General features: G+C 38.1%; 5 protein-coding genes, 1 long non-coding RNA gene and 1 other non-coding gene across 8 annotated transcripts; 6 read left to right on the top strand and 1 right to left on the bottom strand.

Annotated features, from left to right (window-relative positions):
• The first annotated feature begins 4,258 nt into the window (after positions 1 to 4,258).
• Positions 4,259 to 6,218, top strand: LOC110103805 (F-box/FBD/LRR-repeat protein At1g13570-like). Its single transcript, XM_020832652.2, has 3 exons — positions 4,259 to 5,332; positions 5,428 to 5,595; positions 5,665 to 6,218. Exons 1-3 carry the CDS (start codon positions 4,259 to 4,261, stop codon positions 6,013 to 6,015), a joined length of 1,593 nt encoding a protein of 530 aa, XP_020688311.2. The 3' UTR covers positions 6,016 to 6,218.
• Positions 6,219 to 13,438: 7,220 nt separating this feature from the next.
• LOC110103807 (probable histone H2A.3) lies at positions 13,439 to 14,569 on the top strand. Its single transcript, XM_020832654.2, has 2 exons — positions 13,439 to 13,688; positions 14,193 to 14,569. Exons 1-2 carry the CDS (start codon positions 13,500 to 13,502, stop codon positions 14,406 to 14,408), a joined length of 405 nt encoding a protein of 134 aa, XP_020688313.1. The 5' UTR covers positions 13,439 to 13,499; the 3' UTR covers positions 14,409 to 14,569.
• Positions 14,570 to 16,612: 2,043 nt separating this feature from the next.
• TRNAL-CAA lies at positions 16,613 to 16,696 on the top strand. The gene has a single exon. It is a non-coding gene; the product is annotated as a tRNA-Leu (tRNA).
• Positions 16,697 to 25,926: 9,230 nt separating this feature from the next.
• On the top strand, positions 25,927 to 27,177 carry LOC114579816. The gene is made up of 4 exons (XR_003700994.1): positions 25,927 to 25,986; positions 26,472 to 26,709; positions 26,811 to 26,924; positions 27,036 to 27,177. It is a non-coding gene; the product is annotated as an uncharacterized LOC114579816 (long non-coding RNA).
• LOC110103814 (F-box/LRR-repeat protein At3g26922-like) lies at positions 26,088 to 28,027 on the bottom strand. 2 transcript variants are annotated; one of them, XM_020832668.2, is made up of 4 exons: positions 27,637 to 28,027; positions 26,903 to 27,485; positions 26,649 to 26,813; positions 26,088 to 26,564 (listed from the first exon to the last, which is right to left on the bottom strand). In XM_020832668.2, the coding sequence occupies exons 1-4, from the start codon at positions 27,687 to 27,689 to the stop codon at positions 26,133 to 26,135; spliced, it is 1,233 nt and encodes a 410-aa protein (XP_020688327.1). In that variant the 5' UTR covers positions 27,690 to 28,027; the 3' UTR covers positions 26,088 to 26,132. The 2 variants fall into 2 exon arrangements, with proteins under 2 accessions (XP_020688327.1, XP_020688326.1); XM_020832667.2 differs by having other exon boundaries at positions 26,903 to 28,025.
• A 3,974-nt stretch (positions 28,028 to 32,001) lies between these two features.
• Positions 32,002 to 44,948, top strand: LOC110103819 (probable NAD(P)H dehydrogenase (quinone) FQR1-like 1). The gene is made up of 4 exons (XM_020832675.2): positions 32,002 to 32,116; positions 37,628 to 37,721; positions 43,661 to 43,923; positions 44,396 to 44,948. The coding sequence occupies exons 1-4, from the start codon at positions 32,094 to 32,096 to the stop codon at positions 44,625 to 44,627; spliced, it is 612 nt and encodes a 203-aa protein (XP_020688334.2). The 5' UTR covers positions 32,002 to 32,093; the 3' UTR covers positions 44,628 to 44,948.
• A 3,102-nt stretch (positions 44,949 to 48,050) lies between these two features.
• Positions 48,051 to 48,599, top strand: LOC110103801 (uncharacterized mitochondrial protein AtMg00810-like). The gene has a single exon (XM_020832647.1). It carries the CDS (start codon positions 48,051 to 48,053, stop codon positions 48,597 to 48,599), a length of 549 nt encoding a protein of 182 aa, XP_020688306.1.
• The last annotated feature ends 7,012 nt before the right edge of the window (positions 48,600 to 55,611 follow it).

Raw genomic sequence — 55,611 nt, 5'->3', positions numbered from 1 at the left:
GCCGGCCCTAGCTCCCCTCCTCCATTGCTTTCCCTTGCCTAATTTCGATTGGTATAATTTGGACATATTTTGAATTCAAATTCAAACAATTTGAACTTTAAAATCTTTTTTTAAATTACCAAGGTTATTTTAGGAAAGTTTCTAAATTAAATCAATTTGAATTTCAAATTCAAATTGAATTTAGTTAAATACTTTCATAATTCTCAAACTCAAATCAAGTAAGCATTAATACTTGATTGAAGCCCTCTTCCCCTATCAAAAGTTTGATTTATGCCCATTTAGACTCAGATCCAGGAGAAATTATTCTGTTCGGACGCTGGACGCAGCTCTATGTTTGGAGGTGAATCAGGTATGTCCACGTCAGCATTATCAAGCCACAATACCGAGCAGTACCGAGGCGCACTACACAGTGAAAGGGTGATGTGTCATATTTTGGTTGGTCTTTGAACAACGTTCGACTTCTGCACAGAATAATTAATCCAGATCCAAACCCTTATTGGTGTTTTCTTGATCACAATTTTGTTATTAAGTTAGTCTTTTGTAGAATTGCGCTCTAAAATCATAGATTTATTATATCCTGATCTTTTTTTTTTTTGAAATTTCAGATTATAATGTACTCTTTCCTTTCATTTTTTTCAGGGAGATGCTGACAGCGCTCTTGATAGGCTCTGGCAGAAGAAGAAATCTGAAATACGTCAGCAGTAGTAGTAGACTTGATACTACTGCTGAGATGTGTTTTTGGCTTTTGTTATAAATATATTCTGTTATGACAATTAGGTTTTGGGAATTTTGCTTTAGGTTATCCTTTAGCTAAATGATTTTCATTAGACAATATTTATGAGACTTCGATATTAATCATTCAGTCTTAATTTCAGACTATAAAGTGTTGGATGATTCTGTCGTGGCAATTGAGGATTTCATTTCAATATTAATGTTGATATATCATCGAAAATTTATCTTGTTCGGACATGAATCTCGAGGCAAAATCAAGCAAAAAACTTCAAAAATTAAATACGGGATCACCTGAACTCATATTTCAACGAACTTATAGTAAAACTGAGCGTCTCAGAAATAGGAACTCAACGACACCAAATTCGACTCGATCCGAGCCCAAATGTGTCCAGATCAAGCACCCGAAGTGATGTTGGAAAGTTCAAACCACAATTTGGATTACCAAACGGTTTCAAAAAATAATGAACTTATAGTCGAATCGAGCGGCTCGACGAGACAAATCCAACGAGCTCAAGATCGCCAAATTCCGAGATCATTAAGACTTTTAAATATCTGACGAACGGTGCACGATCAAGGGATTCAATATCGACTGTCCATCCGACCACTCCCTATTTACCCATGATCTCTCACCTATTTACAAGTCATGCCACTCCAAAATATCTTTAAATAGACCCCTCATTTCTCATGAGAGGGGACCCAAGAGCCAAGCAAGAGGAAAAAGAGAAGGAGAAGAGAAGAAAAGAAGATTAGGAGGGAAGAACTCCTCCTCGACCACCACCGTCAGAATTCTATCTGAACGACTCCGGAATTCATCCCGACCTCCAAGGAATGGCAGAATTCTGCCCAACTTCCACGGGGCGTTGAAATTCTGCCCAAGTAAAGACAGAGTTCCCCCCTGACGCCGAAACTCCGCCCAAGTGATACCGGAATTCTCCTCGGCCACCAACAAATGTCGGACTTCTACCCGATGTCGGACATTCGCTCATCGCCAAGTTTGTACCCAACGCCGGACTTCTACTGGTTATCGAACTTTCGCTGGACGTCTATCCGAAGATGAATTTCTTTTCATTGTTGGACTTCTACCTGACGCCGTCCTTCTGACATTATTCGTTAGATAACAGTCCTTCCGACCTCCGTCACCAGCCGACTATGGTTATTCTAACTTACGTCGCCCGCCGACTACAGTCTTTCCGACATACGTCGCTCGCCGACTACGTCCTTCTGACTTACGTCGCCCACCGACTACACTCCTTCCGACCTCCGTCGCCAGCCGACTACGGTCTTCCTAACTTACGTCGTCCGCAGACTACAGTCTTTTCGACCTTCGTCACCAGACTATGGTCCTCCCGACCAAACGAACACGTTAATAGTGACTCTTTGTATTCACATCATGTAATGTACTCTATAAAATTTACATCAAGCTAAGGCCTTCTCTCAAGGAAGGACCTCATTTGTAATCAACTACTATACTAGTGGATTCATTCGAATTGGGCTAGACCTCATGGTTTTTCCCCCTTTTCAGGGGTTTTCATGTAAAAATCTTGGTGTCTCATAAATGCTAGACCCTCTCTCTTATCTGATTGCGTGCTGGATTTTCGTATAACGCTAAGACACTAACTTTATATTTCTCTACCACTGTGAATACGTGCATGTATTATATTTTGAGGCATTTTGTCTTCCAATTGTTTAATGGTATCAATACGATATTGTACATTTAGCCTAAATTTTAAATTTTAGTTATTTGTAACTATTTTTTTTTTTCATATATATTTTTTTTTATTGTTGTTAGGAGAGTAGGTGTATTAGATTTGGCTTATGTTAAGAAAGATAGAGGTAGATCTAAAAAGATTTGGTCATAACATATTAGAAATGATCATTTTTTGGTTAGATTTAAATGAGAATTTGACTCTTTACATGGAGAAATTATTGTGTGGAGGCCGGATACAGTTCTACGTTTGGAGTTGAATCAGGTGCAGCCACGTCAACGGTACCAAGCAGTATCGAGCTGTGGTACACACATGGCGCATTCTGATTGGTCTTCACATGATGTTCGGTGTCCGCACAGAATAATTAATCCTTAATAGGACACAAAAGAGACAAATGATTCATGTAGTCGACGTCATATTGTGGGATAAAGATTTGATGTTGTTGTAGTTTGTTTTGAAATCGAGAAAGCTTAAGTTTGATTTAAAAAATAATTATAAAAATGTAATATATTTTATATTAAATGGCCAGTTTGACAAACTCATGAGTTGATGTGTTTCTTGTGAACTATTAATGAGTTGAGTTGAGTAAGCTTGCTAGCTTTCCAAATCTGGATTTTTCTGCAGCACATTGATTGAATTCAAAACCGCGTTTTGTAAATAATTGATTATCTTGCCGCAGTTATCAAACAAATTATATGTTGCTAAATTTCGAAACTTATTCATTTGATGAAATTGTAATTGCTGATGAAGTAGCTTTCAATTATTGTTTTCTACATATATGATGCTGCATTTATGCTTCGCTATTGATGTCTCAATCTATTTTCTAAGTATACAGAAGGCAGTATACAGAAGGCATTCCCAAATTCTAAAATTTTGGAAAGAAGCTATTTTCTGCGTGTTTTTAATTGTTTGATAAGCATATTTAGGCTTCGTTTAGAGAGAAATTATTATGTGCGGTCACCGAACTGTCCGGAGACGATTCAGGATGTTCCATGTTTTCTTGTATATAGGTTTGCACAGTTGCAGTATATAGCAAATTGGTGATGTGGTGCACTCTGAATCGACTGCAGACAGTATCTGATGACTACACGTAATATTTTCTCTCATTTGGGATGACTTTCTTTCTGCTTTTAAAATAACTTTTTTATTAAAAAAATTAAATTTTTGTACTAGTCAATTAAATTGCTTATTAGTGATAACTCATTAGCTAATGAGCGAGCTTGTTTATCACAGATATGTTTGTAATGGACTTACTAAATGGTTTATGAATAAAATTCCATGAGCAAACAAGATTAAGCTTGATGTAATTAGCCTCATTAGTTTGTGAGCAAATTTATTTAAAAAAATTAATATAAAATATATTAGAATTTAATAATTTTAAGTTAAATTTGTCAGTTATTTAAATTTTATCTCTCTTATTTCAAATATTTTTTTATTAATTATTAATTAACTATAATGCCAATAGTTAAAAATTTCAAACAATAAATAGTTTTTTTTTAATATAACAAATAAGCATAAATGACAATTTGAACTCATAAAATTAAACTTAAATTTAAACTAAATTTGGTTAATCAATCAATTTAAACTCGAGAGCTCGTTTACACCACCTCTAAAGAATACTATCACAACAAAATAATCATAGTACATTAAGGTTTCGTTTGGGATGTTTTTTTATTGTTTCTTAAAACAGAGTTTTAGTACAAAATATAAAATTTGGTACTAAAATTATGCTTTAAGAAGCAATAAAAAAACCATGGCAAACGAAGCCTAAACCTTGAATATTTTCCACCCAATCAAATGGACTGGGCACCTAAATCATAATGGACATTGACTGTAGATGTAGCATCCCTGGTCATAGTCAAGTTCTTATTATAAGAAATGAACTTTTTGTTGGTGAAGTGAATGTAGATTTTGTAGAAATCTGTGTGTTGGGAAGAGAAGTCAGTCATTCACAAATAAGGCAGGAAGAGAAGAAAACAATGGGAAGAGGTGAAGATAGGATCAGCAACTTGCCTGAATCTGTTCTTCAGAGCATCCTCACAATGATGCCTCTGAAATCAGCAATCAGAACCGACGTTCTCTCCAAAAAATGGCGAAATCTATGGAAATACTCTCTCTCTACAGCCACTGCACTGGACTTCGGTGAGGACTTTGTGAATAATCTATCTGCAATTGAGTTTGTGGAAACAGTTAACAGATATCTATCACTTCATGCATGTAAGAAGCTGGAAAGGTTCCATCTTTTCTTCTCTCCATTTGATTTCTTTGCTTCTGATATAGAGAGGTGGATAAGTTATGCAATCGGTAAAGGTGTTAGATATCTTGATATAGACTTATCCCAAGGTGAATTCAGCCATGGCAGAAGCTCGTTTGAGCTTCCTTCTTCTCTATTTGATTGTGATACATTGATTGATTTGAGCTTACGTTGCTGCAATTTCAAAACTCCTTTGAATTTTAGCAATTTTGGTGGCTTGCAATCTCTCTCACTCAGTCATTCCAATATCAGTGAAGAAATGCTTCAGAGCATTCTCACTGAATGCTCTCTTCTTGAGAGCTTGAGTCTTAGGAGCTGTCAGCAACTTGGTGTTATTAGCATTATTGTTCCAAATCTCAATCTCAAGAGGTTGATCATTAGGGATTGCCAATCAGTCGATTTGTTGGAGATCAATTCTCCAAAGCTTCAATCTTTTCACTACTTTGGAAGATTATGTATTCAAACAAAGTTTTTGAACATCTCATCACTGAAAGATGCGTCAATCTGTTCCAATATTAGATACTGGAGGAACATGAGCTTATTATCAGACATTTTATATGTTCTGAATAGGAGGAACGTTAGCATATTATCAGATCTGTCACACCTTCAAATACTCACCTTATGCTCTGGAGCTCTAATGGTGTTTGTTACCTCTTAGCAGAAAATTCCTATAGTTCTTTTATCCATTACTTGTTTGTTTGAACTAACTAATCTTTACCGTTGGTACTGTGTCAGCATCTGAATGAATTTGAAGGAAACTTAGATATTGAACTTCCACTAAAATATCAAAATCTCAGAGAATTACAGCTTCTGATGAGTTCAATGACCAACGAGGATCTCACCTGCTTCTACAAATTCTTCTATCTCTGCTCCTTCCCATTCCTTGAAAAGCTTTGCATCCAGGTAAGTTCATTTTTTAACTGATTTTGAATTCTCTTTCAGTAAATTACCTTTTAATACTCCTGCAAGCAGCTACCGAAACACATTGACTATCCAAATGAGGAGAAGCATGGGGGGTGGATGAGTTTGAAGTGTAACACTTACTTTGATCGTCTGAAACTGATCAAGATTACAAATTTAAAAGGAAGCAGTAATGAAATGAGTTTGGTGAGCTCTCTTTTACAGAAAGCCGTAGTTTTGGAAACTCTGGTGTTAGTCATTCGGCCTGGTAAGAAGTCGAATGGTGAAGGAATACTGGACTGGAGGATTCTGAAAGGAGAAGTTTTGCTTCTTCAGAAGTCTTCTCCTACCGCTCAGATTATTCTCCATGAATTTGGGGAAGATGACGATGGCTTGAATTCAACACCATTTGGAAATTTATAATGTTTACGTGCTCGACATAATGCTCTAAACGCTCACTAAATGTTCGACAATGTGCCTCATAGAGTTTGACACCAAACTTATTGGTCTTTAACAATAGTTAAGCTGATTTTGTGCTTGATACTACTACTTTTTACACTTTACTGATAGACTTATCTGTGCAATGTAACGTTCTTTTCGAGTTACCTCATATATAAATTATTGTTCAAGTATTTTCATTTTCTTGTCTAGTGTTATTTCATGCTTTGTTGGACTGTCAATCTTCTAACTTTTTGATCAGAGACAAATCCATGTGAAAGCTAATGCTAATATTCAGAGTCTAAATGACGGAAAATTATTCTGTGTGGATTCTAGACAATGTCCGGAGATCAATCAGAATGCGTCACTTCATTTTGTTTGGTATCGATGCTCAATACCGTTAGGTACTGGACGACGTGGCACAATGTGATTGGTCTCCAGACCATCCGTTGTCCGCACAGAATAATTTCTCGTAAACGAACACAAGCGTGAAGATGAATATTTGCAATCCTAATCTAATTATTAAAGTAGTTCTTATGTTAGCTATTATTGCAGAATATCTTATTTGGTTCCCATGCAAATTTACATCTCCAAGTGCAGGGAAGTGTAAGTTTCATAAAACATTCTACAACCACTTGCTCAATAGAATCATAGGGCTTCAGTAATAGTGATGTGAACTCCGAGCAGCAACGGCGATGACCTGCAAGAAAAAGAGAAGAACCAAGGAACCAATAGAACAGTATGCGGGAATCAGGAGTATATTTCTTCTATTTTCTGTAGTCGTCTGTAAAGGCACATATATCATGCCGTGAGTACATTTCCACTATGAGGCTGTAGTTAGTTAGGGAATAAGAGAACGTGCATCACAAAAAACAGAAAAGAAATAATAACTATAGTAGTGGTAAGAGTAAAGTAGATAAGATGTCCCGCGTACTAGGATAGTCCCCATCAAATAGTTCTAAACTAACTAATCAGTGTTATCTCCATAGGCAAGTGCTTCCTCTAATATAGACGCCAATAGATGCTAAGAGAACTAATCAGTCAGCTACAAACTAATCCGCAGCGCTGCGGCATTGAAACTATAGCGTTGCGGTGCTTCGCTCGTTATTTTTCCCAGAAAACTCTATAGCACTTGGCGCTTGAGAACACAACGTCGGAGTGCTCGGGTACATAGTGTTAGCGAATGAACACTATACCTTATTCTATACCATATGTATTTACTTTTGTACCATTACTGTGTCTATTTAAGACAACCTGTAACTAGCTTTAAGACATAATATAGATCTACATTTTCTTTCTCAATTGGTTTGGCTGTCTCCCTCTCTCTCGGGATTCCTCTTCTTCTCCTCTAGTCACCTTCTCATGGTATCATAGAGCCATTAATGGGGGACCATAGCTCAACTTCCTCCCTCCCTCCCTCTTCCTCCTCCAACCCGGATGACATCACACCGACGTCTGCATCCCGGCACCACTTAAGTTCTTGGTCTCCAACATCAAGAACCTCCTCCCTCATCTGCTCAATGCAGACAACTACGCCATTTGGCATATTCAGATTCTTCAGCAATTCACGGCGAACGGCTATGCAGGACATCTCACGGGTGCCCAACCTCAGCCGCCCGACGAAAGCTCACAAGAACCAGTCCGCTGGCGACTAATTGATAGCAAGTTGATCTCCGCCCTCTTCTCCACAATATCGCAATCGATTCTTACCTACGTCATCACCGCCACCACGTCAAATGAAATCTGACAAGTTCTTGAACGCCGGCTGCAGCCTTCAAGCCGTTCGCGCGTTCTTCAACTCAAGAACGAACTTCATCATCTCCAAATGAACAACCTCACAATGCAACGATACCTGTCCCAAATCAAGAACATCGTCGACAACATCGCCGCCGCAGGTTCCAAGATTGATCCGGAGGACATCGTGCTATACATCCTAAATGGGCTTCCGTCGACCTATAATTCATTCAAGACAGTCGTTCGTACTTCACCGCTTCCCGCCGATCTTGACAATCTCTACTCACTACTTTGTAGTGAGGAGATACATGTCAATCAAGACATTCAAAAAGATCAGTCCTCCTCCTCTTCCGTGTTCGCTCTCTACACCACATCCTCTAATCAATCCAAAGGTCGCATCGAACGACCCCCAAACCAGAACAAGAACACTTCGTTCACCATGCCGCCTCTAACTACTCAAACTCCCACTCCGGCTTCACCTCAAACTCAGCGTCCCGTATGCCAAATATGCGGTAAAACAGGGCATAGTGCCTTAAATTGTTGGCACATGTATACTCAAAAATATGCCCCTACCTCCGCCGCCGCACCTAGAGCAATGCTCGTGCAACCTTCTCCCTACGGGAATCAAGATTGGGTTCTTGATACTGGGGCCACAACGCATCTAATGCCAAACATGAATTAGCTTCAACATTTGTATCCTTACTCCGGCCAAGACTCTGTGTCGATCGCCAATGGCTCCACATTATCAATCCAGAACACCGGCCAAGGTTTGCTACTGTTACCGGATACACCCCGTAAGCTCCGGTAACGTAATATCTTACACGTTCCATCTCTCACGCATAATCTCCTTTTTGTCTCGAAATTAATCTCTGATAATTTAATTTCCATTACATTCAATACTAACGGCTTTGAAATTGAGGATTCATTAGACAATCGTCTACTTTTTCGTGGACACCTTCATAAAGGCCTCTACCATATACATTCGGCATCGGAGGAGCCGCCTACAGCTCTTCACGTCAGCACCATGATGTCTCAGACTTGGCATGCCTGCCTCGGACATTCGAACAACAAACTACTTCCTGTTCTTGCCCGTCACATACTTGAATGCAAGAACTTCTCTATTTCCTTTCTTTGCAAATCTTGTAATGTAGCCAAAAGCCACAAGCTACCCTTCAATAAAAGAATGACCGAATCCTCAACACCGTTCAAACTAATACATTCAGACGTGTAGGGACTGGCATAACAAATTTCTTTAAATGGATTCCGATATTATGTGATTTTCATTAATGATTATACTCATTTTTCTTGGATTTATTTTATGCATTCTAAACAGGAAACGTTCTTGAAATTTCAATTATTATGCAGCTTAGTTCGCACTCAATTCTCCACCACTCCCAAAACGTTTCGCTCTAATGGAGGCGGAGAATTTGTTAGCATCGCATTTCAAACATTTCTCCAAAACAATGGCATCATACATCAACTGAGCTGCCCTTATACACCAGAACAGAATGGCCTGGCGGAGAGGAAGCACCGCCATTTGCTCGAACTCACTCGAACTTTTCTTCATGCCGCCGATCTCCCAAACCAATTCTGGGCTGAAGCAACCTCAACCGCAAACTATCTAATAAATAGACTCCCTTCCACATCCCTAAAAATCAATTCTCCCTACCAAATGCTCTACAACAAGATACCCACCTACACACATCTTCGCACATTCGGGTGTCTCTGCTATCCTGGCTTCAACCTTATACCGCCAACAAATTTACCCCTCGCTCCACCGACTTGTTCATCGGTTACTCATCGAGCCACAAAGGATACAAGTGCTACAACCTCCTTACCAAGAAAAACTCACATTTCACATCATGTAATTTTCAAAGAAAACATATTTCCCTATCAATCCTACAACACTGATACCGCTTTACCGCATCAACCCACAAACCATCGCACATCTCCTCTCCTTCTCATCCCAACCTCAGCTACCTCTCGGATCACCAAACCCGCAGTCACTCAACCTCAGACCAATCCCAAAACTATTATAGCTCCCATCCAGCCTCAGCCCACTATGTCTGATACACAACATGACAATTCGACTAACCCAACTACTGCTCCTGCAATTCCCACCAACACCGTCCACCACATGAAAACCAGATCCAAGTCTGGCATTTCCAAACGGAAGCACATTCTGTCTCTATTGAGCAGCTCGAGTACCTCTCCGACCCCGACTTCCTACACTCAGGCGCTCAAACACGATCACTGGCGTCGTGCCATGGCTGGCAAATTCCACACACTACAAACCCAAGGGACATGGTCCCTGGAGCCTCCTCCGCCGAACAAGCCAATAATTGGTTGCAAATGGACATTAAAAACACAGATGCTCCCCTCCGGCCAAGTCGATCACTACAAAGCACGCCTCGTTGCTCTAGGCTACAATCAAATCTACGGTGAAAATTACACCGAGACGTTTAGTCCGGTGGCCAAGATGCCCACCATCTGGCTTCTTCTCACCCTTGCCATTCACCGAAAGTGGCAAATACAAAAACTGGACGTCTCCAACGCCTTCCTACATGGAGATCTTCCGGACGACATCTATATGCGTCAACCACCTGGCTTCATCGATCCAAACTCGCCCGAACACGTATGCAAGATCATCAAGCTCCACGACGGTGGTTCCAAAAGCTGACCTCCTTTCTAAAAACACGAGGCTTTCGGTTCAGTCGTTCTGACCCTTCCTTACTCATATTTAATCAAAATCATGTTCACATATTCCTGCTCATTTACGTATATGATATTCACAAACAGGAAACGACTCAGCCTCCATTCGGTCTCTTCTCCACGATCTTCAATCCAACTTTGCTCTCAAACAGCTAGGCAACATCTCCCTCTTTCTAGGCATACAAGTTCTACATACCTCAAATGGCTTCTTCCTAACTCAGCAACACTACGCCACAAAGCTACTCAAGGACATCGGGTTCGCGGACTGCAAAGCCTCCCCTACTCCTCTTGCTCCGAACAACACTCACAAAACAGATTCCAACAAGCCCTTCGCCGATCCCTCGCTCTACAGGCGAATAGCCAGTGCTCTACAATACCTTTCAATCACAAGACTAGACATTGCGTTTGCCACCAACCACATCTGCCAACAGATGAACCGGCCCACCAATCATGACTACCACGACCTCAAAAGACTCCTTCGCTACATCAAAGGCATAATCTCCTTCGGCCTACCACTTGTCCCGGGCGATCTCACTCTCCGGACATTCACCGACGCCGACTGGGCTTCAGACCACACGGACAAGAAATCTGTCTCCGGATTCTGTACCTTCTTGGGTCCTAATCTAATCCCCTGAACAGTCAAGAAATAGGTCACCATTGCAAAATCATCAATCGAAGTAGAATACCGGGCACTCTCCGCCGCGACTTCTGACGTACTATGGCTGCGCCGCCTCACTGCCGAACTCCTGCTTCCGCAAGACTCACCTACCATCATTCACTGTGACAACGTCTCCGCAATTGCTCTTGCCAAGAACCCAGTCTTTCACGCAAAAACAAAGCACATTGAAATTGACTATCACTTCATTCAGCAACATCTCTCCTCTGACGACATCACACTTCAGCACATTCCTTCAGAAAAATCAAATAGCAGATATTTTAACCAAAGCATTCTCTATCGCTCGCTTTAACAATCTACGATCCAAATTAACCATTCAACCACCGAATGCTTAATTTGAGGAAGGCTGTTAGCGAATGAACACTATACCTTATTCTATACCATATGTATTTACTTCTGTACCATTACTGTGTCTATTTAAGACAACCTGTAACTAGCTTTAAGACATAATATAGATCTACATTTTCTTTCTCAACTGGTTTGGTTGTCTTCCTCTCTCTTGGGATTCCTCTTCTTCTCCTCTAGTCACCTTCTCACATAGCGTCGAGGTATTGAGCGGAGAAATTTTTTTTGGGTGCAAAACATCCTAACTCAAGCAAAGTGAGGACCACCTACTGAACACGAGAAATTGACTAGAGATTCGATGCAATATTATAACCCGATTGATCAATACAATCAGATTCCACGCCAAACTAAAGTCATAATCTTGTGTGTTGATCTCAATGTCATTCACTTCTATGTTCATCTACATGAGAGAAATACTTCAAATATGCTTATTGATCAACAATGATTGCTATAAGTAACTTATCCTAATGATTGCTATGAATAGATAAATCTGTAAATGCACCAAACAAAATTTTAAATCATTAAATTAAATAGTGAGATAGATATCACAAATTCACAATATATACTCAATAAAGAGCTGTGAACAATTAAACATTAAAAGATATTTTTGTTTAAATTTATTTTTATAAGCAGAATGAAAGTCAAAATAAATAAAGATATCATATAAATATAATTATTATAAAATAATATTATCAAATTTTAATAATTTAATTATATATTTCAAATGATATAATTAAGTAAAATCTCTCACTTTCGACAGAGGCTTGGTTTCTGAACCTTACGATTTCTAGCTCAATCTCACCGTCCAACGCATCCAAAACGAAAAAAGCTTTTCGACTTTCTCTCTCCTCAGAAAAATCAGATATTTTATAAAATTTTCTCTCTCTTCAAACGACTGATTTCAGCTTTATAATACACAGATCGGCCCGGCAGATCGCCAGATCGTCCCAGGACGATCAGACCAATTTTGATCGTCCTGGACGGTTCCCAGGACTATTTTCCGGCCGATATTTTATACAGTGCCAATCGGCCTGGCCGAAGTCCTCGATCGGCCTGGACGATGCCTACAGGAAAACACCTGGAGCAAATCTTGTCAAATTCTGGAGTAGATTTTCAACTGATCGTCCCAGAACGATCCTAGATCGTCCTGGACGATCCTGGAGCAGATTTTGAACTGTCTCCCTCTCTCTTGGGATTCCTCTTCTTCTCCTCTAGTCACCTTCTCACATAGCGTCGAGGTATTGAGCGGAGAAATTTTTTTTGGGTGCAAAACATCCTAACTCAAGCAAAGTGAGGACCACCTACTGAACACGAGAAATTGACTAGAGATTCGATGCAATATTATAACCCGATTGATCAATACAATCAGATTCCACGCCAAACTAAAGTCATAATCTTGTGTGTTGATCTCAATGTCATTCACTTCTATGTTCATCTACAGGAGAGAAATACTTCAAATATGCTTATTGATCAACATAATGATTGCTATAAGTAACTTATCCTAATGATTGCTATGAATAGATAAATCTGTAAATGCACCAAACAAAAATTTGAATCATTAAATTAAATAGTGAGATAGATATCACAAATTCACAATATATACTCAATAAAGAGCTGTGAACAATTAAACATTAAAAGATATTTTTGTTTAAATTTATTTTTATAAGCAGAATGAAAGTCAAAATAAATAAAGATATCATATAAATATAATTATTATAAAATAATATTATCAAATTTTAATAATTTAATTATATATTTCAAATGATATAATTAAGTAAAATCTCTCACTTTCGACAGAGGCTTGGTTTCTGAACCTTACGATTTCTAGCTCAATCTCACCGTCCAACGCATCCAAAACGAACGGCTTATGATGACGATCCGCGAGATATCCAATGATTGGTTCAAAAAACTCCTACATCCTATAAATATAAATTTGGGAGTTGCACCTTTACCTCTGGACTGCCGATAGCCAAACCCTAGAATCGCACAATCGCACGTAGCAATGGCTGGAAGAGGAAAGGCGATCGGATCCGGAGCCGCGAAGAAGGCAACTTCAAGGAGCAGCAAGGCCGGCCTTCAATTCCCGGTCGGCCGTATCGCTCGTTTTCTCAAGGCCGGGAAATATGCTGAGCGAGTTGGGGCCGGAGCCCCGGTCTACCTCGCCGCCGTTCTAGAATACCTTGCTGCCGAGGTATGGCTTTGCTTTTTGGTCTTCTTTGTTGCAAATCGTATGAGTGCCTCCATGTTTGGTTATTTTACCGGTCGTAACAAACTTCGTTTTTGAATTGTGGAGGATTCGACATAATTCCTTCAACCTGTTTAGATTAGGCGTTCTGCGATAGTTGCGTGGCTATTTGTGCTTCTTTGTTTCTCTTTTGCTGTAATTTTTGCATGTTGATTTGGTTTTGATGTCTACTTCTGTAGTGATTTGTTTTGCTTCTTTAACTATTTTCATTTTCCTCTATTTACCTTTTGTTTTTATTAAATTTCGCTCTAGCTTATGCATATTTTTTACTTACTGCGCTGATCTTTTAAAAATTTTTTAACTTTGGTTCTGAATAACTTTTTTTATATTGCGATAGGCTATGATTTCACGCTAAAGTTTTCTGCTTTGTTAAACTCCTTGGTTTTATATAGTGATGTGATCTATTGTTGGTTCATTTTTTTTTACTTTTTTCTCGTATGGCTTGTGCAGGTCTTGGAGTTGGCTGGGAATGCTGCCAGGGATAATAAGAAGACCAGGATTGTGCCAAGGCACATTCAGTTAGCTGTGAGGAATGACGAGGAACTCTCTAAGCTTCTGGGCACTGTGACAATTGCTAATGGTGGCGTTATGCCTAACATTCACAACCTTCTTCTTCCTAAGAAAGCTGGCGGTGCGTCCAAAGCTGGTCCAGCTGATGATGAATGAAGATAGTTAGAATCAAAATCTCAACTTTTTATTATTTAAGTTGTTTAATATTATTTAGTTTATGTTAGTATTGATGATCAAGATAAATTTCTTTGTACCCCTGGTTATGTTTTGTTGTTGGACAAGTTGCAGTGAATATAAAAGCTTTCAATTTTCTGATATCTTTCCAAGTTTAGTTGGTAATTGTTTTTTTAAATGTGGTTTGTTTGATGATCTTTTTGCGTCTTTATTTTTTCATTGTATTGAAGCGGATTATTTTGTGTCAAGTTTTGTATTTAGTTAGATGTTTTGTGATTGTTTGTTTTAAGTTTTGATAAAATTTGTCTGATTGGCTGATAAGTTGATTGAGGCTTGATGACTAATGGCTTCTTCAATAGACCATTTTAAGATTTCTTTAAAATGAATAAGAAAGTTTAACTTGAAAGATTACATAAACCTTGAATATGGTTCTAACTCTTTGAATCTATGTTTGCGCACTTATATCCTAAGATCCATGAGTTACTAGTCTGGAGATTTATTCCTCTAGCAAGCTTTGTATATAAAAAAGAACTATATGTGGATAAGATCTCGAGTTTAACCAACATAAAAATAAAAAAAATTATCCATACTCTATAATGATGTTAAATCAAATTGAATAAAAGTATCATATTTTAAGAGAGCTAATTTGGAGCCAAGTATTTTCATATTAACAAGTAATGCTTATTAAATAAGTTTTTTTTAAAATATTTATTTATTTTTAAGCTAATGATTAAGCCACAATTTGGGATATCTCTTTCTTTATAAATTTATAGCTCAAAATTTTTTTATAATAGAAAGATATTTTAGAAAATAGTAAGAAAGCTATTTTAAATGAAGCGTAAATCAAAGATTACTTGTTTGAGATAAATCTTTTATTTTTTTGTATATGTGAAATTCTTTTGATTCATATGTTATTGTGCGGTGAAGTGGTATGATAGTTGTATGACCATAAGTGTTATTATAGATAAATTGAAGGCACCAAGCATATTCACTCTTATGAAAATCAAGTGAGAGGAGCACTCTCCAAAAAAGGGCAACTTCTTGACTAGGACTTCTTGGAGCATGATTATAGATAGTCACATATTTGCCCTAATGAAGTTCCATTTTGGGGGTTGGCCCCAATAAGCTTGATTGATGGGGCACATATGATACATGAATTTGGGCAAATAACTCACCTTGGCATTTATTTACTTGAAGAAACATTCATCTTAAGAGATCTTGACTCTTTTCATAGTTCTCCTCATTCAATGATTTGTGTCTTCTACATATCTTTGTCCATGCTACCACTAGCACACAACCATATACCTATAAAGCCCACAATAATGGCTCGATCAACTATGTTTGTCACTATCTCACAACCCCTAGCATGGAACACTTGCACATAAGTATATTTGCTTAACATGAGGGACTGATCACTTGTTCGGTGTTTTCGCCTTCGTAGACTTACTTAGAATATTCATCTTAGACCATCTCCAACCATTCGGCAAATAGTCGAATGGAGGCGCTCAAACATCGCAACTGAACGCCATTGCTTCCTCCATTTGATCGTAGTTGAACAGTGCGATGCCAATATTGGCGTCGCACTGTTCACTTGCGTCATTTCTTTCTCTCTATCGAACTCGTCTGAGAAAGGCGCAAAAGAAACGAGCGATGATTTGGGGGCAAAATGACGTTCCACTGGAGATGAATCATGACACTTTTTGATTTTACTATATTTTGCATTGAAAAACGAGAGTTTCATTTGGAGATGCCCTTAGAGGACTAGTTTGAGGCATTTGCTTTTGTGGAATTCACTAGAGCAATCATCTCAAAGAACTCACCATATACTTAAGGTACTTGCTTGTGACATCCCTAGTCACCTCAAAGATTAATGGCTACTTATATGCATTTATTTATGCTTGTCAAATAATGAATTATTTATATTTATTTTAAAGTGTTTTCTTTTCTATAGTCCTCTTAACTCTATAAATAAATATAATAGTTAAAAATTTTGAATTATTGCAATTATATATCACCTTCATTTGATTTAAAGTTAATTTAATTGTATTTTAGTCTTTCTTGATAAGCCACTTGCTTGTGAAGTGCTATAGCCATCCAAATAATTCGTCCAAAATATCAGTTAACTAAATTATTTTTCTAAGAGCAGCACTGTATTAATATGAATATTTACATGTTTGCTATTAAACGTCAGGATGGCCGAGTGGTCTAAGGCGCCAGACTCAAGTTCTGGTCCTCGTGAGAGGGCGTGGGTTCAAATCCCACTTCTGACAATTTTTTTAATTTTCACTTATAAAATATTGTTGATAATTATCAAATTTTATTTTTAGATTTTATTTTTGGGGTACAATAAGTTCGTTTGTGATGACGTAATTTTGACTTATATAATATCGTTGATAATTATCAAATTATATTTTTAAAATTTTTTTTGCTACAATATGTTCGTTGGTGATGCAAGATTTTGAGACTATTGATGGCGAGTAAGAAGTTGGATTGGAACGAGTCACTAATATTAGACAGAGTGATGAAAAATGGGCAGGTTCAAGTTGACCGGACAGGTTGTCGGGTCAACCCGAAAACCCGTTTACGGTGAGCTGCCTTGATGTAGTGGATCGTCGGAAGACTAGACATGCAAGAAGGATTTCGGTTTCTCAATCCAAGGAAGAAGAAGAAAGGCAAGCTCAAAGGCTTCAAAGAGTGTAATATCATTCAATGAGCTTTCCCTACTACAATGCATACATATATAACCTATCTATAGAATATTCTAGAGAAACTTGTAACAAACTAGATAAGCTATTCCTAAGGACTATTAGCTATAATGTTCCACATCATGCCCGCGCGGGCGTGCAGGCGGCACTCGAGCGGGCGTGCAGGCGGATAATGTTCAATGATGACAGAATGTTCAATGATGACATAATTGTCAAGATATGTTCAATGATGATGTAATAAATTATAATATTATTAAAGCTTAATAAAATAATATAATGATCTAATCTTAAACTTAAATATAAATTCATCCACTCATACAGATCAAACATCCAAATTAAAAATGATTTGGAGGTTTAAAACCACATGTTTTAAACAATACAAATCATATTTAATATAAAATTAGTTTACATATATATTTTTAAATTTAAGATAAATAATTTCTAATTTATTTTATTTGTTTAGATATAATTTATATCTATGAAAAGTATATAAAATTTATGTTATAAATTATATCTATAAATTCATATTATATTATTTAATATTAAAACATAATTAAAAAAAAAAGATAATTAAATAAAATTGAAAAATAATAGATAAAACTTAAATATTATATGCATTGTTAAATATATATAGTGTATGTATAGCAAACTTGAGAAATGAGAATTTTTTTTTTTGACTTTTAGGCTTCGTTTGGGACAACTTTTTTACTGTTTCTTAAAGCATTTTTTTTAATATAAAAATGTAACTTTTTATATTAAACAGTTGTTTTAAGAATCAATAAGAAAGCATCCCTAATGAAGTCTTAGTCTCACATTACCTAGACAACAACCTTATACTATTCTATTTACATATGTAACATTTAAAACTTTAATATTACATATATACCACCCATAGTTCATTTTCATATAAAATATGAGTGGTAGAAATGAAATATATTAGTGATAGAAAAAAAATATAAGTGGTATATTTGATATTAAAATAATATAGGGGTGGTATGCATGTAACATTAAAATTTTAGGTGTTAGATTTGTAAATAGGATGTTACAAAGTGGTATGTATGTAAATTTCTCATGTTATTAAAAACATTTATTAAATATTTCATTTAATAAAATATTAACCTAATCAATTTTTAAAAATTAGCACTATTTTTGGAGTTACCTACTCTTAATGGTTAAAACAGGCATTCAATTCTTCATGAAAGAATGAATAATGTATCAAAATTTTCAAAATAGGATTGAACCTACGAAAAGTCAGTTAACAACACCACTCTACCAGCGAGCAACTGAGGAATAACGATATTTGACTTCATAGAATTCAACTCCCGTTCTCAACACATTGATAATATGAGCCTGAAACTTCTTTCGTAACTCCAAAAACTTCTTTCATATTTCAATGTGTTACTTGCAAGTTACTAGTATTGTCACATCAAACATCTAAAGTGTTTTGTATTTAGTCCCTCATCTTCTCCAATTTCATGGGCTACTAATTTGAACAAAAGGATGTTCCTTAGAAAGCAATAGCACTTATCAAAGCAGATAACTCAAAAGTCAAAACCAAACATTCTTTATCGTTTCTCTCCTTCATAAGAAGTGAACTTATCATGAAAGAAGACATAAGAGATAAGCTGGAAGAACAAAGAGAGATAGAAGAGGGAGTTTTGAAAAACCAACAATGTATTAATTTCTTCACTCAAAATATAAAGGATCACCACAAATACAAATTTTGCTTAATGTATAAATAGCTTGACATAATGTAGAGAATATTCTGGACTAATTAGCAAGTTTAAGATTTCAACCACTATGTTGTGTAATGTTGGCAGGGTAGAGGGGAGAGAAGCCTTTTTGCACAAGTGTAGATGTGGAGAGTATAGATCAGGCGAAAAGCTTCTCTCATGACTTATCACCGCCCTCAAATCAAACTTCTTGGTGCGAGCGTAAAATATCAGGTTGTTTGCGAGAGCCATTACTGATATGTTATTGTTGAACAGAGGAATCTTGACAGACTCCTTGAAAGGAAAGAAACAGAGACTAAGGAAAAGTTTCACGAACAAGAAAAAACAGAGTAGAGATAGAAAAGTTTTATTTCTTACTTCATTACTTTAGCCATGTACAGATGTAATATATATAGAGAAGTTAGTACAAGAAAGTACGTCCTATTCTAACAGTACAAGACAAAGGACCAGTTGTGTCCTGCCACGTGTGCAGTATGTTAACAGCCCCCTTCAAACTGATGGCTGCGTAGTGGCTATGAGTTTGCTGGAAATTTGTTTGAATCGTTGTGTGGGTAAAGCCTTGGTGAATATATCTGCTAGTTGGTCGTTGGTGCAAATATGGTGAATTGAAATTTGACTCTTCTTAATGCAATCTCGAATGAAGTGGCAATCCACTTCTATGTGTTTTGTTCTGGCGTGGAAGACCGGATTGTTTGCGAGTGCTATGGCGGATGTGTTGTCGCAGTAAACTGTAGTAGGTTGATCTTGAGGTTTGTGAAAGTCTTCTAGGAGCCGTCTAAGCCAAAGTATTTCGGATGCTTCGGTTGACAGAGCGCGATACTCAGCTTCGGTGGAGGATCGAGCTATGATGCTTTGTTTCTTGGCTTGCCAAGATATTGGTGATTGTCCGAGAAAATTGCAGAATCCAGATATTGAGGTTTGGTCTTGAGAGTTGCTCGCCCAGTCGGCGTCGGTATAGCCCTGAAGAAGAAGATTGTTGGGGGATAGGGGAATACCTGTGTGGGTTGTACCATGAATGTACCGAAGGAGTCTTTTGAGTGCTTTTTGATGAATTTTGAGCGGTTATAGAGTTGTTGAACGGCAAATTGTATGTCGGGTCTCGTGAGAGTGAGGTATTGAAGAGAGCCGATGATTTGTCGATACAGATGTGGGTTGTCGTATGGTTCGTTGTTGTGATTGTGTAGTGTAATTTTGCACGGGACCGGCGTGGCGACGGGCTTGGACTGAGACATTCTGGCTTGTTCAAGAATTTTCTGGGCGTATAGCTGTTGGTGAAGAATAACATCGGAATTTGTTTTGTGTGTTTGGATCCCTAGAAATTGCGAAAGTGGTCCAAGATTGCGCATATGAAAAGTATTGTGTAGATTAGAAAGAAGTGTATTAATTTCGGTAGGAGAATTACCTGTGAGTAGAATGTCGTCGACGTAGATGAGAATGTATATCCTTGTGATTCTGGATTTGTATGTGAGCAAGGAAGAATCCGAGGAACTGATTTGGAAGCCATAGTTAAGCAGGTGATTTGAGAGTGTCGCATACCATTCCCGAGGAGATTGTTTTAAGCCGTAGCGTGCTTTCTTAAGGCGACAAACGTAGTTCGGATGGAGCGAATCCTGGAATCCGGGTGGTTGTTTCATGTAAACAGTGTCGGAGAGGGTTCCGTGTAGGAAGGCGTTGGATACGTCAAGCTGGTGGATGATCCAATTTTGATGTAGAGCCAAAAGAATTAGTACCCTTACGGTTGGCATTTTCGCAACTGGGCTGAAGGTCTTGTTATAGTCTATGCCGTATTCTTTTGTATAGCCCTTTGCGACGAGTCTAGCTTTATGTCGTGAGATGGTTCCGTCTGAATTGTATTTGATGCGGAACGTCCATTTAGAACCAAGAACGTTGAAGGAAGGATTGGGATTTACCAATTCCCAAGTGCCTTGTGATTGTAGCGCCTGAAATTATTGGGACATTGCGGTGCGCCAATGTGCTGATTTGGATGCTTGAGTAAAGGATGTAGGTTCGGTTGGCTGTAGTAGATGAGCTAGATCGAATATTTTCTTTGGTTTAGGATGTCCGCTTTTGAGTCTGGTGATCATGTGATGACGCGGTGTAGTTGATGATTGTTCTGAGACGGTGTGCTGGGTGAGTTCTTCCGTCTAAATGTCCGTGGTTGGTTGGGAGACCGAGATGTGCTGAGATGTGTTCGGTGTTTGGCTTTGTGAGGTATGCTGTGAGGTAGGGGAATTAAGAATGTTGTTAATTGATGAATGTATGCTTGCTGTTGGCACGAGTAGAAGAGGTGGGATGAATTTATGTGATGGTGAGATGGGTATTTGGTGAGGTATGTTATGAGCGAACGGAAATGTGGCTTCATTGAAGATGACGTGGGATGAAGTGTAGATTGTGTTCGTGGATGGATCAAGATATCGGTAACCTTTTTGAGAGGTGGCGTACCCGATGAATACGCATGGTCGGGAGACGGGAGATAGTTTGTTTGTGGCATAGGGTTTGAGCCACGGATAGCAGAGGCATCCGAAGACTCTAAAATAGTTGTAGTCTGGTTGTTTGCCAAAAAGAAGTTCGTGTGCGGATTTGAATTTCGTATTGAGAGATGGTAGACAATTTATGAGCAGGTTTGCTGTGAGGACGGTGTCGACCCAGAAGTGTTGAGGTAGAGATGCTTGAAGCAGTAATGTACGTGCGGTTTCAATAAGGTGGCGGTGTTTGCGTTCTGCAACACCGTTCTGCGTTGGTGTGTATGGGCATGTAGTTTGATGGGTCAAACCTGTGGTTCGACAGTGAATTGCAAATTTGCTGTTTAGATATTCTTTTCCATTATTAGTGCGAATAGTCCGAATTTTGGTGTTAAATTGGCGATTAATGAACTTTTCAAATTCTATAAATTTTGTAAAAACTTCAGACTTGCACATAATAGAAAAAATCCAAGTGTACTTAGAGAAATCATTTATAAAAGAAACGTAAAATCGAAAACCATTATTAGATACAATGGGGAACGGACCCCAGACGTCCGAATGAACGAGTAAGAACGGAGTAGCTGTCACGGTTGTGGATCTTGATGTAGGTAGTCTATGGCTCTTGGACATTCGGCAAGAACTGCATTCAAGATGAGTGGCGTGAATGTGGCGGTTGCGTTTAGAAATGGCGGCTAGTGTTTGCGCGGCTGGATGGCCTAGACGTCTGTGCCATAGATCCGGTACATGTTGAATGGAGATGAGAGCTAGTTGTTTGATGTGTTCAGCTGGACGATTTGGACCAAGAAGCGGGTATATACCATTAATAGATGGACCCGTGAGAAGACGGCGGTGGGTCTTCCGGTCCTGTATTTCATAGCCATGAGAAGAAAATATAATAATGCAATCATTGTCTTGGGTTAGCTTGTGTACCGATAGGAGATTAAACGAGAGATTGGGAACAAGATTGAGATTCTTTAGGCTGAGGCTACTTGTTGGTGTTGGGAGAAGACCTTTACCGGTGTTGTGGATTGGTAGCTGATGTCCTTTTCCGAGGATGACTTGGCTGGATCCTGTATAGGTCTGGGACTATTGTAATGTGTTCGGATCGGAGGTTAGATGCGATGATGCTCCACTGTCGAGAAACCATTCGGAAGAGCTTGGTTGTGTCGGGGTAGTGAATAATGCTGGAGTTGGTTCGGAGTTATAGGTTTCGTCATGGCGATACCAGCACTTGATCGCGGAGTGTCCAAACTTGCCGCAGATTTGGCATGTTATGGATGGACGATTTGGCTTGGATCCGCGAGAAGGATTGGAGGTATTTTGTGAACGTGTGTTGTGTGAAGTTCTGTTTCTGCTCAAGGATCGTCCTGGGACGATCAGTTGAAATTTGCTCCAGAAATTGCCCAGATCGCTCCAGGTGATTTTTCTCCCAGGATCGACCAGGCTGATAGGGGCATCGTCCCAGGCCGATCAATTCAGTGCAAAAGTCAGAGAGCAGGACTTTTTCAGAATTAATTATCGTCCTGCGGATCGTCCAAGGAATTGGCCAGGACGATGGGTTTTTGGTCTGATCGTCCAGGACGATCGAGGCATCGTCCCGGGACGATCAGTGGATGGCACAAGTCAGAGAGCAAGGGGTTTTTGAAAATTAATTATCGTCCTGAATCGTCCTGCGAAATGGTCCCAAGACGATGTGAAATTGGTCTGATCGTCTAGGACGATCGTGCGATGGGTACGATGATCTGAGTATTTTAAAGCTGAAATCAGGTCATTTTGAAGAGAGAGAAAATCAAAATAAATATCTAAAATCAGCCGAGGAGAGAGAAGGTCGAGAGCTAAATTGGAAAAGTTGATTTTTAAGCGATGACGGGCCGTTTTCGACCGTCGTGACAGTTCAGTAAAGTGTTGTACGCAAGGTAAGGCACATTCCGCCTTTCTCAATTTTCAGAACGGTGCAATTTGAACGACTTTGTTATATGTATATGCTATACAAAGGGAGTTATAAGGGGCATGGATCCTAAGAGATTCAGTTAGTGTCTGAGAAATCTGAAATGAGCTAAATCTGAAATCTGATATCTGTTCTGTTCCGGATCCGATGAAATCTGTTCTGGTGCTATAAGCACATCTGTTCTGGTGCCGTGAGCACAAGGGGAGGCATAAGGGGCCAGAATCCGTAGAGATTCTGTCAGTGTCAGGGAATTTAGCTATTAATTACAATACTATCTGATATCTGATTTGATATGACTTCTGTTTCCGTACAGTTATGTTTGATCTGTTCCGTATCTGTTCTGATTTGATCTGTTTCGTTCTGATCTGCACGATTTTGATATCTGTCTGATTCTGTTCTGGTTTCTATACGGATTTGGTTTGAAGTGTTTGGTTTTGGATTCTAGAAGTTATGATTGGAGGTTTGTTGCTTTGCTGAGCTGTTGAGCTCACCCTTATTTTCTGCGTGTGTTTTTCAGGCTCTAGGAAAGGAAAGGAGGTCTTGGACTAGAGTTCAGAGTCTGATCAGATCAGTTATAGGTATTTTGTACTTTTATTAATTTTTGTACAGTTATGGCTTTTCTTCTTTGTTTTCTTTGTCAGCCATGTACTGTATTTGTAGATGATTCTTTTGAGGAAAAGAAAAATATAGATGATTTGTTCCGCTGCATTTGATGTTTCATAGTAGCTCTGTGTTTGTCTGCTTTCTGAGTTGAAATATTTGGAAGAATCAGTTCCGAAGCAAATTCCAAAGCCAGATTCTGATCTGTCTGTTCGTTAAGCTGGTCGCGGCCCAGTGCGGGCGGGATCTGTCTCGAGTCGGGTCGTGACATGTTGGGTCTACCCCTGTTCTGAGATGCTCGACCTCGTCCTCTGTCGCGACCGGCCGTGAGAGCCGTTTGATTGCCCGCAAGATTGAGAGCTTGAAGATCTTTGATGGTTTCGTGTGCCAAATTTAATTCTTCACTGCAGAGAAGAGTGTACAGTTCGTCAAGACTTACCGATCGCATGTTTGTGCGGATAGCAATTTTGAAGGCTTGATATGTATTTGGTAAGCCGTTGAGTGTATAATGGATGACGTCTTCGATGTCCACTGGAGCTCCGGCTGCGGCTAACACATCTACTTTTGATTTTACATCAAGAAGGTATTGCATCATGTTCTTGTCTTTCATAGACAAGAAATGAAGCTCGTCCTTGAGATGAGCTATTCTTGATCGTGTGGACGATTGGAGTCGGACGTCCAGAGTGTGCCAGATTTCGTGACAGTGGTCTATGGAGAGGACGTATGGTAGTATCGACGGAGAGATGACAGAGTAAAGTGCTGTTGCGAGGTTTTGGTCTATAGAGGCCCAGGTATGATATTCTGGATTCGGAATTTGTTGTCCTGAAGTTGCTAGGATTGTGGGCGGCGGAGAGACTATGGTACATGTCAAGAAGCCTTCGAATCCGTTTGCTCGAAATAGTTTCTGGACTTGGGAGCGCCAGATTGGATAGTTGTCGGCGGTGAGAGTTTGTGCGGTGACATTCTTGATGCTGTTCATCAAGAATTTGAGAGAGGAGGGTATTTGAGGTGATGAGAAGACACCTCCGGTATGGGGTATTTCGGATTGAGTGGAGGAGGAGGAGGTGTCGACGGGATCCATTGCCATTGTTAAGATCAATGGGAGTTGCTTGGAACGATGACTGGAACTTCTGATACCATGTTGAACAGAGGAATCTTGACAGACTCCTTGAAAGGAAAGAAACAGAGACTAAGGAAAAGTTTCACGGACAAGGAAAAACAGAGGAGTAGAGATAGAAAAGTTTTATTTCTTACTTCATTACTTTAGCCATGTACAGATGTAATATATATAGAGAAGTTAGTACAAGAAAGTACGTCCTATTCTAACGTTACAAGACAAAGGGCCAGTTGTGTCCTGCCACGTGTGCAGTATGTTAACAGTTATCACAAAGAAGAGTAGTTGGTGCGATTGAGGGGATTCAAAAATCAGCTAAGAGGAGTTGGTCCTAAGGCAAATAATGTTCGAAGCGGCTAACACAAGTGCTTTATACTCATTTATGTGGAAGATTTTGCTACTATTGGTTGTTCGTTTCTATACACTTGACGAGATTAGATTGGGACCAAGAAAAGAGCAATGACCAGATGTCAATTTTCTGTCAAGGGTATTGGAGGCCTTGTTAGAGTTGGAGTATGAGTAAAGTGTAAGTTCGCCACAAGTTATGATAAGCAAATTGATGTGGCCGATCCTAAGACCGCGGGCTATGTGCCCTGCGTATTGCTTTCTCCACTCTTAGCTATAATTACTATTTCTATTTCTAGTCCTACCAGCTGCCAGTTAGTGGCCAGCTCAGCTACCTTTAGTAACTAACTTTTTGTCTTATCTAGTATTAGTATATCTGTAGTGAAGCAAAGGAAAGAGGTAGAATACATGAATACAAAAATCTGAATACTTCTCCTCCTACATTCCCTGTTCTCCTCTCTTCTACCTCTCTGGTTCTTCTTCGTTTCCTATTCTTTTCTCCGGTTTTCTTTGATCTTTGCAGGTAGTTCCGGTTCCTACACCACAAATCCTTTGTAACGGCTCGCCTTTCTTTTGTTGGATCGGAAGTAACGGCGACGGGAGGTGTTTTTCGTATTAAAAACACCTCTTTTGATCGAAAATGATCTTTACAGGTAAGTGTGCATACCCAATCCACCCCAAAATCCCATCTTTTGATTTAGCGGTGAATCAATATATAGCTGCCATGGCAGAGGTTTATAAGCACAAGTATTGTTTCCACATGAACCCAAAACAAAAAATCCATTCTTTCAAATTTCAATTAAAAATTACAGTTTTGACTGATCTTCTCTCCAGCAACCATGGAAGGTATACTCGGCAAGCAGCTATAATCATTATAAATCTCCACATGCGTTGGATTAAAGCCATCATCTTCTCCAAATTCATGGAGAATAATCTGAGCGCTTGGAGCTGCTTTTTGAAGCAGCAAAACTTGCCCTCTCAGAATCCTCAAAACCAGTCTTTCTTTACCATTCTCCACCTTAACAAAGGGAAGAACTAAAACCAGAGTTTCCAAAACTGCAGCTTTCTGTAGGAGGAAGCTCACCATTCTCATTTCATTAGTGCTTCCTTTGAAATTTGTCACCTTGATCACTTTCAGATGGTCAAAGGTAAAATTATCCAGACCAATTGGATTCAGCCTCACGCTCACCCCATACTTCTCCTCATTTCGATCTTCAACGTGTATTGGTAGCTGCTTCCAGAAGCAATTGCTAAGTTATTGGAGCTAAATTAATGCAAGACAGAATTGAATTAATCAGGAAATTAAAGAACTTACTCGGATGAAAAGCTTTTCAAGGAATGGAGAGGAACAGATAGAAAAGAATGTGTAGAAGCAGGTGAGATACCCGTCGCTCATTGATGTCATGAGAAACTGTAATTCTTGGAGGTTTTGTAGTTCGATTAAGTCATCATCAAAGCTTTCTTCATTTTGATGCAGATGCTGGCATAGTACCAAAGATATAGGTTAGTAAGGTAGAACTAACAAGCCATGATTAAGAGAACGGGGAGCTTTCTGCTAAGAGTTTGTACCACTAGAGTTGCTGTGCATAAGGTGAGTATCTGAATATGTGAAAGATCTGTTAATAAATATGTGTAATCAAGCTCGGAATTTCTCCCAATCGAATAAATTGAAGCATCTTCCAATGATGAGATGTTTGTGAAGTTGGTTTCAGAGCATAATCGTCCAAAATAGTGAAAAGATTGAAGCTTTGGAGCATCTATCTCCAACAAATCAGATATGAAGCAATCTCCAATGGTCAACCTCTTCAGTTTGAGATCTGGAACCGTAATGTTAATGACAGCAAGATGTTGACAGCTCCTTAGACTCAAGATCTCGAGAAGAGAGCACTCAGTGAGAATGCTTTGGAGCATCTCTGTATCGATGTTGGAATGACTGATCGAGAGAGATTGCAAGCCACCAAAATTTCTCAGATTCAAAGGACTGATTAGAATGCAGCGACTTAAGCTCAATTCAATCAATGAATCACAATCAAATAGAGAAGAAGGCAGCTCAAACGGGACTCTACTATCAGTAAATTCACCATCTACTGGGTTTCTAAATCCTTGGGATAAGTCTATATCAAGATATCTAACGCCTTTACCTGTTGCAAATCTGATCCACCGCTCTATATCAGATACAAACAAATCAAAGGGGCAGAAGAAAAGATGGAAAGTCTCCAGCTTTTTACTGTCATTCATTAATAGATATCGATTGACAGTTTCTACAAACTCTTTTGCAGATAGATTATGTGCAAAGTCCTCACCGAAATCCAGATTTGTAGCTGTGGAGAGAGAGTATTTCCATAGATTTCGCCATTTCTGAGAGAGCACATCAGTTCTGATTGCTGATTTCAGAGGCATCATGGCCAGGATGCTCTGAAGAACAGAATCAGGTAAGCAACTGATCCTATCCTCACTTCTCCCCATGGCGTCTTTATCCTCTTGCCTTACTTGCGAATGAAGTCTCCTCTCATCTTCTGGCTTTAAGCTTTAACTGCTTGATGGCTTCCTGATTTCTTCCCTTGGAAGCCATTGCAGAGGCCAAGTCAAACTTGAATTTGTTTAAAGGTTCCTGCTTCTGCTTTATGTTTTTACTGAATATTTTAATAACCAAATGGCTATTATACACTAAAAAACTCCATATTTTCATTTCTTTTATAAAAAGCCTGGCTTTGACCAGATGGACATTTTCATTGATGTGCCGAGTCCATCTAATAACCAAGTCAAGTCCATTCGGGCTCAACTTGTTAATAGGCTCGACGAGTCAAATTTATTTAGCTCGCGAGTCGAGCTTGAGTTACACATCAATCGATTCACGAGCTCATTGAGCGGTTTGCGAGCGGAGGCTGAATTCCGCAGCCGGAAATTTCTGCTGGCGGAGAATTCCGTGAGCGGGAAATTGGGGCTGTAAAACCTGAGCGGGAAATCACGGGCGACCGATGTGCTCGTTTACGGAGGTGAAGGTGGACTAAGGCAGAGGCGGACGACACGAACGAAGGCAGAGGCAGAGGTTGACGGAGACAGAGGCAAAAGACGCAAATGGAGACAGAGGCGGAGGCGAACGGCTCGCTCAGGCTCGACGACCCAGACGTCCGCAGAGGCTCGTGAGCCGGCTCAAGCTCGTTTTTAGTGGGACGAGCTCGAGTTCGAGCTCTATTTGAGCTTGAGCTCAAGTTCGAGCTCGCTTTCCGACTGACGAGCTAAACTTGGTAGTGTCAAAACTCGACTCGTTTACACCCCTAATTGAGTCCATCTAATTTGAAGGAAAATTCAAATTTGGTGGTTTTTTTGTACTATATGATATACAATTATAAATTTCTTGATTTTTATTATTTTTTTAATGATGATGAGTTTTTGAGTTCTGCTAATTAGAATTCTCAAAATTTTATTCAACCATTACGTTACCCATTCGAGCACTTTTGAAACTTATAAATTTTTTATGAAAATTTTTATATCATGATAATATGATCTAATTGTCCACAGAATGGATTTAAAATATCTTAAAAATGCTGTAAAATGAGTAAATTATTTATGTATTACATGCAAAAAATTTTAAGCTCATTCTTAGGAAGATTTTGATTGGAATATGTTGACCTCTAACTGTCAGAGAACCCAACACCTTCGTTCGGCCAAGCCGATCCCAATCTACACACTCGACTGACATTTTTATAATTTGTTTGAAATTTATATATTTTTCTTTTATATAAGTGATGTGTAATGGCACATAAACAGAAGGTTGATTTGGAAAATTCAATTTTTAATTGCACTTTTCTGCATACTTACATAATTTAAATTTTATTAAATAATTTGATTTAAATTCTTTTTATTATTTTTGCCTCTTTGGAGTAATTGTTTTGTCTCAGCCTATAATATCATATGAAAATTAGAAATTTGTTTATTTTACTTCAACAGTTAGAGCATCTCCAACCGAACGCCAAATGAGCGTTTGACGTCGTTCGGTCGCTCCAGTCGAACGCCAAATCTTCCGTCATTTACTTGCGGGTGAACAGTGCGACGTCAACAGTGCGATGCCAATATTGACGTCGTACTGTTCACCCACGCTATTTTATTCTCTCAATCGGAAAAACGCGCGAAAGGGAGAAGGATTGTTACCTTCGCAGAAGCACAAAAATGACGTTCGATTGGAGCAGCACCACGACATTTTGGGGTTTTGCGGTATTTTGCCGTGAAAAATAGAGTTCTGCGTTGGAGACGCCCTTAGGTAATATCTTTACCTGAAGCAATTCAAATGACCATAAAGTAAAAGCATGCATTTGTACAATACTAATAGGGTCATATGAACTAATCGTATTGTACGATTTTGAATCATAATGTACGATTAGTATCGTCAGAATTGAATTTCGGATTTTTTGTGAGCCCTTGTATTTAATCCCTCTCAACAAGTTTTTGAATTCTGTTCTGTTTATTTTGTTGAGGTTTTTAGTTTCTTTAAATTTTAATGCTCTGCACCTCTCTCTCTCTCTCTCTATTAAAATTCACAAGAAAAATACTAAAATTTATGTAAATAATCATTATTCATTAAATCTTAAATAATTATTTATGATTAATTAATTTTAAAGCATTAATAAATTTTTTTAAAATCTTATAAATAAGTACGAATTGTAAAATGATAAAAACCACAAACTTAATTTCAAATTGGATTCCATTGAATCAATTTATTTATTTTTTTCTTTTTTGTTTTTCAGTAGAAATTCTGAAATTGTACAAAATTTTGCTGAAACTCTGCAGTGATTTTCAAAGTTCTATTAGATTTTGTTCCATTTAGGACCCAATAAAATTTTAAATTTATTGGTAAATTAGTCCTAATTACGTAATTTTCTTTAATTATTCATTATTTAATTTCATGATCAATCAAATATTATTATGGTTATTGAGTTGGGCCTCTTACAAAATTGAAAAACATTGTGTTATTATTTTAATTTTGAAACTCTAATTTAATACTATCATAATTTTCATTCTAAATAACTTATTTAATTTCAATAATTCAATTATATTACATGAATTTATAATTTATTTTATATTCTTGATATCTTGCAAGGTATTTAAAAAAAATATATTAGAATATTCTGATGCAAAATAAATCAGGATTGATTTCAACGTCGTCGTTGGATTTGCACTGAGACTTTCCATAAAATAAGTATTATTTGGGGTCATATAAATAATATATTGTGACTAAATCTCTTATAAATTATAGTTTAGTTTCTTGAAATTGATAAAATTATTAAAATTAAAGAAAATTAATACTTCAATTCTTTCTAAGAACAAAATAAAAATAAAATACAATATAATACCAATTGATTATTTTTAAGAGTTGTTGACTACTAAGGGATCTATGTAGCTCTTTATGATTGGATCACAAAGCCAAAAAAACAGAAGGGAAAAGAGGAGCCATGATTGTTGTTGGGTTGCCCATCACATGCAAGAGAGATCTTTGGCTTATAATTGCCAAAGAGACACCCTTGAGAAGGAAGCAACCTTCCTTGCTTCTTTTTTTTCTTTCACTTTTGCTAGGATTTAAAGTGGAGGCAATCAATGAAGTAGAATTCTTAGGATAGATAGAGGACTTCAATGTAGAATGTTTTTAGGGTTATTGAGAGATCAAAATACGATTTCGGAGGCATCTTTGGTTTAGTGCTCACTGAAAGTCTTTTAGACTAGAGAGTTTCACCGTAGCACCCAGTTTTCTAATGTCATTATCTTCAATAAGCCAAAACCACAATACATAGAGCCAAGCACCACCACACTCACCACACTCGCCAACATAGCGCCGTAGTGCTTCCAACAAGATTTTCATACATCAAGATTTTTTAATCAATTTCAAATCAGAGGCATCATTTGAAATGCAACAAGTTAGAGTCATATGTTTTGGGAATCATTTAAAAACCTTACCTCCGCGTCTGCAAGCATGTTTGAGTACAAGGAGTTTAGAGTAATATATTTGAATTCATCAAATTTATATCTAAACAATAGATATCTACACTTAGGACAAGTTTGAGTACGAGTTTAAATATCAATGAAAAGATATTTCAAGCAATCATCGAATTCAAAAGCATCAAATACTATGGATAAGAATAACAATAAATATGAAAATGAAACAAAAAAAATACATTCGGGTGGATGTAGATTTACTAAAAAAATTAGAATTAAATGTTGAAAATCTTGCATCAAATACTAATTGATTTTTTTTAAAACTATCTATGATGGCCCTAAACCCTAAACGTAAAAAAGTCATGGAAAATTTTAAAATAATTAATTTAGGCTCCTCAATAAATTTTTTGACTCCGGCACTGATAACTGGTCACCCATATCTTTGAACTTTACATTGAATTAACTTAAAGGCAAAAAAAAAAAATCATATATTTATTTTTCACTCATTTGAACAATTCTAAAATATTTTAAATATATTATATTATTTCATACAACATTCTTTCTATAATGTATTCTTTTTTAGCGAAGCTAACAATTCTTTTAATGAATTAGACAGTTTTTACGGCATGTGCAACTAATGGGACGATTAAGACATCGTCACGAATCTCAGAGCAAATAGCAATCTCAAAGCTTACATTTTTATTTTTCTCTATAAATGCCGGGCGGGGCCGGGCTCCTCCCCTCCTACGAGTACGTCCCTCGTTCTCCTCTGCTTTTCTTCTTCACTGAAATCGCTACTTGGAGACAGCCACGCGATCATCGATATCAATCAATGGCGACAAAGGTGTATATAGTGTAAGCAGTATTGATTCTCCCTTTCTGTGGCATTCTGATAGTCATTCTTTCTTTTACCCGGTCGTTTTTATCTTTGTTTTTAGCTCAATGCGGCATGAAGATTCATGAATTTGAAAAAAAGTTCTGACTTTTAGAACTATTTTGATGTTTTCCCGCGGATTAGGTCTAGTAGTTGAATTGGGACAGCCGATGATTGTGAAGTTCTGGAATTTTATTTCCTGATTATAATAAGGTTGTGAATAGGAGATCAAGTATTACTCTTTCGCAGGGTGCTATTATATGTATTTGTTCATGAAAGATGGCGTAGGTTTGTGCTGTTGGTTCTCTTGAATTGTGTTTTTTAGTTTGACTAATGGAGTTTGAAAGACGAAATAGCGAATAGAAACGATTGGAAATAGGAGAACCTAATTCAATGACCAAGAGCGAAAATAATAGAAAGTAGTAAAGAAGATCAATGAACAGAAACACACAAGAAATTTATATAGGTTCACTGAATGGATGACTAGTTCATATTGTTATTGTTGCAGATTTAACTAGTATTTGATTGTGGAGAATGATAATCCTAATTATATGGCATAAAGATCATGCCTTCCTCTTATAATGAAAAACCTAGGGCTGCCGAAAGTATAATAAAATTCTCAAATTAACCTGCAAATTTAAATATTATTTTGGGGCTCAGGACGAAGTCTTGCTGGTGTGTCATTAACAGAGGAAAGCTATGCTATTAGAACTGGATTTTTTTGGGGTTGTTGTCTTGCTAGTGGGTATGGTTCTCATCATGGTACCCATTAACGTGGTTGTTCGGTGACATGAGGTGCTTCTGGATGTTCTTTTACAAATTGGATGATGAGCATTATGTTCTTTTGAAAAAGTTTCTCTCTCTCTCTCTCTCTCTCTCTCTCTCTCTCTCTCTCTCTCTCTTGAATTGTTTGTCAGTCAATTCTCTTTGATGTTAATCTGGAACCAGAAAGTTGATGTTGATCTTTAAATAGAAAAATTCCCACCTCCTAACAAAATATGTAATTTTGATCTGATCTTACACCTTAGTCAATAAAGTATAATATTAGCTGCTTTATATGATATGCCATAATTAAGCTTTTGGAAAGGAGGCAAATTGATACCTTCCCTGTGAATTTTTGCTTCCAGGGCCCAGCCTTCTGGCTCTCTTAATATACTTTTATTAATCTACAGGCTAAACAGATAATATTGCTTTGACTCTCTTGTTGCTTTCTTGCTTGATGCAGCTGAACAATACAACAATCTGGTACGTCTTAGGTTTCACAAATTAGGGTTTGCCCTAATTTCCCTTCAAAAGAGTGAAATTTCTCCACCAAAACCAAATGAGAAAACAATCACAAAAGGGTAGAGAAGAAAAATGAGAACCTTTGCATTAGCAAGCAAAGAGAAAACAAGATAAGTTTGTCCACTTCGAGAAGGACAAGATCTTCCACAAGAAAACCCTAGAAAAGCACAAGAGAAGACTAGAGGAAGAAAACTAGAAAGAGAATACACTTTTCATAATACCCAAAACTAAACCCTAATGGCTCCCTTCATACCCTTTCAAAAATATCCTCCCATCCCCAAAATACCCCCACTTAAGTGGGGGGTCCCTCTTTGGTCCAGCCGGATCCCCCCCCCCCTCTTCTGCCTGTAGACCCGCACGGGTCCAGGCGGGACCGGTAAACCCGGTCCAACAATATCGCCCTCTAGAAGATCAACCTTGTCCTCAAGGTTGAAGTCTGGAAACTGTGCTTGCATGGTTTCGTATATCTCCCAAGTGGCCTCATGTGTCGGTAAGTCCTTCCACTCGATGAGAATCTCCCTTTTGCCTTGATCATTCTTCCTCACTTCCTTCACATGTAGTGGCTCTAGTAAGAATTGCATATCTTCTGTGAGGCTCTGGGGTATAGTAGGAATGGCCACAGTATGATCCCCTATGCTCTTCTTCAATAGCGATGCGTGGAATACAGGGTGGATGGAGGAATGAGGAGGTAACTTGAGATGGTAGGCCACCATCCCAATTTTCCTTTCGATCTCGAAAGGCCCATAGTATCGTGGAGAGAGCTTTTCACTCCTTCTGCTAGCTAAAGTCTTCTGCATTAGCAAGCCAAGAGAAAACAAGATAAGTTTGTCCACTTCGAGAAGGACAAGATCTCCCACAAGAAAACCCTAGAAAAGCACAAGAGAAGACTAGAGGAAGAAAACTAGAAAGAGAATACACTTTTCATAATACCCAAAACTAAACCCTAATGGCTCCCTTCATACCCTTTCAAAAATATCCTCCCATCCCCAAAACACCCCCACTTAAGTGGGGGGTCCCTCTTTGGTCTAGCCGGATTCCCCCCCCCCCCCCCTCTTCCGCCTGTAGACCCGCACGGGTCCAGGCGGGACCGGTAAACCCGGTCCAACACAATCATTCTTGTTCTTTTAGAATGATAAGTTTTTGCATGATTGTCAGGCCTTTACTAACTTCATTTAAAAAATAAATTCGATGATAGTAAAATAAAAAAAAATTCTAACATAAATAAAAAATGAACCTTAGAAAGGTTTGAAACTTGGTCTGGTTTAGCTCTCTGAATCTACTTTTGGTTGGCCTGTGAAATTATAGTCTTTTCTAGATGAGATGTTCTATATCAGTTCACCCTGCTAGCAATGAAATATTCAAGGTAGAGAAAGTGACATTATTAGATCATCTAATAAAGAAGAGTTCATGCAGTACCTGAAATAACTAGAGGAAGAAGTCTAAATGAACACAAGGTTTAAAAGCTTGAGTAATGGCTATTGTTTATAGTATTTTTTGTTACAGGAATTTGAAGCACTGTTAAGTGAGTTACGGAAGGAAATTGCTGTGGAATTAGGTTATGATATGAGTTTGTAGAAATATTGCAAACGACAATGCAGAAGTGTGATGGATTTCTTAGATTGGGTCAGAGCTTCAAGGCTTTAAATAATTGGAGGGAATTGAAGCTCATTGATAAAAAAATTAAAGAGATAAATGATGAAATTTCACTTGGTTTTTAAAATTTATTGAGGGGAGAAAAGAAACATCAAATTCTCAATGTGAAACAATTTGTGTACACAATTTTTATTTAAGAGATCACTTGATTTGCCTCACAAAATAGTTTTCATTCATCAAAATCTCATTTGATAATACAATCTAATCAATCTATTAATCCTTGTTTGTGGAAATAAGTTTAAATAGATATGTTCAATTTTTTAGTTCAAATCTAATCCCATGTAAATATTTAAATTCAAAATTATTACTATTCAAGAAAGATAATTGAACCTAATGAAAGAAATCAAATAAAAAATAAGATAAATTCATCATTTATAGTAGTGGGCCTAAAAAGGCTTAAATCTTAATCTTATTCAGCTTCATTATAGTCCATGACTTCATTTTGTTGGTCTATAAAAATCTAATTTTTATGAGGTAATTTAATTGATTTGTACTACATCACTTAATCTTTAACTTCTTAGCAATCATTACCTATTTTTTATGAAATTGAAAAAAGCAAATTAATTCAATAATGTTGAAGCAAGAAGTCATGCAACCGATTGAAATCCATGTTTTCATTGGAAATTAGAATTTATCAATTTGAGTATTAATAAAATTTAGACCAAAAAATAAAAAAAATAGAAGGAAAGTAGTGACAAATTTAAGAAAGCAAGCTTCATGCTTATACGAGAAGATAACCTCGCCCTGAAATCTTCATGTTTCTTATTTGATTAAGTAGTTGACTCATACTAGTAGAAAGAATAACCCATCTAATTAAAATATTGTTTAGAACAAAGTTGGCTGAGTTCTTTACATGTTTAAGACTCCCATAGTCCTATTTATACCTACAAAATCCCATTGGCATCACCTACCTACTTGATCAAGGAGTTGATTACTTGAGTGTCTTTTCCTTTTATTTCAGTTGTGGCATTTTCTTATCGACTTTATGATGCTTGTGTAGACATTTACCAGGTTTCTACTTGGGTTTTTGGTCGTTTTCTGGAATAAAAAATTCTTATTGTTCTCCCTCTTGGCTCAATGATAAATTTTCACTCAAACGGCTATCCAAATTACTGATTGTGACAAAGCGGTGATTTTTAATTAGGGTTTGATTTTTTTCCCCACTGTTTAGTTCTATTTGTTGAATTTCTACAGCTGACAGTTGTGAAGCTTATGGAACTTTATTTCTTGTTTATGATGAGAATATGAATAAATAAAATATTGCCTCTAGCTGGATGCATATGTATTTGCTAATTGGTAAGTGAAAGTGGCGTAGCTTTTCTTGAAAATATTTGTTTTGCAATTTTGCAAATGGAGCTAGAAAGAATAAGTGGAGAAGAGAGATAAGTGGTATTATTAGAACTAGATAATTTTGAAACTGCTGTCTTGCTTGTAGGTTTTGTTGTCATCATGGTCCCCATTAACCTGATTGATCTGCATAATTTGAAGTGCTTTTGAAAAGATTTGCAGATTCTATACTTTTTCTTTGATGCAACTTAGGCTTCGTTTGGGACAGTTTTTTTGTTGCTTTCTAAACAACTTTCTAGAACAAAAATTTCTTGAATTAGAAAATTTTGTACTAGAAAGCAGTATTTGAAAGCAGTGCGAAAGCTGTCCCAAACGAAGCTTTAGTCAATTCATTATAATTCTAGTAGTTCACATGTCATATTCATTATAAACTTCTAGAAGTATGCCTTGATAGCTACCCGCACCTTCTTTCTTCTAGTGCCCAGTCATTGGCTTTCATAATCTACTTTTTATTAATCTACAGGCTGAACATAGTCTATTGCTTGACTGCCTTTTGTGGCTTCCTTGACCTAGGCAGTCAAATGCTACAACAATCAATCTTGGTCTTTGAGAATGTAAAGCTTTTGCATAATTTTATTTAATTCCCTAAAATCCCAAATCTCGGCCAAACCTGTTGATTTATGAAATTTTCAAAATTAAGCCAAATTTAATTCAATTTAACTTATTGATATTTCTTAATTTGTTTAATTTTTCTAATTTTTTCCCACCCTCTAGTTTTTTTGCCCACCCATAATTTTTTGTATACCTATATTTAAATTAGTTTTAATTAAAATATTTCAAATATATAATAACCTCCTACAAGAGCTTATGCAATTTTGAAAATCTTTAAGCCAGATGATGTGGTTGATTATAGTTGTGCACTTGTGCTATGTGTGAGCTTACAATATTGACATATGCCAAGGTTAATGTGGCAACCTAAGAAGAAGTCTTGTGGTGCAAATATATCACTTTCATTGCAATGCTGAGACCTTACATGTCTTGATCCTTGCTAGATTAAAAATCAAAAAAGTTCCCCGACTATTCGTATACTGTTAATTTAGTCTTAATGTATCACATTTCTTTAATCTAGGCTCTTGACTTTACAAATTATTTCAAATGGTCCCTCGGTTAAAATCACTTTTTTAATTAAGGGAAAGTAATAGATGAGGTAAAAAAATTTAAAATTTACAATCACTCCTTTTTTTAATTTATATTTAATACCTGTACAGGTACTACTCCATGTACGGGCATGTTGAGAAGTTGGCTGAAGAGATAAAAAAAGGTGCCGCCTCTGTTGAAGGAGTAGAAGCTAAGCTGTGGCAGGTAAAGCTTTGAGCGAATAAATTAAGGCTTCTTTTGGGATGACTTTCTTCTTGCTTTCTAAAACAGTTTTTCAGTACAAATTTTTTTTGAATTTGAAATTTTTGTATTAAAAAACCGTTTTAAAAAGCAGTATGAAAGCTGTCTTGAACAAAGCCTAACTCTGCCACTCTTAACTCAGAACTGAAATATTTAAATCTGTTCCTAGACCATTCATTTATAAAAATGCCCGGCCCTCTCATTTGAACTTTCTGTCTAGTTACATCTCATTTAACCACAGAAGGTTAGATACCAGGCTAGGGCTCCGATTCCTCTCTTGCTTATTGTTACATTTGGCAAATTGAGCTTATAGAAGCTGTTGATATAATTTAAGTGTTAAGTAACTAGTCATGACTTACAGGTTATCTCAGCACCTGCTATGTAAATATGTCATTTCTGTAATTTTGGTTGTCTCGTGTACCGGTCTCTATTTATAGGACCTAACTCTTAATTAATGATATGTTCATTTTTGCTTTTTCCAAATCTTCTTCTTCTTCTTGTTTTCCAAATCTGTCATGGTATCAGAGCCATCAAAGCTCCACAGCGTCTTCCTCCCGATGGAATCTTGATTCTTCGTTTTTCTTTCGACATCGTCTTCTTCTCTCCAGCATCAATGGCGGACGCCGACTCCGCCCTCTCTCGCCGAAGCATCTCCCAGACCTCATCTACGGACAAAGAAACCAGCATTCCCGCTCAACTTAAGTTCTTGATTTCCAACACCAAAAATCTGGTTCCTACTCAACTTACAGCAGAAAACTATTCGATTTGGAGGCTACAACTGCTTCAACACATCTCAGCAAATGGGTATGAGGAACATCTGCTTGGTTCGGCAACTGTTCCTCAAGAAGATGACACCGCTGAGTACGCCCGCTGGAAGCTGATAGATAGAAATCTCGTTTCAGCGATCTTCTCCACCCTCTCCGCATCTATACTACCGTATGTGTTGAACCTTCAGTCTGCACGCGAAGTTTGGCAAACACTCGAACGAAGACTACAACCAACAAATCGCTCGAGGGTCATACAACTGAAAAATGAGCTACACCAGATTCAATTAAAAGATCGAACAATGGCTCAATATCTTGATCATGTCAAGAAGATAGTAGATAGCATCGCAGCGGCTGGTTCAACGGTGGATACGGAGGATATCGTGCTTTACATCTTGAATGGCCTGCCGGCCATATACAACTCATTCAAGACTGCTATTAGAACCTCTCTTCAACCAATCAGTTTAGACGATCTCTATTCCCTTCTCTGCAGCGAAGAGATCAATCTTCATCATCAGCAAAGCCAAGAACTCCAACAATCGGACACCTCCGCTCTGTTTAGTAGCAGAAACACCAACTATCGCTCCAAGAATTCCAAGAACAGGGGGAAATTTCCGTTCCCGCGCCAGCAGACCTCAAGCGACAACTCGTCCGCTCCAAGAACTCCGTCCAACAGGCCAATGTGCCAAATCTGCGGTAAGCAAGGTCACTCCGCCATAAATTGCTGGCATCGGTGTAACCTCACCTACGCGCCACCGACCAACCCCAGGGCCCTAACCGTTCAGCAACAGCCACAACAGCCCTCTCCTCTGAATGAATGGATTGTCGACTCAGGAGCTTCTTCTCATCTCACATCTGACCTCACCAACCTTCACAATCCGTCGATCTACAATGGTATGGATTCTGTGTCTGTCACAAACGGAAGCTCTATCCCAATCCAACACTCGGGTCAAGGGATACTTCCGCTGCCAGATTCTCACCGTAAGCTTCATCTACGAAAAATTTTTCATGTCCCCTCTATATCACATAATCTTCTATCCGTAGCTAAATTAACAGAGGATAATAACGTTTCGGTTTCTTTTAATGCTAACGAATTTACTGTGAAGGATCTCCAGGACAATCGTCTTCTACTTTGGGGACACAAGCGCCATGGTCTCTACCGTCTACTGGCTCCTACCAGCCGTAACCACACTGCCCTCGCTTCCGGTCGCGCTCCCACCTTCTCTTGTCACGCACGAGTCGGTCACCCGAACGACAGAACTATGTCTAAACTAGCCAAAATTGTTACTGATATACATGTTTCCAATTCTTCGTCTATTTGCATTTCTTGTAGTTTGTCCAAATGCCATAAACAACCGTTTGCTGTGTGTAATTCGAACTATAATAAACCTTTTCAACTTGTCCACTTGGACGTTTGGGGACCGTCTCCGGTACCCTCTCTGAATGGTTTCCGTTACTATGTAATCTTCATTGATGAATTCACACATTTTACCTGGTTGTATTTGATTCGCACTAAGGACGAAGTTTTCAATAAGTATCAACAATTTAATAACATGGTTAAAAATGTTTTTCAAAAATCTATTCAGTATTTCAGATCCGACGGTGGAGGTGAATTTACCAGCAATGCATTTCGCCATTACCTATTACAGCAGGGAACCATTCATCAACTAAGCTGTCCGCACACGCCGGAACAAAATGGAACAGCCGAACGCAAGCATCGCCATCTGATCGAACTCACCCGCACTCTACTTCATGCCGCCAGTCTACCTCCGACACTATGGGCGGAAGCAGTCTCTACTGCTAATTACCTGATAAACAGACTACCGGCATCACCCATTCAGGATCAAACTCCGTACTTTCGTCTTCACGGGCAACAAGCTTCCTATGGTCATCTTAGGACTTTCGGGTGCCTATGTTTTCCGTGGACCAAACCGTATGCCTCGGACAAGCTATCACCACGGTCCAAGGCTTGCGTTTTTCTGGGCTATTCCACCCAACACAAAGGCTATAGATGCTGGGATCAACAACAAAATCGCATATACATCTCCAGACACGTCACATTTCATGAATATGTTTTTCCCTATCAGTTCTCTGTTCAACCCGAGACGAACATAAATTCTACGCGTCATACACCACAGTCCTGGTCTCCGCTTCTTCTGATTCCCACTTCGGTTGCAAACCCGTTGCCCATTGTGACATCTTCCATACCTCCCGCAAATTCAACTCAGGAAGTTAGACAAAATCCTCAGCCCAGCATAAGTCCTGAGCCAATCAAGGAGGTCACCCTTCCCCAACACATACCCACTGGCCATCCAATGCAAACACGCCTTCGCTCAGGTATCTCTATGCCCAAAAGAATTTTTGATCTCTCTGTAACACAATGCTCCCCTCAGCCACCGACGTCGTACACGGAAGCATCAAAATTCCCAGAATGGAGGTTGGCGATGTCTGCTGAATTCTCGACACTTCAACAACTTGGCACTTGGACTTTGGTTCCTGCACCTATCAACAAGCCCATTCTAGGTAGCAAATGGACTTACAAGATCAAGACTCTACCCAACGGACATATATCTGGGTACAAGGCACGCCTAGTGGCTCAAGGCTATTCGCAAGAACAAGGAATAAATTTCACCGAAACTTTCAGCCCAGTGGCTAAGATGACCACCATTCGTATGTTACTAACTGTAGCACTGCATCACGGTTGGCCGGTCACCCAACTTGACGTCGCTAACGCGTTTCTACACGGAGATCTAGCTGACCAAGTCTACATGAAGCAGCCAAGGGGTTTCCTAGACAGCCAACACCCGCAGTATGTGTGCAAATTGCGGAAATCCATTTACGGTCTTAAGCAATCACCTCGACAATGGTTTCACAAATTGACTCACTCGCTTCAACAAATCGGCTTCACCTTCAGCCAATCCGACCCATCTCTCCTTCTCTTCCATCAGTCCAACGCTCGTGTTTTCGTCCTCATTTATGTTGACGATATCCTTGTCACCGGGAATGACTCGTCTCAAATACAGCGGACACTCAGTCACCTTAAGTCTCAGTTCAATCTCAAACAACTCGGGGATGTCTCGTTATTCCTCGGTATTCAGGTGATCAAAACCACTTATGGTTACTTTCTAAATCAAACACACTACGCAAATGATCTTATTTCTACTGCAGGATTCTCCAATTGCAAGCCAGCTACATCTCCAGCAAGTCCGAAATCAAAGACACCCCCTGACGAGACGGTGTTCGCTGATCCGTGCCTGTTTCGGAAGCTAGCTGGATCACTTCAGTACCTTTCCATCACTAGACCGGATATTTCATTTGCCATTAATTCCATTTGCCAGCATATGCATCAACCGAGGAATTGCGATTACCTTGCTCTGAAACGTCTTCTCCGATATATCAAGGGAACTGCGGCATTCGGCCTACCTATCACCCGCAGGTCCTTGCTTCTTCGCAGCTACTCGGACGCAGATTGGGCGGCTGACCCAGCTGAGCGGAAGTCCATCTCAGGCTTCTGTACATTCTTAGGATCCACTCTCATCTCGTGGTCAGTCAAGAAACAAACGACGGTAGCTCGCTCCTCTACAGAAGCTGAATACAGGTCGCTAGCTGCGGCAATTATGGAGGTTCTGTGGCTTAGACGACTAGCACTTGACTTCTCCATCCCGCAAGCCAGTGCGACAACCATTCATTGTGACAACACCTCGGCTATCGCGCTCGCTAACAACCCTGTTCTTCACGCACGAACAAAACACATTGAGATTGATCATCACTTCATTCGGCATCACATAACTCACGGCAACATCACGATTGCTCATATTTGCTCCTCCGATCAAATAGCGGACATCTTAACTAAGTCACTACCAGTTAATAGATTTAATTACCTTTGTTCCAAATTAACCATTTGCTCATAAAATGGTTAATTTGAGGGGGGATGTTAAGTAACTAGTCGTGACTTACAGGTTATCTCAGCACCTGCTATGTAAATATGTCATTTCTGTAATTTCGGTTGTCTCGTGTACCGGTCTCTATTTATAGGACCTAACTCTTAATTAATGATATGTTCATTTTTCCTTTTTCCAAATCTTCTTCTTCTTCTTGTTTTCCAAATCTGTCATTAAGTTGGCCTTAAGTAGCTTAAAAATTTTAAATTTGTTTGGAATCAGGTGATATCTAACTCAAATAGCTGAGAATGAATAAAGTGGAACAAAACACTAAATTTTTATTTATTATTGCATTTGTTATGATAATGGAATTTGCGATCCTAATTAGAATAAGATTTTAATTAAGCTCCACAACTTAACAAAAGCTTGCTGCTTTTGATACAATGGTAGCTTGAAGAGATTACACATCACCGAAAGGGCTCTGAAAAACATTTCACTTTCTGTAAATATGTATTACGGCTTAGAAAGTGCTAGTCGCTTAACCAAATCGCTGAAGTTTATTGTTAGAGCTAGATATCGTTCTTATTTCTTACTTTTGACCTGCCTATGACAAATTTCATATGGTTTTTATCTCTATTATTAATTTCAGATGTTCATTGTTTTAATGTTATAAATTACTGCGTCATCAAATTCATCATATGATGTCGGTCATGTAGAACATCAACACAGAAAGAGGGCTGGAGGAACCAGTCCATGACTTGACATCGGTGGAATGCTACCTCCAATTCCCTGTATGTTCGATAGAGCCAAAGATTCCTCCACTGATCGAGTACACCGATTACCCCACGAACCATACAAGATAGTTTCCACCTATCATACGGCTTTCTAACTCCGCTCTGTCGGATCGATGGTAGTATCAGAGATCTGTAGCCCCCGAAATTTTTTAAATAAATGCATGCTTCCATTTTGAGTTGCGCATCTTTCTCCCCGGGTCATACTAGAGACTTTCACCCCAACTATATCTTCCTTATAAGTGAACTAGAACATAGTGCATAGATACTCTTCGATGCTGCGAGGACGAAATGATGTGACATACTGCGATCACGTACAGAACTTCTGCCCTTCGGCTCGGCGACGTCCATTTCTTCTATCTCAATTGAAAATTAACATTTTTTTCCCTGTTAAATTAATTTGAATCTCAAATGATGAGTACAGGTACCTGAAACACTTCCTGAAGAGGTGCTAATGATGAGTACAGGTACCTGAAACACTTCCTGAAGAGGTGCTGTCAAAGATGAGTGCACCTCCTAAGAGTGATGTACCAATCATCTCGACTGATCAGCTTTCTGAGGCTGATGGGCTCCTACTTGGTTTCCCGACAAGATTTGGTATGATGGCAGCTCAGTTCAAAGCTTTTCTCGATGCAACTGGTGGGCTCTGGAGAACACAGCAGCTTGCAGGTAAGCCTGCTGGTATCTTCTACAGCACTGGATCACAAGGTGGCGGACAAGAGACTACTCCGTAAGTCCTTGTTCTTTTCTCCCAATAGCTCTATTTATCTTCTTGTAATTTAGGCTTCTTTTAGGACGGTTTTTTTATTGCTTCTTAAAACAAATTTTTAGTACAAAAATTAAAATTTTTATACTAAAAATTGATTTAAAAAACAGTAAAGAAGCCGCCCCCAACGAAGCCTTAATGAGAGAATCTCAGTTGGCAGCATCTTCTAGTATTCTACGTAAGATGTATTCTGTAATCCTATTTGAAAAGAAATAAATGCTTTAACTGTAATTATTTAATTAGTTTACTTATTTTATAAAGATTCTCTTTAATTATTTAATATGTATTTAGTTGGTGTAGATAGGATGATTATAACCTATTTAAATCGAATACTATATGATGTTATATGTTCTGTTTACTCAATAAAAAAAAGATTGAAGCTATTATTCAAATCTTCATTTTTATCATTGTGTATTTCTGTTACCGTTTATTATAGATTGACAGCAATCACTCAATTGGTTCACCATGGAATGATCTTTGTTCCCATCGGCTACACCTTTGGCGCCGGTATGTTCGAGATGGAGAAAGTGAAGGGAGGAAGTCCATATGGTGCCGGCACATTAGCCGGCGATGGATCCAGATTTCCAACAGAGGTAGAACTGGAGCAAGCTTTCCACCAGGGTAAATACTTCGCAACCATTGCTAAGAAGCTCAAGGAATCATCTTGATCTGGTAACAGAAGTTTAGTTGGTAAAGTTTTCATGAACAGATTATATATTCCTAAAATATAATCGCTTGGAGTTATGCATAAGTGTGGTCTTATGGTTCTTATTGCTTGTGTGATTGATATATCCTATTTGCTTTCAAGTATGCATGATGGAGAAAGGTTTTTTGTGAAGTGAATTGTGTTGTTTGCTTTCTATGTGTGTAAAAGCTCTCTTGATCGATTTAATGTTTCAAAAATAATCTTTTTATTGTGATATTTGACGTTATTGTATTTGATTGAATATATATTCAAAATAAGTTTGTACTTAAGTTTAGAAGTTCTACATCTCATCTGCATATGTTTTCATATGAATTCATATTTGTGTAGTTTGTGAAATTATTCTATGCGGACACCCTACACGTCCAGAGGCGAATCAAAGCGCGCCATGTCACTCAGGTGTTGTGTTTCAGGTGATGTGGCGTCCTCTAATTCGCCTTTGAATGGTACGGTGTCCGCACATAATAATTTCTTTGATAGTAATTTGGTGACAAAACCTTATTATATTCTTTTATTGTTTTCTCTCGAAGAAAGATATCTGATTGCAATGCTAATTAGACAGCTTGAAATACTAATTATAAGGTGATAAAGCTTCATAATTTAGTGTTTATGCTTAATCATAGAAGTCCTAATCTAAATTTGGATTATATGATTCCTTGAGAGTGACAACGGATCACAGCCATATGAGGCCTTGATCAAGCTTTGCCATCGTTGCTAGCATTTCACCTATTCCAGCAATCTTCGCCATCCGGCCTTAAAAAACCTTTGCATCTCAGCTATTCAATATTTACTGATCGTATCAAACTTCAGTAGATACATTTAGGGCGTCTCTAGCTGAACTCCAAACGACTGTAAGGCGTAGCTGGTTTGCTCCATTCGAACGGCAAAAAAATCGCTAATCGGTGGAGGGTGAACAGTGTGACGCTAATATTTGCGTTGCACTGTTCACCTACGCGATTTTTTTGTCTCAACTGGATTTGCCGAAAAAATGCGCGAAAGAGGAGAAAGACGGTTACCTTCAAAATAGAGTTCGATTGGAGATGAATCTTGATATTTTTGAGTTTAATTGCAGTTTGGAGTGAAAAATGGGATTTTCAGTTGGAAATGCCCTTATATATATGCAAACAACTATTGTAATCGGTTGTTTGAAATGAAATAGTTTATAATACCTGCATTACTCTTCTTCCTCTCTTCTCAGATTTTCATTTCTCTGTTCCAGAGAATTCGAATGGTATTAGAGGCGAATGCTTAACAGTATTGTCTTTTTATTCTTTCCAATCCGATTCTCTTCATCCATCTTCCCTTAGTCGTCATGGATCCTTCTATCTCTTCAATTATTTGTATTCCTGAAGAGGACAATTGCCCCCACAGCTCAAATTTCTTAGCTATGCTGTCTCTCAAAAAGGCTGAATTGTTTAAGGTTTTGTTTGAAACAACTTTTTTGTTGCTTTCTAAATCAGCTTTTGAGTATAAAAATTTCTAAGAAATTTTTGTACTAAAAAGCTGTTTTAGAAACAACAAAAAAACTGTCCTGAACGAAGCCTGAGTCGAACGCCGGCAAGCTTCTAATCTTTCAGCATGTGCTGTTCAATGAACAAGTATTTCCATATGCTCTCTCTTCAAAAAATCCAGAAACTACATCAATAACACATTTTCTCCGCTACTTGCATCTCGTGCCTTACCTGAACAAATTTCTACACCCACCAACACATCTCCTCAGCTCATGGAATCACCTAGGGGTGTAAGTGGCTCGAGCTCGACTTGTTTATGAGCTCGCGAGCCGAGCTTATCGAGCCATGAGCTCGAGTTCGAGCTTGACAAGGCTCGGCTCATGAGCTCGCTAGCCAACTCGAAATTATTTAGTTTAAATATTTTAAAACAATAGGTATAATTCAAATGACTGCGCATATTAAGTCAGGAACTTCGAATTCCAACCTCCTCACCAACGATTTCCTCAACATGAAGCATCTCCAGAATCCGATCCTTCATGTCATGACAGAAAAAGAAGACCAATTAGCCGATAATCTCCCATGGCTCTCCCAACATCTAGCTTCTGCATAATCACTTTGTGGAGAGAGATGATGATAGGTGACAGCCTCTTGCTGTCTTAATAAACCTCTGCTATCATTGCCGCCGCTTTCACTGTTCCAGCAATCATCATCGTCCAGCTGCAACAAAACATTCCTATCTCAGTCGTTCAATCTATACGGATCCATTATGCCCTCTCAAACTCCAGCAGGAACTTTTATGTGTGCACTGTAAGATCATCTTCAACTGAAATGTATATCATTACACGCTGTCGGCCATTTGGCTAATTTGAACTCCAAAGCTTACGTCAAAGTTCAGCATGTGAATAATGCGACGTCAATATTGACATTGAACTGTTCACCTCTGTCAAAAAATTGCCTACGGATTTGCTGAAGAAGTGCGCGAAAGAGGAGAAAATAGTTACATTCTCAAGAAGCTAGTGTAAGATCATCTCCAACTGAAATGTATAACACCATATATCGTCGGCCATTTGGCCTATTTTAACTCCAAATCTCACGTCAAAGTTCAGCATGTGAACAGTGCGACGTTAATATTGGCGTCAGACTGTTCACCTCAGTCAAAAAATTGCCTACGGATTTGCCGAAGAAGCGCACGAAAGAGGAGAAAATAGTTACATTAGCAAGAAGCCAGTGTAAGATCATCTCCAATTGAAATGTATATCACCATATGACGTCAGCCATTTGGCCTATTTGAACTCCAAATCTCACGTCAAAGTTCAGCATGTGAATAGTGCAACATCAATATTGTTAGAACATATTAATATATAATCTCTGTTATTACTTAAGTGTCTTGTTAGCCTATAAATTCATTACACGTGTAAAGGGTCTGGCACCTTATGCTATAAATATAGGTTAGGTTGTACTGTAAAGGGCAACAAATAATATACTTTAATTTCACTGTTCATTGTCTTCTTCTTTGTGTTCTTGGAGCTATTGAACGGCTCATGAGTTTCTACATGGTATCAGAGCTCCACGGCAATGGTACACTACATTCACTTCCTACCTTCTTCAACTCGGGTTCTCTCACAGCCAGGCAGACCCCTCACTACTATTTCTACATCGCGATAACACGCAGCTATACCTCCTTGTGTACGTGGACGATATCTTATTAACCGGTAACGATAACTCTGCCATTTCCGCACTCGTCAACCAATTGCGGTTCAAATTCACAATGAAGCTCCTCGGTCCAGCAAATCATTTCCTAGGAATCAAGATTGTATCTTCACCAGATAAGTTCTTCCTCTCTCAAAGCCTTTACGCTAACTCCATTGTTCAACTTGCCGAGTTGCAAAAAATGCAACTCGGTCGCTAACCCTTCTGTAACAAAACTTTCTGTACAGATGGCCGATGATAAACCATGCTTCAATGCCTTGTCTTACCGGAAAATCATAGGATCTCTTCAATACCTTACCTTGACGCGTCCAGACATCGCATTCGCGGTCAATGCTCTATCTCAGCATATGCATGATCCAGCACCCTCTCATACAGTTATGTTAAGGAAATTTATTCGGTACATTAAAGGCACAATGGAGTTCGGTCTTCCGATTACACGATCAAATTTGCTGCTCCGAACATACTCAGACGCCGACTGGGCGTCAGATCCAGTCACGAGAAAGTCTACTTCTGGGTTCTGCTCCTTCTTAGGCGATACTCTGGTTTCGTGGACTGTTAAGAAACAGTCCACGGTGTCTCGCTCTTCCACCGAATCAGAATACCGTGCACTGGCTTTGGCAACCGCCGATACTATCTGGCTCAAAAAGCTTCTCGTCGACTTTCGCATTGCTCATTCTCATCCCATGGATATTTACTGCGATAACACCTCCACCATTGCTTTAGCAAACAATCCGGTTTTTCATGCCAGAACAAAGCATATAGAGATCGATCAATGATTTATTCGGGATCATATTCAAACCGACACCATTCGTCTTCTTCCCATCAGCACCATCGATCAAATTGCAGATATTCTTACCAAACTGTTGGTTACTCCTCGCTTTAAGACTCCGATCCAAACTGATAATTCAACCCAATTGTCAGCTTGAGGGGGAATGTTAGAACAGATTAATATATAATCTCTGTTATTACTTAAGTGCCTTGTTAGCCTATAAATTCATTACACGTGTAAAGGGTCTGGCACCCTATGCTATAAATATAGGTTAGGTTGTACTGTAAAGGGCAACAAATAATATACTTTAATTTCACTGTTCATTGTCTTCTTCTTTGTGTTCTTGGAGCTATTGAACGGCTCATGAGTTTCTACAAATATTGGCATCGGACTGCTCACTTCCGTCAAAAAATTGCCTACGGATTTGCTGAATAAGCTCACGAAAGAGGAGAAAATGGTTACATTCTCAAGAAATAAATAACAAATATCAAAATTAAATTGCATTTAATTTTTTTTCTTAGCCAACGAGAAGACTAAGAAAATTTTTTTCTTAATAGGGTTAGCATATATAATCTAGAGAAATAATCACAGATTTTATTAATAAAGTGATTAAACATTAATTTTTAGTTATATATTTAAACAAAAAAAATAACATATAATTATATTTAATGATAAGTATTTAGATTATATAATCAAAAGTTATACATTTGATAAAATATGAAAATTATGACTAATTATAATATATTTTTACTCCTATTTTTAAAAAAGGTGCATCTAATTATACTATAACAGTGTGACGTCAATATCGGCGTCGGACTGTTCACCTCCGTTAAAAAATTGCCTACAGATTTGCCAAAAAAGCGCGCGAATGAGGAGAGAATGGTTACATTCGCAAGAAGCCAATGTAAGATCATCTCCAACTGAAATGTATACCACCATATGCCGTTGGCCATTTGGCCTATTTGAACTCCAAATCTCACGTCAAAGTTCAGCATGTGAACAGTGCGACGTCAATATTGGCGTCATATTGTTCACCTCCATAAAAAAAATTGCCTACGGATTTGCGGAATAAGTGCTCGAAAGAGGAGAAAATGCTTACATTCACAAGAAGTGCGCGAAATAAGAGAGAAAATACCATTCGATTGGAGATAAACTACTATATTTTAAAGTTTTGTTACATTATGGACTGGAAAATGGATTTTTAGTTGGAGATGACCTAATTGGTGTTACAGGTAATTGGAACAGGTAAATCTTACAGATTTGGTTTCTAAGTTGAAAAAAAAAAAAAAACGAGTGATTAAAGGGGGAATCTAATTCTTCTTCGGATGCTTTGCATTCTCTCTTTATTTCTTCACCCTCTAAATTTGTTCATTGCCCTATTAGTGGTAATCATATTGATTCTTAATTAACATGAAAAGAAGAATTTTGATTTGGAAGACATAAATAACTAATCTCTGGTCCATCTCTCAACAACAACAACAACAACAACATCAAGTCTTTATTCCACTACGTGGGATCGGCTACATGAATCTTTTTTCTTCATTGTGTCCTATTAAAACTAGAATTCTGTTTGGGATGGTCATAATATATTCTAGAAGTAATTATAAATTTGTTGTAAGGAAAATAATTTTTATGAAAGTTATTGTGAATATTAAAAAGCTGTTCATTTTTAAAAATATGAACCGTTAAATTTCCTATGGCTACCATATATTAGCAAATATGGTATAAAAAATAGCTCCCTTATTATAAAAATTTTTAGCAACCAAATGGATTTGTAGTTGAAGTCTAAAAAGCAAATAGTGAAAAATTTGCCACAAAGACACTCTTAGGGTACGTTTGGGGAGAAATTATTCTGTGCGGTCGCCGTACGGCGTCCAAAAGTGAATTAGGAAGCGTCACGTCATTTTTTTTATTGTATTCTAGGTGATGTGGCACATCTTGATTCGCTTCTAAACCGTCCGGTGACCGCACATAATAATTTCTCCCGTTAGGGATTGCTGCAGTTTTTAATAAAGGTAGTTATAAAATTGTTGCGAAAAAAACTGTTATAGAAAGCAACTTCGTGGTACAAAAATTTATTGAAAATAATAGAATTACTAACCAAATAAAAATTATAATTGTTGCTCGAAAAAAAAAAAATAGAAATAAAGTTTTCTCAAATGCAGCCTTAGGCTTCATTTGTGGCAGCTTTCTTACTACTTAATTAAGAAACAGTAAGAAAGTTGTCCCAAATGAAATTTTAATTTATCTTTTTGAAATTGTTATTGAAAAAGGAGCTTTTAAAAATAGAAATAGAAAATTTTAAAATGCCCCAAACAAAGCGTTAGTCACAAGTTTATAAAAATAAGATAAAACTTTGAGTTCAATTAAACAAATATTCATCTCTTTTCACAAATCTAACTAAAATTATTAATTAAGTCCAAATTAAAAAATTATGTCTGGAAATAAAGATTTACTCACATTAAAATATTTTTAATATTAGACTAAATTTAAAAAAATCGGAGCAAATTAGTACATAAATAGAATTTTTATTGGTAATTTCCATGAATTTTTAGCTAGTCATGTAGTTATTGAAAATATTCTTTATTGTATAAATTATGCTGTTTATTTAAATATTATGTATTAAAAATAATAAAATATTTATTATATTTTTAACATGAAGTTATTGAAAATATTTAATTTTTAAATACATATAATGTTTTTAGGAATTTTTTAAAATAAGTTTCATCAAAATTACAATACCAAATTTAAAATCATTAAAAATAAATAACAGATATCAAAAATAAATTGTATTTAATTTTTTTTCTTAAAATTATTTAAAAAAAAAAAACTGGCCAACGAGAAGACTAAGAAAAAAATTTTCTTAATAGGGTTAGCATCTATAATCTAGAGAAATAATCACAGATTTTATTAATAATGTGATTAAACATTAATTTTTATTTATATATTTAAACAAAAAATTATTAACATATAATTATATTTAATGATAAATATTTAAATTATATAATTAATAATTAATCATTTAATAAAATATGGAAATTATGACTAATTAAAATATATTTTTATTCCTATTTTTAAAAAAGGTGCAACTAATTATACTATAAACTTTAACTAATTAATCAGATTATTTTTAAAATATATTGTACCTTATGATCATTTCCTTTTAATCTATTTATCATATTCTACCCTTTATTCCTCAAAGTGAGGGATATATAAAAGCCTAAGAATTGAATTAATTTTTGGCTAAGAATCTTTGAATTATACTTTGGAACATTTTAGCCAGGGAATTAAAGATAAAGCATAAACTTTTTTTTATACAAAATACATGTCAATAATATGATTGAAAGATTTTATCCCTATTATGGATGTCAGTGAGCTAAGTTGGCTCGCAAGCTGCCTTGTACTAGACTTGTTTATGAGCTAACAATGTGAGCTTATTGAGCCACGAGTTTGAGCCCGATCCTATATCAAGTTTGAGCTTATAGAGCCACGAGCTTGATTAGGCAGATACTTGATTAGACTCGACTCATTCATACCCGTAATCCCCACGAATAAAACACAAGGTTCTTTAAAAATTAAAATGTAACTATTTAACTACACTTTAACAAAAAGAATATAATAGCTATAGTTAATTTTTACAATATTTTTACAATGAGATATGATAGGTTAAAAGAATGGTGCTCTTTGAGAAAGGAAATAAAAGTTATTGAGAAAAAAAAAAAAAAACTCAAATATGGAGGCAACCGTCCTTTGCACTAAACTTCGGCTTTGTTTGGGATAGTTTTTTTGCTACTTTATAAAACTACTTTTTAATACAAAAATTTATAATTCAAAAAATTTTTGTACTAGAAAACCGTTTTAGATAGCAACAAATAAGTTATCTCAAACGAAGCCTTCATTTCCTTACACAATGTGTATCTAACTTTAAACTTGCATGCTCAGTAGCATATATGGATCACATTGATTAATAACTTCTATTTTTTGGTAGAGTCAAGATGTAGTATTTGATTCCCATTTAAAAAAAAATAAACAATAACTATATATTTGACAAAAAAGCAGCGCTCTGCTCGGGTTTTATCCTCTAGCACCTCCCCGCCATTTCCTTCTTCTTCTCCGTGCCGCCACCTTCTGGGGGGGGGGCTTTTCCCCTCCCCCACCGCTTCTATGGCTTCCTCTTCTTCCTATTGTGCTAACTTTCCTCCTCTTCCTGGCGTTGCTCGGGCTCTTCCCCCTTCTCTGTCCATTCTTGGAGGTTTGAACTTCCTCTCTAACCTTACCAAAAAGGACCCGGTTGCCGGAGAGTTCTATGTTTCCTTTGTTCCGCCTTCAAAGAAAATACCTTTCTCGGCTGATGATTTGGCCCTTGGGGTTCCCAATTGGGGGTCTTGCCTTGTGGGCTACTCCATCGGCCCAAGACCGACCTACATGAGTCTTCTTAACGTCGCTAAGAAGGCTTGGAATCCCAAAGGATCTCTGGAGCTGCTGTCTCTTAACGATGGATTCTTCTTGTTCAAGTTTGCTTCCCCCGAAGACTACCAGCTTGCATGGACTGGAGGCCCGTGGTTCTTCTTCGACAGACTGTTCATCTTGCAGCAATGGACGCCTAAATTCAAGCCTACCTGAGATGAGTTTACCTCTATCCCTCTGTGGATTAAAATTGTTGATTTGCCTTTGGCCGTGTGGAACCCCACTGGTATTTCGAAAATTGCTAGCTATGTTGGCCATCCTCTTGCGGTGGATGCCCTTACTGCTCGGAAAACTAGATTAACCTTTGCTCGGGTATGCGTCATGGTTTCCAGTGCATCCTCTTTACCAGATGAAATCCCGATTTCGATGGACGGGGATGATGTCTCCTTGAAAGTTATATACGACTGGAAGCCCTCACCTTGTTCTGGTTGTGGCTCCATTGTCCACCCTTCTTCTCTGTGCCATATTAATCCGCAACCAAAGTCGCCAGTGACAAATCCCAGAGGGAGAAGCACTTCCAGAAAACATTCTTCCCGACCTCCCAACCACAGGCCCCCTTTACCCTCTTCCCTCCCAGCACCTCCCACTAGCACCATACATGTTCTTCCCCCTCCTTCCTCTGTGCATGAACCGGGTGGTGGCCCTTTACCTCCTCCTACTTTGGTGCACAATTCTGTTCAGTCGCCCTCTACGGGGCTCCTACCTCCACCTCAACTCTCCACCGTTCTCTTAAATCCTCCACTTATCCAAAATAACGACCCAATTCCTAATTTGAACTCCCCTACTGAAGGCGTTTTAGCTAATTCTGAGGAAGCCTCTTCCTCGGATAATCTCCCTCCTAACCCCCAAAGCCAGATGGCCTCTTCCCCTAAGTCTACTTCCTCTACTTTTGACCCGGCTTCCTCCTCTGAAGTTGTTATACCAAAAAATCCTCAAATTGTTTCCCCTAACAAGTTTCAAATTTTGGAACCGGAAGAACCTTCAGATGAAGTTCAGACTTCCTCTGCGATTATCCCCCCGAAGACCAAAATAATGCCACAGAATCCTCAGAAACCCAATGGAAAGAGTGCCAAGAAGACCCGCACTTCTTCTTCTAAGTCGAAATGACCTTTTATCCTTTGGTTGCTGGAACGTCGACAGAGGCTTTAACTCCTCTGATAGAGTTTTAGCTTGCAGGAAGTTGGTTTCTTCTTTCCATCTAGACATGATTTGCATTTTGGAAGCTAAGATTAATGTTGATGCTCTTTGTGACAACTGGTTCGTCAAATCCCATATGGTTTTCCCTACTGAGCACACTTGCCATAATTTCTCGTCTTCTAATCCAAGCAGAATCTGGATCAAGTGGAACCCGTTAAAGATTACTTTCACCCCTTTACTTATCACTTCTCAGCTTATTCATGGGACCATTGCTACTGCCTCTTTTCCTACATTTCTCATCTCTATTGTCTAAGCTTCTAACTCCTCTCATGATAGAACTTCTCTCTGGCAACAACTTATTAGTCTCAGTTCTTCTATTTCTGTCCCCTGGATTGTGGTTGGTGATTTCAACTGCTGTAGGAAAGAGGATGAAAAAGTTGGAGGTAGGCCTCTTCAGCATGGCCGTATTGAGGAAATGAATAATTGGATTTTTACTTCAGGTTTAAGTGAGCGCTTCTCTTCGGGACTATTTTATACTTGGTTCAACAATCGAGCTGATAACCCTATTCATATTAAATTGGATAGGGCCCTTGTCAATCAAGCCTGGTTTGACTCTTTTCCTACTTCCTTTTACAAAGTTGAAGGCCCTCTTTGCTCAGATGTGGGCTCCGAAAATTCGGCCTCGGCCTCCACTCGCTTTTCTTATTCGGCGAGGGAGTTTTAACGAACTAAGTTCCGAGGTAAATTTTGGAAGGCAGATGAGTTTGTAGTGTTGACCTCATTTTTGTATGAGGTCATTAGGGACCCATCCAGATCAATCTTAACCCTACATTAATCCAGACCCTAGATCCTACGATCTATCTGATCCTTAGGATTATTTCTATCTGATCCTTAGGATTATTTCAGATCTAACCCTTGAGATCTAATCTAGAGCTCAAGACCCTCCTAGAATCTATATTTTAAGACCTACCTAGATTCTAGGATCCTTCTAGACTACAAGCCTTAGGATCTGACTAGATCTTAGGACTTCTAGACTCTACACCCCCACCTTAGGATCTATTCCGGATCTTAGGACCCTTTTAGATCCAGACCTTGTGATTTTCTCAAGCCTTAGGAATTGCCTAAACCCTAGATCTATCCAGACCTTAAGATCAATTTAGATTCCAGATCAATCCAGACCTCAAATCAATCCTGACTCTAATTCAAACCTGATCTCAATTCAATCCAATCTTTAATCAAAATCCAGACTTCCATCCAGTTCAGACTCCAAACTTCAGCCTGTATCATACCTTTGATCTAACATCAATCCTATCCAATCAATTATGATCATTCAAATGATCATGAAGGATTTAGATAATTCAAATCCAATCAATCAAGCTCAAAATCCAGACCAAATCCAAAAATCCAGACTCAAA

This window comes from Dendrobium catenatum, unplaced genomic scaffold (assembly GCF_001605985.2).
Source record: "Dendrobium catenatum unplaced genomic scaffold, ASM160598v2 fragScaff_scaffold_651, whole genome shotgun sequence".
Taxonomy (NCBI): Eukaryota; Viridiplantae; Streptophyta; class Magnoliopsida; order Asparagales; family Orchidaceae; genus Dendrobium; species Dendrobium catenatum.
Note: the sequence above shows the minus strand (reverse complement) of the source record. Positions and strands in the feature narration are given on the sequence as shown.

Coding starts and splice junctions, on each gene's coding strand:
- LOC110103807 (XM_020832654.2), top strand. CDS start 13,500: ATGGCTGGAAGAGGAAAGGCGATCGGATCCGGAGCCGCGAAGAAGGCA. Junction 13,689..14,192: donor TAGAATACCTTGCTGCCGAG/GTATGGCTTTGC, acceptor TGGCTTGTGCAG/GTCTTGGAGTTGGCTGGGAA.
- LOC110103819 (XM_020832675.2), top strand. CDS start 32,094: ATGGCGACAAAGGTGTATATAGT. Junction 37,722..43,660: donor TAGAAGCTAAGCTGTGGCAG/GTAAAGCTTTGA, acceptor TGATGAGTACAG/GTACCTGAAACACTTCCTGA. Junction 43,924..44,395: donor GGCGGACAAGAGACTACTCC/GTAAGTCCTTGT, acceptor CGTTTATTATAG/ATTGACAGCAATCACTCAAT.
- LOC110103805 (XM_020832652.2), top strand. CDS start 4,259: ATGGACATTGACTGTAGATGTAGCATCCCTGGTCATAGTCAAGTTCTT. Junction 5,333..5,427: donor TATGCTCTGGAGCTCTAATG/GTGTTTGTTACC, acceptor GTACTGTGTCAG/CATCTGAATGAATTTGAAGG. Junction 5,596..5,664: donor TTGAAAAGCTTTGCATCCAG/GTAAGTTCATTT, acceptor TCCTGCAAGCAG/CTACCGAAACACATTGACTA.
- LOC110103801 (XM_020832647.1), top strand. CDS start 48,051: ATGGCCGATGATAAACCATGCTTCAATGCCTTGTCTTACCGGAAAATC.
- LOC110103814 (XM_020832667.2), bottom strand. CDS start 27,799: ATGGGGAGAAGTGAGGATAGGATCAGTTGCTTACCTGATTCTGTTCTT. Junction 26,814..26,902: donor TATGCACAGCAACTCTAGTG/GTACAAACTCTT, acceptor GTACTATGCCAG/CATCTGCATCAAAATGAAGA. Junction 26,565..26,648: donor TTGAAAAGCTTTTCATCCGA/GTAAGTTCTTTA, acceptor TTCTGGAAGCAG/CTACCAATACACGTTGAAGA.